The 72,089-nt window shown below is 33.7% G+C and overlaps 5 protein-coding genes and 1 long non-coding RNA gene across 7 annotated transcripts in view; 3 read left to right on the top strand and 3 right to left on the bottom strand.

The window, feature by feature from the left end:
• The window catches only part of LOC111991932 (uncharacterized), a 15,864-nt gene extending 6,648 nt beyond the window's left edge, over nucleotides 1–9,216 (top strand). The window contains exon 3 of the mRNA XM_024023739.2: nucleotides 7,045–9,216. Coding sequence (XP_023879507.2) covers nucleotides 7,045–9,051 — 2,007 coding nt within the window. The 3' untranslated portion in view covers nucleotides 9,052–9,216. The remainder of the gene's footprint in view (nucleotides 1–7,044) is intronic.
• A 1,279-nt stretch (nucleotides 9,217–10,495) lies between these two features.
• On the top strand, nucleotides 10,496–13,178 carry LOC111991950 (uncharacterized). Of its 2 annotated transcripts, none has more exons than XM_024023758.2 (2): nucleotides 10,496–10,641; nucleotides 11,927–13,178. In XM_024023758.2, exon 2 carries the CDS (start codon nucleotides 11,954–11,956, stop codon nucleotides 12,911–12,913), a length of 960 nt encoding a protein of 319 aa, XP_023879526.2. In that variant the 5' UTR covers nucleotides 10,496–10,641; nucleotides 11,927–11,953; the 3' UTR covers nucleotides 12,914–13,178. The 2 variants fall into 2 exon arrangements, with proteins under 2 accessions (XP_023879526.2, XP_023879527.2); XM_024023759.2 differs by having other exon boundaries at nucleotides 11,924–13,178.
• Nucleotides 13,179–14,767: 1,589 nt separating this feature from the next.
• LOC112025937 (putative pentatricopeptide repeat-containing protein At3g15930) lies at nucleotides 14,768–17,174 on the bottom strand. Its single transcript, XM_024058614.2, has one exon. It carries the CDS (start codon nucleotides 17,009–17,011, stop codon nucleotides 14,804–14,806), a length of 2,208 nt encoding a protein of 735 aa, XP_023914382.1. The 5' UTR covers nucleotides 17,012–17,174; the 3' UTR covers nucleotides 14,768–14,803.
• A 6,448-nt stretch (nucleotides 17,175–23,622) lies between these two features.
• On the bottom strand, nucleotides 23,623–28,965 carry LOC112025938 (zinc finger BED domain-containing protein DAYSLEEPER-like). The gene is made up of 2 exons (XM_024058615.2): nucleotides 28,632–28,965; nucleotides 23,623–25,970 (listed from the first exon to the last, which is right to left on the bottom strand). The coding sequence occupies exon 2, from the start codon at nucleotides 25,955–25,957 to the stop codon at nucleotides 23,897–23,899; it is 2,061 nt and encodes a 686-aa protein (XP_023914383.1). The 5' UTR covers nucleotides 25,958–25,970; nucleotides 28,632–28,965; the 3' UTR covers nucleotides 23,623–23,896.
• Nucleotides 28,966–34,653: 5,688 nt separating this feature from the next.
• Nucleotides 34,654–35,118, bottom strand: LOC136062797 (protein FAR1-RELATED SEQUENCE 5-like). The gene has a single exon (XM_065762357.1). It carries the CDS (start codon nucleotides 35,116–35,118, stop codon nucleotides 34,654–34,656), a length of 465 nt encoding a protein of 154 aa, XP_065618429.1.
• Nucleotides 35,119–41,704: 6,586 nt separating this feature from the next.
• On the top strand, nucleotides 41,705–45,398 carry LOC136062802 (uncharacterized). Its single transcript, XR_010624508.1, has 3 exons — nucleotides 41,705–42,088; nucleotides 44,332–44,599; nucleotides 45,002–45,398. It is a non-coding gene; the product is annotated as an uncharacterized LOC136062802 (long non-coding RNA).
• The last annotated feature ends 26,691 nt before the right edge of the window (nucleotides 45,399–72,089 follow it).

Genomic DNA, 72,089 nt, shown 5'->3' with positions numbered 1-72,089 from the left:
TGATTGTAAATGCATCATTATCAATCCTCTTCAAATATGTAGGCTAAAATGCATTGTTCATGTCATAGACATTTTTAGTCAAGCAGATTGTTCCATAGTGCACGTCTGCTTCGTTAAAGCATTTTTATGTACATTCCATCCCTTAATTCTCCACAGAGGACTTCGAGACCCTGGACTCTCTAGCTAATTTCTGAATGTGTTGTGTTTTCAGCCAAGCAAGAGCAATGATTTTTTGAAATCACTGCTAAGCATTCTTGAATTTGACTATTTTAGGATTTAGGATACTTTGTTTTTCTGAATCAGGTTAGGGATACTTTTTTTCTTTAATAGAAAGCAATGTTTGATTGGAACACGGCTTTACAGAGAGCACCCTTCAACCCACAATACCTGACACGGTCTTGGGGGGAAAGGCACTCTAGTTCAAGTACGAAACACCCTTAAAATTTCTTTTTCAAAGCTCATTTACATAACACATGAGCAGCCTCATCGGGGGATCTATTGACCCAACCAAAGGACACGTTCTCAACCTGATTACACAAGGATCTGATATCCTCAAGGACAAACTGCATATTAATGAAGGCCTAGCAAAATCCTTGCTCAAAGCTATGACAACTACTTTTTTCAGCTCTAACTTTGATACTAGTTGCAAGCTCCATAGCATTGCCAGTGCCTCAGCACCCCCTGGACAGCAGCAAGAATGTTTTTTTTTCTCCCAACAACTACTATCCCTGCAGCATAGCTTTCTACAGAAGTATCACAGTTCATGGGTTGGTCTTTGACTCTTTTCCGTTGCTGAATCAAGGTCTTTCTTGCCTTGGGTTGTGCACTTCTAGCTTGTATATGACTTAGGCTGTTGATTTTAAATGAAATCTCCAATTACTGAATCTTGCCTCTTGCTGAAACAGATCTATTTGCATACACTTTGTGCAAATCACATTTTTCTTTTTGCTAGGAATCACATTTTTCTTTATTTTAACATCATTTCTTTTCTTTTTCTTATGTAGATTAAAAAAAAAAAAAAACCATCATTTGTAAAGTAATTTTCTGCTTAGCTTCAACCTAGTCGGATTCTTTTACTGCCTAATTTATGGCTGGTAAGTTCCGTAAAAGAATCTCTTTTGTGATTGGAACTGTCTTGTGCGTAGCTGGTTAGCTTTTTAGGAAATTCATGACATTACACCAATTAAATACGATGATGCAAAAATCTTCAGTGGGCTATGAAAGAAAACACGAAGTTATGGAAGACTTGAAAGAAAGAAATTCCTCATTGGAGGGCACCAGGGTGACACCGACCAAAGTTTCTTTTGATGCTTAAGTCAAATTTTCACTAAACTTATGAGAAAAAATTATGGAAGTAGAAAGAGTTTTTTTTTTTTTTTTACTACTTTTACCTTTGCAAAGTGGGGCCATGACCATATATAGGCAACCTGAGTAACCATTGCCTCCATAAATGTCTTATTCCATAATTGGAATGTAGTTAGCACTCTGGTTGTAACGTCCATGTGGTTGTTAGGATAGTAGGATACATGATTATTGGGAACGGGTCATGAAATAATTGGCATATTAAATGTATTCCAAAGGTTATGCTTTCCTTTTCTAATCTAGTAACCGTTGCCTCCATAAATGTCTTATTCCATAATTGAAATGCAGTTAGTATACGGGCTGTAATGTCCATGTGGTAGTCAAGATTGTAGGATATACGACCATTGGGAACGGGTAATGAAAAAATTGGAATATTAAGTGTGGGTTTGGATACACGTCTGGCGTTTTGAGTTTTGTGTCTTTTCTTTTTTTTTTTTTTTTTGGCATGCGGTTTCGGAGACAAACAACTACTGTTCATGAATAGTAGCTGCACTATTTGACTTTTCAACCATTTTTAGTACATTAGTGAGTCTCGTGCACTGTTCATGGGACTCATAAATCTCACTTTTTAGTAATTTTTTTCATTAAAAATGGGTCTCACGGTACTATTCACACACTTAAAAATTATTTTACTACAGTGTTTTCAGTTTTCAGTTTTAGCAAAATAAATTTTATCTAAACGGACCTTTAATAACAATTTTTTTTAACAGAATTGGACAAAATGCCTAAATTGAATAAATTTGAAATTTAAAGAACTCAATTGAACGAAAGTAAAGTTAGAGGACTAAAATTTAGAAGTTGCAATTTTCATTTTAGCCTAATTTTTGTTATTATGAATAAAATGTGTTGTAATGAAATAACTAAATATATTCATAAGTTTGGTTGTGAATTGTAACATTAGAATAAAATTTAAGATTTATTTTATGAAATATCTTCCTCATATACAATTATATTTCCTAATTTTTTTTTTTAAATTGAGAGAGAGATGAGTTATTTTTTTTATGATTTTTTATTTTCAAAATCATTACGTGCATATGAAAAGTTTGTTTATTCGGAAATATATTATTTTTAGTAACTATTACACCTATTAAGGAATAACAATTACAAACCTTTTAGAGATGAATAGTTATTCTTCATTTTAAATAATAGTTATTTATAAGGATTGTTTATCCCCTGCAATAAAAATATAATCAAACTACAAAATAGCTAAAGCATTGAAATAACTATTATTAAAGTGTTTGTTATAATCTACCAAACATGTTCCAAGTTTTAGAGCACTTGCACCGGTCAATATAAAATGATATAAATACAAAATTTGGCCAATTAAACTGTAAGAGCACAATTTGGTGCACGGACCAAAAATGACTCAGACAAAGGCCCAATAAGCCCACTGCAATAGATTTGTTAGAGAATGGATTGGATATTGATTACACAATAAGTTGAAGTAAATCACGATGAGACAAGAAGCCAATGAAATTATTAAAACAACAAATTATGAAGAAAAGAGGCTCCTCGGGCCGAGGAAGGTCTATTTTATATATGTGGGTTCCTTTCTTACTTATACAAGTATTTCAATTCCTGGTTACAAAGTCTCCTCTCTTTCTTTTCTCTTTTTTCTGATCCCCCACATATGAATCTCCATTTTCCTTTTATATTTAGATTCAAATCATCTTAATCCTACACTTGGAGGGCTGAGATTGCATTCCTAGGGCTTCTATCTCATCTAGAACATACTAATAAGCTTCTACCCTGCAATCTGAGCTGTGCCACTACTGTTCATGGTCATTTCCTCATTAATGTGACCAGATGAGTAGTTGTCTTGTATTTAATACAGAGGGGATAACTTCTACACCTTTCTCCCTTCATCCTTCTCGTAACTTGTGCTAAGTCTGCTTTCTTCCCTTTGTGATATTTTGACTTCATGCACCTTACACAGCTAATGCTCGTCCCCAAGGTCAGCTAATGCTCGTACCTGAGATCCGAGGTGTATCCTAAAAAATAATTTAACAGTCCATCTAAATAGGATTAGGGGTCCTCGTCCCCACAATCAACAACATCAGTTTGTCTAAAATTATGCATATATTGTCCACAACTACGATACTTGTGTTTACATGGTTACTATTCATGTGTAAAAACATATTTTATTCAAATTACTTTTTCAGTTTAGGCATGTGTATTTTAAAAAAGTAGTTATGTGAATGAAAAATAAATTTTTTTTTTTATAAAATTGAAATAGCTTTTAAAATAGATAACCTAATGCAAGTGTTTTTTAAAAGTGTTTGTATAAAATAGAAAAAAAAAAGTTCTTATGCAAAAATAAATATAAATTTTTGAATTAATCGATGTGGATGCTTTAACAACATCTTGAATGCCAACTACCAACCAATAAATCATTGGTAAATATGAATATATTCTTCTAAAAAATTATAAATAAAAATTTTAGTACCCCCATAGATACTTTGGTGGTAGATTCATTGGTCTGGACCGTCTAAGATGTGTGAAAGTGGAATATTTCTCTTTTTGTTTCAGCAATTATGTTTTCTTGAAAATAAGTCATTTTTTAAAAAGTCTTTTCGATAAAACTATCTTATTTTCTTATATTTGGTAGCAACCTTGAGGTAAAAAAAAAAAAAAGAAATTAACTTCTCTTATTTAGCTTGCTGTAAAATAGAATTATTTTACAAAAACTTTTAGTGGAAAATAATTTCTTAAAATAAGCCATATTTTTTCTATTGCTTAAAAATAATTTTCCTTTGACTTATTTTTTTTTAATATTACCAAATACTAGAAAACACATAAATCTATCATTACTCGAAGTTTTTTTTTTATATATAGTTATTTTATAAATATAAATATTTGTGAAGTATGGGAGTAAAGTTCGAGACTCAAGTAGAATTGCCCAGGCATGCACTTAAATTAGCCTGGATACGAAAGACACTTAGTCAGGGGCATTTCTGATATTACAGTTTTCCTTTTTCAGTTGGTGAGGACTAGAGAGTAAAGAGCGAACTGTGAGAGCAGAGCACTGTGTAACCCACGCGCCCCTCTTGCGCTTCCACCAACTCTACTCTCCGGCGATATCTCCGATCAGGTAGCACCCGGAAACCAAACAATTCCCAACTCAAATTCTATTTTTTCAATTTTTCTTACTCTCCGTTTGTTTCCCGAGAAAAATGTCCAATCTTTTTATACTTTGTCAAAAAATAATTGTTTGGCTGTCTAAGTTTTGACAGCTCAGCTCTATTAATCCGAATTGTTGTTATTTATTTAGTTTATTATTAGAAATCAATTCTGTTTGGCTGCGGAGAAAGTGTAAAAGGGTCTTTGTTGTTTTGGTATTATAAGCAGTGTAAGACATTTCATTAATAATGCAAATTTAGAATAAGGAAAAAAAAAAAAAAACTGATTTCATTGATTCGTGTGTGTGTGTGTGTGTAATTTGGAAGAATTTGCTATGTACAACCTAATGCTAGAGAATGAAATGAGTTTAGTTCTAATTTTGGGTCTTCAAAATGAGCAGTAGAATGAAATTCGGGCGAATTGGTATCATAAAACACAAGTTTTTGGCGCAATTGGAAAGAGTTGATATATGCAACAAACAAACCTTTAGGTAGCTGAGTGTTAATGTGATCATTGTCTTTAGCAAATAGTGATTGCAGAGAGTAAACCATAGAGAAATTGATAGGTGCAGCTCCAGGGGCAGAGCTAGGATTTTTTGTTTTGGGGGGGGGGGGGGGAATTTTGGTATTAATATATTAGTTTGAGTCAAGATAAACCGTCGTACACATGGTAAACGGACATGCACAAATATAAACATTAATATTTTAATTTTTGATACTAGAGTAGGTCATAATTTATAAATATATTGTATATAAAATTAACAACTTTCAAATATGTATATTCCAAGATAATATTTTAGGGGAATTATCATCTTTAAACTCAAATGAGTATATAAAAGCTGTCTAGTTTGATATTAAACATGTACAAAAAACGAATTAGAGAAAACAAAAACTACCTTGTCTCCATAACTGTTAGACCAATTGACAAATTTTATTAGTTTTTAAGAGCATTATTGGACTAACTCAAACATTTGGGGGGCCAACTTCTATTTTTGTAACTAAATATTTTTAGTTTTAATACTTATATATAATATAAATTAATTTTTTAATTTTGGGGGGCCAAGCTATGCTTAGCTCCGCCCGTGTGGCTCAATTTTCTTTTGGATAGGATATGAGAGAAGGTTTCTGCTTGAAAAGAAAATGGGGTCTGGTTTAAATGGAGGAGTTGGAATAGAAAGCTACTTTTTTTTGTTAGCAATAGTGTAGGTTGTAAGATTAAAGATGAAGCTGAAGTTTGTTTAGGAACAAGTTTGCAGGAATTTTCCCAAGGAAATTTATCTCTCATTCTTTCTCATCTTTTCTTTTCCATGACTGGTATAATTGTGTATGCTACTTGCAGCAAACTCGTAGACCACCTAAAAAGGAATATTTTATTATTTGAACCATATATTGAATAAGAAGTCCAATGGGGAGCAATACTTGAAACAGCAATCCATAAAAAAACTCCATATTGAGATCGGTTATGTAAAAAAAAAAAAATCCTTCCTAATTCACTAATTCGGGAGAAGATACTGAACTGTATTTGTATATGCTACAAAAATATGGGTCTTATTGGGGATTATTTCTGTTTGTGTGTGTGAGTGCACATGCGTGTTTGTCACCTCTAATCTTGCATACATAGCCTATGAGGTTTAATTTGTTAGTTTGTGATGGACCATCCAAGATTTGGATGTGCCAAGCTGAAAATCCAACCTAAAAAGAGTGTTATCAAGAATATTAATCTAGATGATATACAGTAGCTATCTTTTGAATCTTTTAGTGAGCGAAATTGCTTGGCCTCTAGCATTGGGTATGTCTTTAGGTGCAATCCAAGAGTCATGAGGCTTTTCTGGATGCATTCTAGAGAAGAATAGTAAATGGTTTAAAGCTTAGAAGGGGATTTACATTGTCATTGGTGGAAGTATTAATTTCATGAGATCAATCCAGTGCAGCATCCATATTCATAATCTGCCCATGTTCAAGGTTCTGGTCAAAGCTTCTGATTCTGTTAAGAAGCTTTTGATGGATTTCTTTGAAGGATTAGATACTAGTTTGGACTATACATTTTTACGAATTGTAATCTGGCATTGAGTGATGTGGAGAGAAAGTTGACAATTAAAATGGAGGAGCTATTAATATTTTATTTTATAAGCATGAGACAATTTGTGATTGATAAGATAGTTTATTTGATTAGTGTGGTGAGCATAATTTCCTGACGACATTCATGTGGTGAAATACTGAAATTTGATATTATCTGTCAGTGCATATATAGGTGATTTTTTTTAGATACTGCCATGCACTGAGTGACAGCTACATGACCTTAGAGTAGCTATCTAGTTAATATAAAAAACTATAGTAGGACCGTAATTTTTCTTCTAAAGTGTCCTTTAATCTACTAGATTTCATCCATTGAGAACTTGAAATAAATATAGAGTCCTTTAAAAGATGTTGATTGGGTAACAAGTTCATTATGATTCTCTCTTCTTTTTCTTATTTTCTGTCAATGTTTATATATTCTCTTGTTACCTTTGTTGTTTCTATTATTAATTCTGTTTATGGTTCCTTGGTTCTTTTTCTCTTCTAGATGGATGAAGTTTCTCTTAACAGTGAGCCAGTTGGTGATGATGACGCTGATGGATTTGAGATAGAAGGAGATTGTGCAATGACGGAATATGTTGGTCAAGCTGGAATAATTCAAGGAGAGAATCCCCTTCCTCCTGCTGTTGGGATGGAGTTTGAGTCTTACGAGGATGTATATTACTTTTACAATTGCTATGCCAAGGATCAAGGATTTGGGGTTAGAGTAAGCAATACATGGTATAGAAAGAGTAAGGAAAGATACAGAGGAAAACTTAGCTGCAGTAGTGCAGGTTTTAAAAAGAAAAGTGAAGCAAACCGCCCGAGGCCAGAAACAAGAACTGGTTGTCCAGCGATGATAAAGTTCAGATTGATGGACTCCAAAAGATGGAGAATTATTGAAGTGGAGGTTGAGCACAACCACTTGATCAGCCCAAAAAGTGGAAAATTTTATAAATCTCATAAGCACCTGGGTGTTGGAACCAAAAGAGCATTGCAGTTAGAAAGTGCTGAAGAAGCACAAAAAATTAGGCTTTTTCGGACAGTGGTTATTGATGCTGAGGATAATGAAAGTCTGGATGTTGATGAAGGAGTATTTGGGAATAATGTTGACTACTGCAATCAATTGAAGCTCAAAGTAGGAGATGCTCAAGCAGTAATTAATTACTTCACCCACTTGCAATTAATTAATCCGAACTTCTTTTATGTGGTGGATCTCAATGAGAAAGGATGTTTGCGGAATTTGTTCTGGACAGATGCAAGAGCCAGGGTTGCATATGGCTATTTTGGTGATGTAGTTGCAATTGACACTACCTGCTTGACAAATAAATATGAGGTTCCCCTGGTTTCTTTTGTTGGAATGAATCACCATGGACAATCTGTGCTGTTGGGTTGTGGTTTACTTGTGGGTGAGACCATTGAATCATATACGTGGTTGTTCAGGGCATGGCTAACATGTATGTTAGGACGCCCCCCACAAGCTATTATTACTGACCAGTGTTCAACCTTACAAACGGCTGTTGCTGATGTTTTCCCAAGAGCTTCTCATTGCCTGTGCTTATCACATATCATGCAGAAAATTCCAGAAAAACTAGAAGGATTGTATGAATATGAAGCAATTATAGCAGCATTGAATAGAGCAGTTTATCATTCACTGAGGTCCGAGGAATTTGAAGCAGCCTGGGAAGATATGATGCAGCGTCATGGACTGAGGGATCAGAAATGGCTTCAAGTATTATATGAAGATCGGAAACGGTGGGTTCCAGTCTATTTGAAGGACACGTTTTGGGCTGGAATGTTTCCAATCCAACCAAGTGATGTTGTATCTTCATTCTTTGAAGGATATCTTGACAAACAGACTACTCTGAAAGAGTTTTTAGATAAGTATGATCAGGCTCTGCAGACAAAGCATCACCTTGAAGACTTAGCGGATATGAATTCAAGAAATTCAACTTATATGCTAAAATCAGGAAGTTATTTTGAGTTGCAGCTCTCAAAATTGTACACAAATGATATATTAGAGATGTTCAAAAGGGAGGTGGAGGGGATGTACTCTTGTTTTAGCACTAGACAATTAAATGCTGATGGGCCAATCTTTACATACATTGTCAAGGATCAAGTTGAAGTAGAGAGAAACAGGAGGGAGGCAAGGGATTATGAGGTCTTCTATAATGCAACTGAAATGGAGGTCCTTTGTATTTGTGGTTTATTCAACTTTAAAGGTTATTTATGCAGGCATGCACTTTCTGTCCTTAACCAAAATGTCATGGAGGAGATCCCACCTCAATACATTCTATCACGGTGGAGAAAGGATATACCGCGCAATTATGTTCTTGATCACAGCTCCAATGGTATTGATGCTAATAATCCAGTTCATAGGTATGATCATCTGTACAAATGTGTAGTGCAGGTTGTGGAGGAAGGGAGGAAGTCAGAAGACCGTTACAAGTTTGCATTACAAGCATTGGATCAGATATTAAACAAGCTTCGTCTTGTGGACAATCAGTCGATGTAGTTTATAAGATCAAAGTTCCCGATCTATGTAACTTGAAGTTTGTACATATTTTTTATGTGACTTGATCTCTTTTGCTTTTAACTTCATTAATCACAGGAGGAAACATGTACAAAATGTCCAAAAATCCATCAGACAATGAGACAAACTTCCCTTTTCCGTGTCAAATTTGGGGATTCAGTAGTCAACCCACAAAATTTGCTCTATAATTTTTGTGTATTTTCATCGATTAGCTGAACTGAATGCGTGACAATCAGCAGGTAGTAGAACATAGAAACCGCCTCACGCCAAAGAGTCTAGGAGCCAACTTTAACACCATGTTTGGATGAAAGGAGGTGAGGGCAGAGGATACTATAGATTAAAAGAAGGGCCTCTACATGTGCGCTGATAGCCTTTCTAAACTCGGTCTTGTGCAGTCTTTAGATTTTGTGTTGTATCCCAGTCCGCCTGTGGACTTGGCTCCTCTTATTGAGGCTGATAAGCGTGGCTTGTACTCCAACAGGAGGTGCCCTGCACCTTTTTCTGTTTTCTAGTTCTTTATTGATATTCCAGTTTACCAAAAAAAGAAGAAAAAAGAAGGGCCTCTATTCTCCTATTCTCTCCCTCTCTTCCAGACATACTCTCCTAAGCCATTCATAAACTCGCATAACATGTGACATCCATACCAATTGCAAGTCTAATGGCACATATTTTTGTAACTATTTTTATTTATTTATTATAAAAATGGTTGATGTTTTGTTCTGATTGGTGCATGGTAAAAGTAGCATCATCGATAAGATTTTACTCTAATTACAACTTACCACTTTAACAAGTTGTGTAGAGTTATGTCCCTAAATTTACTCTTTAAGGGACACCACAACCTCTTTATGGGAAAATCACAACTTCACTATGTCCAACAACATAAAACAAAGGCATTGCATGACCAACTTAAGCTCCATTTGAGAATTTGATATTTGGTGTCACCGTTACATACAACTATATTTATATGGGGGTGGATCCCACACATGTGAGTGTCGTTACATGTGTAATAGTGACATAAAATCTTTTTTCTCATTTGTAACTCTCCAAAATGTTTGGTTATGGAACATTTATCATGGAGTTGTTATTAGAACATCCTATTTCAAATTAAAACCCAAAGCTCAAACTTGACCTTATCATAAACGCAATACAGTTGTTACTTAGTGTCACTTAAACGCAATTCTTTTAAGTATTATTGTAACTCAACTGACACCTTTTAGTATTTTCAATAGAGACAATCACAGTTCAAATATCTAAATCTCTTCTGCGCCCATCTATCGAATAATTAAAAATAAATAAATAAATAAAGTTATAAGTAAAAGGAAAATATTTCAATCTGGTGGCTAGCTTGAAGCTCATTATTATTAGTACAAAAATTGAGCCCACCTAGCTATCTAATGATCGGACAATTGAGCGGGTCAAGTCTGGATCATAATTCATAACCCGAAAATTTTCATTGCCTACTTTGCCCTCAAAACATTCTCCAAATTCATAGTTGTACCACTATACATTGGAATTCAATTTGGCGCGGATTCCATTTCTCCCAAATTTCCATTTCCGCTCCCAAAGTCTCAGGTCAGCTTCCTCTAACTCTCTCCATCCCTTTTATCTGTTTGGTTCCCGAGAAAACGTAGATTTTTTTTTTTTTTTAAATTTTTTTTGGGGAAAAAACGAAACTTCTTTTTATGCTACTCAACGCCTTGGTTTCTACACTTCCACTGTTGTTTGTCTGTTTTGCTTTCTTTTCTACCTTTTCTTCTATTTTCTTGCCAGCTAAATAACGGGCTAAGGGAAACTCCGTTTGTTTGCTGAGAATTTTTATGAACAAAAAGATCAAAAGCAATCACCCAGTTGTCAACTGTGGGATTTTCAGCCCTAACCGTGTCTTAACTATAATCATCTACATTTTGTTTATTTGAGGATTATTCATTTCTTTAGTAACATAGTAATTGAGAAAAACAATGATGTTCAATTAAACAATCCTAGGAATGTTGTCTGGTTGTGTTTAGTTGAGGTGATTTACAAATATGACATAAATTGAAAAAAAAAAAAATCTTTGATATTATAGAAGCAGAATTTCTTGAGATTAATAAATGATACTAGATGAGTGGCTTTTGTACCATGGTGCTTTTTATATATAAATATATATATATATATATATACACACACTATATTTTTTTTTGTTAATTTATGGTTGAAATTCAAATTATAGTGTTGGGTTTGTCATTTGTGAAGCATATGGTATGCAACAATTTACCTTTTCTATCTCTTTGTTATGTTGCTAGTAACAAATTGATTTGGAGAGGGAAGGCAAGATAAATTGTGGGTCTTGAAGCCATGATCTCAACCTCCCTAGTGTACTTATAGGGGAAGATGTGCTTGAGTCCAATTGACTAATATTCATATATTAGCATGCATTCAAAGATGAAATTCATTCCACTTATATTGTTGGATTACTGATTCTATATAAAATATGTCGATTGTTTTTAATCATAATCTTAACACTAAGCTAGAAACTGTAAGAAATATGAAGCTATGTGAAAAAGACTATTCACTTCAAGGTCCCTTAATATTTTAGCTCATTCAGGTAGCAAAGAGATTTCAAATTTCATTAAATGTCTAGAGTGGTGGAATTATGCAACATATGTTTAAATTTTTTTGGCAATCTCGTAGCTCTTTGCTTTTGATGGTAGTAACCTTGAATTAGGATGTTTGTTTTTGAAATAGTCAGCATCCAAAAAATCAATTTGTTAATGCATAATTAAGTATTCACATTGCATATGATAAATATTGATATATACACTAACATGCTCTGTGTGTGTGTCCTCTGTTGGATTGTCTCCAATCTTTGGCAAAGAAGTGAGAGCAGAAGCAAAAAGACAGAGTTATGAAGTTCAAGGCGTTCCTCACAGAAAATGGTGTGAATCTTTTAGAAAAGAGGTTCCTACCAGCCCTAGACAAGATGGGGAAGATCTGTCACCTGTACCTCACCAGAGACCACACAATGTTTCTCCACAACCTCCTCAATGGCGATGGAATTCAATCTGTTGCCCAGTTTCGTAAAGAAGCTCTTTTTGATGACTACCGCATCTCTAGCCAGAACGAGGACCGCATTGCCTTTGCCATTGACATTTCACTTCTCCAACGGGCTGTTCGTAGCAGTGTCAGCATTTGTACAGAATTTGGAAGTGGGCCCACTCAGAATCGTCTCCAGATTAAATTGGTGAAGAAACTACCTCCAAATTGTACTCAACCAATGCCTTTCCTTACCTTTGAAACCAAGGGTTATAAATCTGCAGTCATTCAAGATGTACCGATCTCTAAACCTTTTTCTAGAGCTCAGGTTATTGAGCTTCAAACTGGTCTTGATATGGCTCAAGATCTGCCTCAGACTCTGGTTCAGGTTCCAGATTTGAATCAGCTGCAGAACTTTGTGGATAGGCTGAAACATGTTGGTGATTTGCTCAACGTCTCTATTAGCAAATATGGGGATCTACTTGTACAGATTTCGACAACATTAATCACAGTTGGTGCTGAGTTTCAGAAATTGTTGGTCATAGGAGAGCAAGCAGATGCACCAGCTGAAGATAGAAATCTGAGTGCTCAGACCCGTTCAGCAAGGGCAATTTTGAGGGGAGATGCTCAATCTGTGCAAGTGAGTGTCAAGCACTTTGCGAAGAGCCTCCAGTGTCACTTGGCCAAGCCAGACTGTGCTTTCTATGGGATTGCTCCACAGGGTGCTTGCTTGACAGTGATATTTCAGTTCTTTATTCCTGGTTCTCGTCAGACTGATAAATCAATCAGTCTGCATTGCAGGCTTCCTGTTCTTGACCCAGGGTCAAGTTGAAGGCCAATGAGTTTGCCATCAGTGGTTGGCTTTGGAGTATAATGGCCAGTATGAAATATATTGACTGACTGTGATTCGCAGTTACAGGGATCTGTATGCATTTGTTGTACTCTAGCGTCAACATTTTGTATTTGCAGTTACTTTTTCTTAATCTCTTCCTTTAGGTGCTGGTTAGTATATGTGTTGGATCATGAGAGAGTAAAATCACAAGAAAATGTCAACATGAGTTAATGTAAATGAAGTATACCTTAGCGGTTGTGGAGTTTGACGCTTAGCATACCTTTTACATTCTCCCTTCATGTAGTCTGGAACTTGATCGCATGTCTAATATAAAACGGTCTCAATTCCAAACTAGCGGACAAGCAATTCATATACAGGATAATTAATTAAAATTAAACTTGCAGCTTTTTAAGTATTGCAGAAGTTAGCTTTTGTTTGACATTCTTTTGTTTGACATTCGTTCATATATGAGGTGCTCTAAGGTCCTTTGAATCGAAGGCTTTAAATAAAACTTGGCTTGAATAGACTTTTGAAGTGACCAATTGTTTGATTTTTGAGACAGCATTGGAAAATGGAAATCTATATTTCCAAAAGATAAAGCTGACATTGTGAAGACTAGATAATTAATCTGCATAGTGGATACGTTTGCAGATTCAGTAACGTTTAACTATAGATCCTATGGGGCTTGAATTGTGAGTGCACTAAATCAGCTGACCATATGTCAGAAGTTTTGAGAGCATTGAGCTTCATCTTAGCTCCAAGGTTCTGGTGATGGGGGGTTGAATATGACTTCATCCGGTGTCCCATTGAGGTATTATCAGTCCCCTACATGAGTTTTTTTGTCTTAGTTACTTGTGCTTGTATTGATGTAATCTTGCCCGTCAGCAAAACTAAAAACCCAACATTGGACATATGAATATTGCCATGCATTTCATTGTTCTTTCATTTAAAAAGAGTCGGGCTCTAATCAACCTTTTAAAACTAAAATACATTCCTTGTTCCGGCCATAAAGTAAAAGCTTGACTGCACCATAGACTCAAGGTTTAGAGTTTCCTGGATAATGAATATAGTAGATAGGAACAATTAGTTTCAACTTAATGGAAGTATAGGCAGTAAATGGCGCATTTTGAGATCTAATCAAGGTCCAGATTGGATATGGTAAATGTGCCAAGCTTTTCACTCCAAAGTTCATCAAAACGTATATGCACTGAATATGAAGATTAAAGGTAAAAAGACAAACCCTTGATAAGGGGTTCAAAAGACAGTGGGTTCTAGTTAGCTCAACTGGTAAAGTCTCTGATAGTTGAATAAGAGATCTGAGTTTTAATTCTAGTTTACATAAAAAACCGATTGGTGTCTTGATCTAATAATAAAAAGCTATCATTATAAGCGGACGCCATAGGTTGAAACTTTTTCTCAAAAAAAAAAAAAAAAAACTTTTGAACTATGAAAATTATAAGGTACTCCTAAATTACAAAGTGAGAGGAGGTATCCACTGAACCACATCATTGTACTTCGGGACTGCTTAATAATTACTCATTGAATTAGCTAGCTAAGAGTTTCTCTAGTTCTTCAGAGGTCAGATCTGTTAAAGAAAGAATATGTGCTTCAAAAACGATTCTTGAAAGCAATTGAAAGTCAGAGCAAGGAAGAGCCAAAGCTATCTTACCAAAGAGGCAGGTCTACTCTTACAATTCCATTCTTTAGTAGTTGAAGTAAATAAGTTTCTCTAGTTATTATTTAATTTCAGTCCCTCACAAGTCCTAGCTATGAGATGTGATTCTCTTCATGGTTGCAGAATGCACTGGAAGTATTAATGCTCTTCAAAAGCAGATGCTATACAGAGAAATAAGATTAGATCAACAATTTATAGTCTCCTTTATTAAATTCTCACCAATAATCTTTACATGAACATGAACCATGCCTGAAATGATGGAATCGAGTTTTATCTCTAACAATTACTTCCCTATTGTAAATCTTGGACACCAATTTTGCCACTCGGTGACAGTCCACACACATTCTAAGGTTCTTCACAATTCTAATTGTGACCCTAGATCCTGAACTAAATAGTGCAAAGGCAATAGCTAACTTTTCACTATGCCGGTTAAGTGCAGTCTCTTTATCTTCTTCCCCTACATCAAGGGAAATCTCTGATGTATCAGGTGAATACCCTGCAAATTTCAAGTCTCTTGTCATCTCATCTAACTTTGAATAGATTTCTTTAGATTGAGGATGTGACTGGTCCCCAGCTACAAATTCATGAACAATACCACTCATCTCTATCAAACTGCAACCTGGGGTTTTCTTGATTCCCCTATCTACCATAAGTTGTCTTAATTTGCGCAAGTTTTCCCATCTTTTGCAAGCTGCATATATATTACAAAGTAGAACATAAACAGCCCCATTTTCAGGCTCCAACTCAAGAATCTGTTTAGCTGCCATTTCAGCCATTTCTACATCTTTATGTACTCTACAAGCACCAAGAAGTGCACTCCAGACAATTGAATTTGGTTTCATGGGCATATTCTTTATAACCTCATGAGCATCTTTTAGATGTCCAGCTCGGCCAAGAAGATCAACCAAGCACCCATAATGTGCCACATTGGGTTCAATCCCATGTTGGGAGGCCATGCCAGTGAAAAACTTTCTTCCCATATCTATCATGCCAGTGTGAGTACATGCACAAAGAACACCAATAAAAGTTATTTCATCTGGTGCTATTGAAGCTTTTAACATTTCAGAGAACATATCAAGAGCTTCTTCACCATGTCCGTTTATGGCAAGACCCAAAATCATTGCTGTCCATGTAAATTTATCAATCCGAGGCATTTCCTTGAAAATCCTTTGCGCTTTTTCAACGTTCCCACATTTGAAGTACATGTCTATTAAAGCATTTCCCACATAGACATCATTCTTGATTTTGTTTTTGTCAATGTATGTCTTTATCCATTCTCCTAATTCAAGTGCCCCTAGATGTGCACAAGCAGTTAGAACACTAACCATGGTGAACTCATCTGGTTTTATATTTGAAGTTTGCATCTCACGGAAAAGTGCCAAAGCCTCTTTAAATTGGTTCACCCGAATGTATCCATCAATCATTGCAGTCCAAGAGACATAGTCTCTTTCAGGCATCTGATCAAAATACTTCCTAGCTAAATCAACTTCTCCAACATTGGTAAACCCTGCCACAATGGGGGTCCAAGAAATCACATCTCTGGTCTTCATGTTCCGAAAAATCTCAAGCGCAAGATCCATTTTCCCACAAGCTGCATACATATCAATCAAAGCATTTTCTAACATCAAAGAAGGTTCAACCCTGCATTCTTTTACGTACATATGAACCCGCTTGCCATAATCTAAGTCCTTCAATTTGGAGCAAGCTGATAGAACTAGAACAAGGGTAACTGAAGTGGGCAACAGTCCCTTTCTCTCCATCTCATCAAAAAGCTTTATTGATTCAATAAATTTCTTAATTCTGTTGTACCCAGACATCATTACATTCCAAGTAACCACATCGCTTGTCTGACTCAAATCAAAAACACCACGAGCCATATCAATCCAGCCGCATAAAGAGTACATATGCACCAAAGAATTTTGAACAAACACATTAGAATCAAACCCATATTTAACCACATGACAATGCAACTCTTTACCACGTTCCAATGCAATATCACGCGTAAATCCCTTCAGCAAAAACGGGAATGTGTAATGATCAGGCCTGAAATTCCTACTCAACATCTCTAAATACATAGAAACTCCATTTTCAGGAAAATCAATCCTAGAATAGCCTTTGATCATGGTGTTCCAGATGAACACACTTGGTTCAGACAATGTGTCAAACATTTGACGCGCATATTTCATATCACCCCATTCACAGGTACAACAAGACTCTATGATTCTATTTTGTAGGACAGGGTTAGATGTCAGCCCTGTTTTGATTGTGTGGGAATGGATTTGCTTGAGTTGGTCCATGGATTTGCAGGATTCAAAGAGAGAGGCCATTCTCTTGAGGGTGGAGGAATGTAAAGCTGAGAGAGTCAAATGAAAGTAGTGAGACTGAAATTGAGTGTGAGCCTTGTGGAGAAGAGAGGTTGTCATAAATGAAATGAATCAGCGCAACAGACTTAGAGTTGAGACATGCAAGTGAGCTCTAGCAGTTGCATGAATTACGTATTTTTTCCTGTCGGCTTTTCATATCTTCTAGACTTCTTCCTCTACGTTCTTTCCTCTAAATATTCCTTTTTTTTTAACCCGAACATTTACCAGTCCATGAGCTCGGTCACTAAATTATCGGTCCAATTGCAAGGTCATATAAAAATATTTAAAATATATATATATATATATATAAATCAGTTTGAGAAGTCCTAACATAAATTTTATACATAGAAAAGCTAAAATAACACAAGAATGCTTTTAATTTTATTTTATAGATAGATAGCAGTAAAGTTAAAACTTAAAATGAGATTAGCTAAAGTAATGTTTCTCAAAAAAAAAAAAAAAAAAAAGAAAAAAAAAAAAGAAAAGATGCTAAAGTAATGAACAAAATTAAAGGTATGCAGTAAACCCGCCAAAACGACTCGATTTAACCCAACCTGCTGAGTTTGGTCGGTTTTAGGGGTTAGTGAATTAGGTTGGGTTGTGAGATTTTTTTTTTTTTTTTTTCTTTTTGTTTACAGTAGGTTGGGTTGGTTTTGGGTCATAAGATTCACAAATATGCCTAACTCGATCCAACCTGCCTATATTTAATATATATTTAAATTAAAAAAATATTTAAAAAAATATTATACAATTTCGTTAGTTATTTTTTTGCCCTTCTTCTTAGATAAAACACAAACTCTAAGTTCTTCTCATATAATTTGTGTTAGTTTGGTGTTATACTCAAGATTATTTGGTTATAAATTTACTCTTATTTGTGGCGGAGTTGTTCTAATGCTCAATTTAAAAATACTAATAGTAATTAAAAAAATTTGTCCAACTTGACCCAACTCGATTTACATGGGTTGGGTTGGAGTCCTGTGATGAGTTGGGTTGAATTTTTTTAACCTAACATGATAGGTTAGGTTGAAAAAACCCCTCAACCCGACCCAAACACACTCCTAAACAAAACATTCAAAAGAAGAAACAAGGGTCACTCATTGGCACTACCCAACAAAAACATTAAACAAAACAAAAGAAACTACCCTTCAACTAAAAAACTAAAAAACATGGAGTTGTGAAATATAAAGTTTTATAATTATTCATACCAAAAGGCTCCCGCTGAAAGTGAAAAGGGATCAAGTTAGGAGCCAAAAAATGATGCATAGTCATAGAGGTTTGATGGGATAAGAGCCTTGGAGAGCAGTCTATTTTATTTTATTATTATTTTTATTAATTCTCTAGTTTTTCTTCTCTTTAAATTATCATATCATCAAACAGTAAAAAAGTCAATAAATTGGACCTATAGATGTAATTTTACAAAATTCACAAACCCAATCGGTTCATAAAAAGTCGTCTGGGTTACATGGATTGCCACAAATCCTTCAGATTTTGTACAAAAATTTCAGATTTTGTACAAAAATGGTCTAATTAAACACTCGAACAGCTCTAGGTATCGAGTCACTTGAGTTCCAATTCAACTAGCCAAGCCGGTCTAGGTTTAATAATATGGTAATCCCAAAATTACTAAAAAAAAAAAAAATTATTTGAAGGACCAAAATTACTTTCTAATTGAAATAAAATAAGATAAGTGAAAAAGACTATATGCTTTTTTTTTAAAAAAATAAATAGAGGTTAAGTGAAAAAGACTATATGCCTTTTTTTTTTTTTTAATAAATAGAGGTTGAGAAAATCATTAATATTAATGTATCGTGATTTAAAAAAAAAAAAAAAAAAAAAAAGAGAGAGAGAGAGAGAGAAAGGAATAAGATGTTGTGGGGTCAGAAAATCAGGCAGCCTCGGCCCACTTCAAGCCAGGCCCAGAGGCCCGCGCCGAGGATGCATGAGGGGTCCGAGGATGAAAGCGCAATATCTGGCCCCCGAGGAACATATCCGAGGATGACCCCATCCTCGGACATCCGAGATCTCGGAAGAACACGAGCACCACTCCACCAAAGAGGGGTCTTCTTGAATATCCAAGAAGGAGAGGGGCCAGTGTCACGCGTCGGTGACGGGAGCACGGCGAAGGAGCAAGTCTTAGGCGAGCTGTCACCTCCACATTGAATGCCCTCAACTAACGTCCTGGCCGCATTAATGAGACAGAGACCTGAACAGTGCTGTCTTGGGTGTTGTAACCCACTAGGGGAATGGGGATGCGGCTGATGGGACAGGCTCTCAAGTGGTGGCCTGGCTGATCAACAAATGGAGGGTTAGGATCAGTTTAGAGAGGTATATAACGTAAGGAGTCTCTCTTGAAAGAGGACGGAAGATCTGCATTAAGAAGTACTGTAGCGACTTGCATCCTCACGACCTTTGTAATCAATCTTAAAAGAGGTAATAAGAACGCCAAGCTTCGGAAGATAAGTCTGAGGAGCGTCATTGTGCACCCCAATTCATGTTTAAGTTGATAAACCCACATGCACCCATGTAGGGCAGTTGCATCCCTTACTAGGGCCTAGTTCTTGAGCCCACTCTCTACAAATTCATTGAAGGGTAAGATGGGTCTGGACCCATTCTCTCAACTTGAAGAAGTGCCCAAATCCGGTTCCTACAGATGTAATAGTGGAAAAAGATATAATAGGAATAAGATATATCCTAATTGCTTAGGAAGTGGAATATGACATATTAAAGGACAATAGTTTTTTTTTTTTTTTTTTTTTTTTTTTTGAGAAGAACATATTGAAGGACATGGTAGCATTTTATAAATTAATAGTGGAGTGTGGCAATTACAGCAATCACGAAATTTAAAATAAGTTGACGCTTAATTTTTTTTTTTAAAAAGTCATCATTAAAAGTATGGAAAGAAGGACATCGCATTTAAGGGTGTTTAGCATGTCCTGTTCGTGTTGTGTTGATATAGAAGTATTTGGCTAGATGGCTAAACTCGAACCTGACCTAGTTAATAATTATGTCATAATTCTTCAACCCTAACCCTAACACAACCTGTTAACGAAGCGGGTTGACACGACACTGCTCATTTGACATGCTTAATAAACAGATTGACATAAATGTGACACAACTCATTTCAACCAGTTTAATATTAAATAGGTTTGGATGACACAAATTCAATCTATTTAACCAGCTTAAAAAAAAAAAAAAACATTTGTTTAATATTGTTATAAATTTAATAAAGAAGAAATTTAATACAAACTCATAACATCAAAATATTTATTAACCATACAATTTGAAATTTAATAATAATATCAAATACTTAAAACACTCCATCCAAAACAAGTGTATACCCTTCAATCCAAATTCAAAATAACATAATTTAACAAAAATATAACATCCACATAATTCGACAAATGCTAAGTGTGCGGGAAAAAAAAAAATGAAAAATCAACTTAACTTGTGACACAACTAATTTGTATTATGGGCTAATGATAATCTACAATGGGAGATTTGAATAAGAATAAGCATCTACGTAAAAACCACATAAAAAGGTTATATTACTCAAGTATGTGTAAGGTGTTACAATTTTCCTCTCAAAAACAAGCTCTTGAAGGTGCTCTAAAGCTCTCTTTTTCTCTCTATGATTCTCACTCTAAGTCCTCAATAATTTTTTTGTGTGTCCCCCTTTTCTACCCTTATCCTCCCTTATATTTGCCCTACTTCTAGCTCTAGGATGTGTTGTCCCTGTAAAGTTGGAAATTTTTCTATCCCATCGGGCTTTTCCTTCCTTAATTTCATGATGAATAGAGACTTTTGGAGCTTTTTGCATTGTTCAGGCTAGTTATTCAGTAATAAATGGGATTGTGCTAGGCAGATGAGCCTCATTAATGCGGAGGTGACTATAGATTCATTATGAAGGTTTAGCAAGCTTCCTCGGACAATCTCGTACATTCCAAAATTCTTCCTTGAAAGCTCGGTAGGTGCTTTGTCTTTGTCGGCTTGATAAGAGTCTCGTCTTCGGATGAGGTCCTCGATGAGTTTCATCCTCGGATCCAAGGTGACATATTGTCTGATCCTCTGTCTGAGGTTTGGTTCTTTTAGCATGGCTAGTCCTTAAAGTGGGCTAGCCTGGATTGGGCTTATTTCACTCATGGCCCAATGTCATTTGGGCCCAAAAAATGATCTCCCTACACTAAGTATAAAAAATATAACATAATTTGTCTATCAAAAAAAAAAAAAAAAAAAAAAAAAAAAAAAAAAAAAATTTTTTTCTTTTTTTCTTAATAAGTTTAAAATATAGGTTGGATATAAAAGGTATTTGAAATTTGAAAATAAAATGAATATTTATTTGTTATACAAGTTAAATTGGTTATGTTAACTAGGTTATTTCGGATTGACACAAATAAATTGACATGTCAAATGTGTTAATTGCGGGTCACATAGGTTTACCCTACTTATGATATGTTTCTTATTGTGTCGCTTATAGTTATACCCATTTATGACCCAAATCCACTAAGATTCAACCTAACCTGTAAAAACCTATGTCGGATTCATGTTGTATTCGCAGATTGTGTCAAACATTGACACCCCTAAACGCATCTCCTAGGAGTCCCTTAAAAATTGCGGCCAACAAAACATGTTGCAAGTAGCTAAAAATAATTGTTGAATCTCAGGTTTAAATAAGGCTAGCATTCTAAAGAATGGACACATTTTCACTCATATATTCACTTGTCATTCTAATTTTTGGTTATAGTTTGCCTGGTGTTGTTTCATTGTAGTTTAATTTGTTGCAAGTTGATTTGTGTAATTTTAGTTGTGGATGGTAGTTTATTTTCATTAGGTTTAGCCTTAAAACTTTAATGTCTTATCTTTAGATTTAAAAATATTAAATTCTTCTACAAGATATCCCTTTGTAAAAAATTGACAAAGAAAAAAACAAAGGCAATAAAAAACCAGAAAACTCTATGAGGGATGCTCAAGATAGCGTTTGCAAATCAATTGAAGACATTAATCTTCAACACTCGCAGAAAAAAGACAAAAAACAAATGTTTTCTCTTTTTCTCACTTGAAGTTTTTAGCAAACCAAACCAAACACAAACAAGTTTGTTTATATATTGCTACTTTTTGGGTCTCTATGATTATTTGCTTCAATTTTTATCTACTTACGATTTTTTTGGCCTTAGATCAGTTAGATGTCCATGCTAAACTGTTAATTTTTCACCATTGGAGATTATTTGATTGGCTAACTGAATCATTGCAAACTTTGAAGCAGCTCATGACAAAGTAGCTTCGGTTCTTTTTGGTGGTTTGATTCTAATTTTACATCTGCAGATGTTAAGTTTGATCAAACTATGCAGCATGGCTTGCGTTTATACTGTCTAACAGTCCAGTTTTGTGATTTATTTGATGATCTTTAGTTGTTTTTTTCAATTTTATTTCCAGAAAATTATGACAGTAGATCACAAAAAAGAAAAAAAAGAAAAAAAGAAAAAAAGAAGCGCCTTCGGGATAACAAATCAGTGTAATTTAGTTATTCCCATTAAAAAAAAAAATTTGTAATTTAGTTACTTACTATTACATAGTACATGTACTTTCATTTTATTGCTAGTTGTTTTATTGCCATCAAAGATTCAAAATCACGACATATTGCCTCCAATTAATAAGACTCCTCTTCTTCGAGGCAAATTCAAACATACCACCCTTTAACACAAAGTCTAATTATCTCACCTCAATTCATCGAGGCTAACCACGTTATAACAAGAAGATCACATCAATGCATGATTTCTAGAGTGTGTAACCAAATTGGATAAACAGTGACTTCTTTTAAACAGAATAGATGACAGAAAAGAAAAATAAATAAAGACAGAATTAATAAGTGAAAAAAAAAAAAGAACAAAAAAGAAAACAGAAAAATTGTTAAAATGCGTTCGATCTTACATTATGTCATATTTAATAATATGGTTTAAAAATAATACTGTTAAAATAACCACAAATTGTCATTTTGTTTAAGCATTTTCTGCTTGTCTCTAAAAATGGGTGCTATGATGAAGTCCCATGCGTCTGACAAGTCATATTGAAATTCTTGAAAAAGAAAAAGAAGAGAATCCACATACTTTAGTCTTGTCATGCTTTTATATTTTGGTCTTGCTATGTTTCTTTTGACAAAGTTTGGATATTATAGGTTAGAGAAAAGCACAAAAATTTTGGTATATATATATATATATATATAAAATTAAGGTTAAAGTTAAAATTTCTATTTTAGATAAAGAAGATAGAAAGACATAAGTGGGGGAAAAATGCTCAAACTGAAACGCTTTTGGTTTTGGACTTCAAACTGATCAAAATTTTAGGAATTTTAGATCCGCATCTACTTGACTTGGCGCTGCAGAGGCAATTGATGAACCCACAAACTCCAACTCTGGTGAGACCACCAACGACACCGTCTAGTTCGATCCTCTCTCCTAGTTGTTTCTTTCCTCTCCCTCTTAATCGGTTGCAAGTTTGCAACAATTTGCTTTAAAATTTTTTTTTTTTGTCACGTGACAAGAATATAAAGTTGATGTACTAAATTAACTAAAAATAAAAAGTTGAGTATTTTTCCCATGATCAATGATTGACAGTGTGTGTGAGCCAACAGCCCACATGACGCATGAATGAATAATAATAAAATAAAACCCAGAAAATAGACGACGAAATAAACAACCTCTAAATTGTTGTAGGAAATGTGGAATGTTGTATGGAACAATGGATACGAAAAAGATATTAACGTTTACAAAAAAAGAAGAAAGATATGCAAGTAATTCACTTAATTCCTAGAATACTACAAACAATACCTAGCGCCACATCAAAAACCTGAACTGTATAGAATAGATAAATTAATCACTGTTGAAAACCTAAGTACCAAAAAAATATTAAATGCAAGGGCATCTACCTACAAAATGAAATTGAGACCTAAACCTAGACTTCCATTTTCACAATTGCTTTAGAAATCTCAGGTGTTGCTGTTGTATTTGTTGTTGATGGTGATAATCCACACTGAAGCCAATCTTTGGCACAAATAAGGGCCTCAAGTGTCATGGGACCCAATGAATTCCTGTAGTTATCCATCTTTCTTAATTCAGTGTCAAACACAGAATCAGGACCAACAGTACATACTGGTATTGACAAAATATCAGAAGCCATTCTTGATAGAGTTGGGTACTTCAATTTATTTAGTTTCCACCAACCTAAAATGTCAAACTCATGTTCCCGAGGCAAAAGAGACTCTTCCAAGTATTGATCTAGCTCCGACTTCATATGCTGGCTACTCGTAATCTCATTGATATAGATTTCAAAATCCGAGAGCCCATCCACGTTAGAAACAAGGTTTCCTTCTTGAAATCCATCTTGTGATGTCTCTGTTTTGATGACACCCTCATTACCTTCTTCAAGTGCCGGTAACGGAAGTGCTTGAGCAATATATTCTAGAAAGAGTTCGTGAACACTATCATTAACAGCCCTAATCCATGATTCAGCATGCTCATCGTACATCTTGTTAAAGTTGAACTCCACAAGCTTCATTTTGAACCTTGGATCCAAAACTACAGCTATTGCTAAAACCAGATAGCAGGCTTTCCAATATTTATCAAATTTTTCTAGCAACGGTCTGATCAAGTTACTGACAAAGGGATCCTCGCTCATGGCTGCATGTGTCAGCTCTATATGAATTTTTGACACTTCATGGAAGAATGTATTAGCGGCCGGGTACCTTAGGTCAGTTAAAATGAGAGCTGCATCGAACAAATGCTTCAAGTATGTGCAGAGAGTTTCTACCTGCTTCCACTCCTCCATTGATGGAGCTATCTTGTAATCAGGATCAACGGTATCCAAGCAACTAAAAACTTCCTTCAATTCACATGCAGCTACTAGCATGTGATAAGTTGTGTTCCACATAGTTTGATCATCAACTAAAAGGTTTTTTGAGCTAGGGACTCGAAGTTGTTGCTTCAGCTCGATAAATTTATCTTCATGTGATTCTGAAGTTTTCACATACTTGACACTGTCACGAATTTTTTGGATCGTCTCCCTCATTGCCCCTAGTGCGTCTTGTGCAAGACGACTGAGAACACGAGCATAGCAATTCCCTATTAATAACTGACCATTGAGCATGAATGGGTTCCTGACAGAAAGAAGGCCTCTTAGATTTCCAATTACAGTTTCATTTGATAAGGATTGATCAACTGTGAGGGTAAACATCCGGCCCTCCAAATGCCAATCAGATAGGCAAGCCATAACAGCTTGATTGAATGCATAGTCTGACTCAGGAGAAGGAACCGTAACAACATTAAGGATCCGGCGCTGTAGATTCCAATCGGCATCAATGAAATGACCTGTTAGAAACACATAGCCTAAAGTTTGATTTGACGTCCATAAATCCAATGTAAGACTGACATTTCCATGAATGCCACTTAAAAGATTCAGGAGGTTTTGTTTCTCCTTCAGGTACACAGCCACACATTCCCCTTGAACAGTATCAAAGCTCAACATACTGAACTGAGGTTGTAGAGACCGGACAAAGTCACTGAAACCAGAATGTTCAACAATGTGAAGTGGATATTCGTGCAGAATGACCATCTTAGCGATCTCACGGTTGCAGCGGTCCTGATCAAAAGTGATTCTTGCAGCTCCTTGGTTTACTCTCTGGCGTTTTTTTGGTGGATCAGTTGCAGTTCCTGGACCACCAGTTCTGGAGCCTGTTGTATCTGGCACTTGCAGATTTCTCTGGCGAAATACTGGGCAGATTCCCAAGGAAATATGCCGTTTGAGGTGGCTGGTGCCTGCTAGCTTTGAGCCAGAGATGTAAGCGAAAGATTTTTTGCATAGCTTACAGCATGCCCTAGTACATCCAGGTCCAACAGTTTCTAAGGTGAAGTGCTCCCAGACAATAGACTTCTTTCTCCTACGCTTATTAGGCTGTGCTTCCAAACAGAGTGGTTCATAGATATCATCAGTCGGAGTAATAGGGTCAACTATCTCCATTGAAGGTGTAGTCCTAAAAAGAAATAAGGATGAAGGATTAGAAAGTGCATAAGTAAGTAGATAATCCAGCCAAGAACTATCCATTTGGTGTAAAATATGTATAATTTCTATCAATTGAATAAAGAGGACAATTTGGAATTTAAAAACTATGGTGGACTTCGAAAAGGCTGTTCAATAACAACCATAACAAACCAAGATTTCATGTGCCAAAGGACTGCCTTATCCCATTGAGACTTAAGTGAAGTAAAAATCTAAACAACTGTGCCACATTTCAAAGTATAAGGAATTAGTATGTTTATAGTGAGTGCTCCATCTACTAAGGTATATACAATCAAATGATTCATATTTGGCTTCCCATGTGAACATATCAAAATGAGTGTTACCCTAAATTGTCCTTCAATTAGTGTTTCTGATTATTGCATCCTATTAACAATGATAATCACAAATCAAGTATCTTAAACTAAAATCCAAAGCTCCCACTGTGGAACATCAGTGATGTAACAACTACAAGTACATCCAATGGATTTCAAGGATCTTTTGTCAACAACCCAGTGCAATTGACAGATGCAAAACAAGCACTTTTCCTTTTCCTCAAAAGTAAAGGCTCAGACAGAACATAAGCATATAAAAATATGAATCAACATTCGGGAATATTTTTACAAACAAATAGCTCAGTTACTTATAAAAAAGTGGCATGTTATATAAAGTATATGTTCAGTTACTATTTGGACTCATGTACAACAAGTTATATAATGTCTGATGCTGAGAAAAAAATGGCCGGTGTAAGAATATGTATTGGGAAGAGGCCAGAGATGCAGGGGAATACAAAATTCAGCGAATATAAGGCGTGCAACTTTGATAATCCAAGTGTAGAAAAAATTGGAAATAGTAAAAACATATAAAAAGGGCATACCAGGTGCATAGAAATATAGAAATAAACCACAAGAACATTTTTCTGGAACAACAGATCTCATTCTAAGGAAGTATAGTATCCTCGATTAAAAAAAGAAAAAAAGAGAATGTACATTATCTCAATTTACAGAACTGCATTAGGCTAACAAGTAACAACACCCTTGGATTGAGAAATACATAGCTATAAGAATCTACAGGAATATATATTCAAAATGTGGGGATGTCAGAAAAATTTCCCATGCATAAGACATTGCCTTTTAAAGAACAATGCTTGGGCACTCAATAATACAATTTTAATAAAAGGAATGTGCATACCTAAAAAACAGCGTGTCCATATCATTAGAATAGATTCAACACAAGAAAAAAAACTGTTGATGTGGAGGAGTTACTGTGCAATAAAAGTAGATAAATAATGGATTCCAGAAAGCCAGCAGCAAATGTAGACATGTGAATTACATTAAAAAAAAAAAAAAGTGGCATGTTTGTGAGAGAAATGTCTAATGAGCAGCAGACTAGTTAGGATAAGGTTTTGATGCATACATGGCAATTAGGAAGGCATGATGATCTAAGACGCATGGACATGTACATTGACACGGACACAACAATATGGCAATTCTTGCAAAATTACAACACGACATGGTGATAAAACAACAATTTGTTAATTAATACCTATATCTTTAGGTATATTTTATTTATTTTTAGGAATTTTTTTAATGTTAATTTAAGTTTTCAAAACAAATGACTATTACAAATTCAAAAATATCTTAAAGCATTATATATTTCCTCCTTACACACACTGAGTACACGCCATGCACGACTGTTGCTCTGTCCCTGACACAAATACATCAGGGGATTTAGAGCATCCATGTTTCTTAGAGGATGATTATATATATAGAACTCAGGACCAGGAAAGCCTAGAGCCACACAAACAAGACTAGTTTCTGTTTATTTAACCAACCTCACAAAACCACTTGAGGGAATCATAACTCCCTATCACACTGCCAACCTCTAAATCATCTCAATTCACACAGTAAGTTGATTGTCCATCTGTTTAATTCTTTTTCTTATCTTTAATATTTTTTTAAAAAAAAAAACTTTACCACCTGAGCTATGATCCAGGGGCAGGTTGGTCCATTAACAAGAGTTAAAAATAGAGTTTCCCTTTTCAAATGGTTTTGATACTCAGCCAATATACGCACTCCACCACCCATGTTTTGGACTAACAAAGTTAAAAGTCTCACTTTGGGCCATCAAAAGGAGAGCCCATTGGACATGAAAATCAAAAGAACTAAAAATACTTATACGTTGCAAATTTTAATTTAAAATTTTAGACTCGTCCCCAGAAGGGAAAAAAGAGGAGGCGTGTATCTTGGGGGCGCCTTTAAAGACGCTACCTAAAAAACGCGTATTCTTATCTCAATCAGATCGGCCTCCAGTTTCAACCAAAACCCTAAATATACACAAATACACATAATTTTCACAGACGCATATTCAACATGGATTTATTTCAACCTAGAGTTTGCAACAGAAAACTGAACTATAATCCCAAACAGATACTTTAAACACATTAAAACCAAAATTTGAACAAAACCCAGAAAACCCAAAAACCAAAGGCCACCGCAGAGCCAAAAGAGCAACAAGAATCGGATCCAAAGAGAACCCAAAAAGAAACCCACAAATATAGTCAGAAAAACACCGAATTCAATACCTATGAACAATAAAACTGAACAAATATATAAAAAAGAGTGGAAAGTATCCTTACAATGAATCAACCGCTGAACCAGAATATCAGAAAAAACCTCTGTTCCCGAAACTCCGAAACTAGGGTTTTTGAATTTTCAAAGTTTCTGGGGTTTATGTAATTTCTTTTCTTGAATTTGTAAAAAATAAAAATAAAATATTAAATGTTGAAAAAAATTGAAAAACTGGGCAGAGGGAAGAGGTTGAAGACGAAGTTGATGGGCTTTTGGCTGAGGTTTTTGAAATTTCAGGTTCAGAGCTTTCGGTATTGAAAACTCAAAACCCTAATGGACCTAATAACAAGGAGGGCTAGGGCTAAAGCCTTTAGGCCTTTGGAGTTTGTTTTTTTTAGGTTTCTTGGTGGAGTTGCTTGTTGGGGTCCATTATTTATAGTAATAGAGAGAGCCCAGATTGTAGGTGAGGAATCTGGACCGTTGGATTCTGATGGAGCCCACTTGATTTTAGTTTCAATGGCGGTGGGAGGGTTTTTCTTAGTGTGATTGGACTAATCATAAGAGGACACGTGTATCGGGAGAGAGATCAGTCGGTTCTTGCTCAAGCACAATTAATTACTACAATTTAATGGCGGTTGGTATTGGAAAAAAAAAAACAAAACAAAAAAACAAAGGACGCGTAGTAAATAGTATTATAGTAAGATAAAGACCTATTTGATTGATTAATGGTGGATGTAATTTTAATTTAATTATTATTTTTTTTAATTTTTGGGTAAATTTCATTAACATACTTTGAGTTTAATCATCAATTTGATCCCAAAGTCCAACTAAGTTCCTAAACGAAGTTAGGTTAGTTAGTCATTTTTCTCAACTGTCTCAAAGACTACAAGTTAGTTTTAGGGACCAAATTAATCGGTTTTAAAAAGTTTTAGATATGGTTGATATTAGTCCAAACATGAGTTAGATGTTAATGGAATTTACCCTTTAGAAAACTCTAGAGTGCCATCCAATAGTTTGTCTTGTATCTCAATTTTTTAGTTGAACAAAATTTTTTAAAATGTTTTACAATGGTTGTATTTGTTAACAAGATGTTAATGGCAGTGGGAGGGTTTTCTTAGTGTGATTGGACTAATCATAAGAGGACATGTGTAACAGAAAAGAGATTAGTGGGTTTTTTCTCTAGCACAATTTAATTACTACATTTAATGGCGGTTGGTATTTTGAAAAAAAAAAAAAAAAAAAACTAGACATGGCAAAATGGGTCAGAATTTTCTGACTCGACTCGAAAAATACCTGACCCGAACTCTATTTTTTTGATCCGAAGCAAAAACAGGTTGACCCATGACTTGACTCGTGTTTTTTGCGGGTCAACCCGACCCAAACCAGAATAATCTTTTAAAATTTCTTTTTTTGGTAAAAAAATAAAATAAAATAAAGACAATATTGGTTTAATTTTTTGTTGTGAGTTTTAAGAAAACAATTGAGACATTTACATAACTATATGCAAACTAATTGAAAGATGAATGATTGAGCATTCTGTAATGAGTAAAGATTTTTTATATCAAATAGCAAAATACATGCCAAGATAATCTGGTTACAATAGAGTTAAAAACATAGATTTAAAATTGTAAACATGTGTGAGAAACATTCACAAGTGTGAAAATAGTGAAGCCAAAGTATCAAATTAACATAAATTATGAATGCTTAGACCTATTTTTTAACTATTTATGTCCAAAATAAACGGCTTTTCAAAATAAATTATGATATTTCATAGAGTGTGTGTTGCTTAACAATGATATGATATTCATAAAAAAAAGACCATGTATAAATAAGCAAAAATCAAACTTTAATATATATACTCAAATTGAAATAGAGTGCCAACCACAATTGACAATAGATTATAAAATTAATTTTCAAGTTTGTCAATTTCTTATATGTTTTTATTCTTTGTCAAATGAATTATCCAATAAGTCATTTGTAATTTTGTTTTATATTTTGGGATGTTGATATTGTGTAGAAATAAAACCTGTGTATTTGTTTTACTTATCTTTGTGTTATTTTGTTTTAGATAGCAATGTTAGGGTTTGTATAATTTTAAAATTATTAAATAAGTATTAATAAGTGTAATTCATTCTTGATATAAGTGGTGACTTTAAAGTAATGCATTTTACATCAAGTAATTCGTTGCATGACTTTCTAAATAGCAAATACATGTTGTTTTCTTAAAAAAAAAAAAAATCATGTGAAAAATACGGGTCAACTTGACCCAACCCAAACCCATTTTTAACCCACTTAAATGACCCGTTTTGACCTCAACCCGTTTGACCCACAACCCGATTAACTCGACCCGATCCGACCTGACCGTTTTGCCATGTCTAACAACAACAAAGGACGCGTAGTAATAGTAAGATAAAGACCTATTTGATTGATTAATTGTGATGTAATTTTAATTTAATGATTTTTATATTTTGGTAAATTTTATTAACATACCTTGAGATTTGGACTAATGTCAATTAGGTTCAAGAATTTTTAAAATTGACCCATTTGATCTTTAAAGCCAGCTTAGTCCTTAAATACTGTTAGACTAGTTAGTCTTTTTTCTCAACGGTCTTAGAGACTAGGTTGATTTTAAGAACTAAATTGGTCAGTTTTAAAAAGTTTTGAACTTGATTACTCAAATCTCAAGGCATTTTAATAGAATTTACTCTTAAGAAACAATACCCTAGAGTGCCATCCAATAGTTTGTCTTGAATCTCAAGTTTTAAGTTGTAAATATTTATAAATAAAAAAAAAAAAATTCTAGGATCACAACAAATTTTCATAAAAGGTTTTACAATGGTTGTATTTGTCAAGGTGACAAGATGTTAATAGTACTATGGTAGATAATAAAGAAATGTTAATGGTGGACTTAATCCATAAAAAAATGTGGTAGCTCTAGTTAAGAACTAATAAAAACAACTCTTAAGAAAATATATATATATATATATATATTTATGAGATGAGTTCAAGTTACACCTAGTGTAACTCTAAAGAGTTACACATTTTTTAAATCATTGAATTTAAGTAAATCCAACGGTAACAAAAAAAAATCCTCATTAATGTTAATATTCTTATTAGTATTAATTATCCCTTATTTATTACATTCCATACTTATCTCTAAACCTAAAAAAACACAAAAAAGTATACGTCTCTCTCTAATTTTTTTCCCATTGTTTCTCAAAAAAAAAAAAAAAAAAAAACTCCTCCACTGCACTCACTGTCTCTTTTTCCTCCACTACTCTTCCACCTCCACTGCCAGGTTGCTTGCAGGAAAAAAAAAAATAAATAAAATAAGAAGAAGAAGAAGCCGCTGGTTGTACAACTGGTTAGTCTCCCACTTTTTTTCCCTTGTTATAATTTCTTGGATAGAACTATTTTATTGTAGTACAGACGTTGAAAATTTTGGTGGTTGTTGTGGTTCTTTTTATATGCAATAGCAGTCTTTTAGTTCTTTTTATATGAATGAGGGTACACTACTTTTACACAGAGTATTCATTCATTCAATTCCACATGTTACTAAATTTTTATCCCAAGTTTCCACTGACAAATATTACTACGTATCTTCCTATCAATATATATATATATATATATATATATATATTACTACGTATCTTGATTTAATATTAAAAAAATGGAGATAAATAGATTTGTTCTATCAAAAACTTCAACATACTCTATGAACCTATCAGGGGTTGTAATTTATGTTGAATGGCCAGCAATATGTATGTTTAATTGTTAAAAGGAATTACCATTTTCTATAAGAGATTAAATTCTATAAGGACGTGGTGTAAAACTCATGTTTTACCCCTCCAATCCTAACATGCCACATCATCTTATTACATATTTAAGAATAAACACAATTACACTCAATCAATTCTAATACCCATATATAAATCCAATCAAATTGGGAATCTATCGAGATGTTATTAGGTGTGGTAGGATGTATTGAATTTTAATAAATTTTAAGTAATATGCTGATGTGGCAATCACTTATTGAATGGTGTAAAACATAGGTTTTACACCCCATCCTTATAGAATTTAATCTCTTTCTATAAATGGTCCTTTGGGTCCAGCACCGTAATTTCAATTTGAATAATTGTGGTTGTATATACTTCTAAATAGTTAAAAGGAATTACCATATTCTATATATATATATATATATATATAAATTCTTTTTATATGCAACTATATTTTTTGGAACAACTTGCTATTGACTAAATCTATTGGGTCTATTAGTTCTTTTTATCTGTAATAGTAAACAAAATGTATCAAAACAGCTGCTACATATGTAGATATAACCTATGTTTTTCTATTGGGTCATCTATCGTTTTTTAATCTTGTAAGATTTCCTCTCTAAAAAGTTAATAATTGCCACCTCCCTCTTTGTTTTATTTTATTTTTGGGGTGGGGGTGGTTTCATCCTCACAGCTTAATCTATACTCTACACTTTTGATTTCTTTATTTGCTTCTTTTGTCCAGCGTTGTAGAATGTAGTGGCTAGGAATCTCAAAAATATTTTTAACTTGAAAGATTAATAACATGTGCCTACAAACGATTCCCATAAACTCAAAAGATTGGCAGTCATATTCAAAAACTTTTGATTCCAAGTTCAACTTCACAATAAGTGCATCATCTGGATCAAAGGAACTTGTTACTTTGTACTTATAAAAAGTTCCATTTTCTTAACATTTTCCTTTGTAAAATGATTACTACTCACCAACTCTTTTTGGAACTTGCTAAATATGGTTCTTGTGTATATAGAAGCAGCTTGATGCTCTATTTTTGAGCCAATTACCAAAGAAGGACTTTTATGTCTTGAATCAAAATCTTCCTTTCTTTCTTTCTTATAATGGCTATCCACTGCTTTTGCAAATTTGACCACAAAATCTTGTAATGTAATTCTGTAGTTAACAAAGGAGTCAAAAAATGCATTGATGCATTCACTTCTCTGGGTAGTGTTCATTCCCGCAAAGAAAGTATTTCTATTGTACACCGGTATCCATGACTCTTGAATATTATATAATCCTTAAAGCCATTCATTTCTATCCAAGCCATAAGTTAATATTAGGCTCTTCCAAGCCTTCTCAAATTTTTTCACACTAGGGGTCTGTTTGGATAGAACTTATTTTGCTGAAACTGAAAACACTGTAGCAAAATAATTTTTAAATGTGTGAATAGTGTCGTGGGACCCATTTTTAATGAAAAAGTTGTTGAAAAGTGAAGTTTGTGGGACTCGTGAACAGTGCACGGGTGCACTGTTCACTGCTAAAAGGTCAAAACATGCGGCTGGGAAAAAGAAAGAAAAGGAAAGAAACGCAAATGTGGATCTGCAAACGTGGATCCAAACAGATACTAGGTGACTCACATATGCATCTCTTCAACTCACATTTGAATAATGACTTCTTATGATATATATGGGAAAGTTTCTCTAATTTTTTTTTTTCTTAATATGCCAAAGGCAAAGGCGATGACGAGTTCTTGGGAATACCTTTGCAATAGTTGCACCCATGGCTAAATCTTGATCTGTAATAATAGATAGCAGTTCCTTCCCCCACATTGCTTGAAGCCAAGTTTCAAACAACCACACAAAAGTTTGTTCTGTCTCATCTTGTGACAATGCACAACCAAGTAAAATTGATTGACAATGATGGTTTAACCCTGTAAAAGGAGCAAATGGCATATCATACTTGTTTGTTTTATAAGTCGTGTCAAATGCCACTACATCCCCAAAGTATTGATAAGCCATTCTTGATCGTGCATCCACCCAAAAAAAAAAAAAAATTAACCATATGGCCAACATCATCACATTGAATTGCATAAAGGAAATTGGAGTTTTCAGCCTGTTGTTTTTGGCAATAATTAAGGACAGCTGAAGCATCTTTAGCATCTAGATTTTTTCCCCTAACGTCTCTCAAGTGATTCTAGCAATCTCTACTTGTAAATGTTTGGTCACCTATATTGAATATCATGGCAACTTTTCCTGTTGGAAGACTTTCTTCACCAAATTTTTCAACAAGACTTTTGGTAGTAATAGACATTTTTTTTGTGACATCAGAGGTATGACACACTTTTTGGACTAATTATACCATGATTATGGTTGTTGTCAAATCCCTTCATAACCCATTTCTGCAACTTCTTATTATTCATGACCCTAAGCATTGCTTTGCATCCAGTTCTAAGACTTGAACAACTTCTATAGGTCTTTTGTTCATCATCTCTACTCTCTCCATTATCAAGTGTCTTTTTTCTTTTGTGTTGCCCTTCACTACAACATACATAAATACGACTTGTTATATTATCACTTTTAGGTGGTCTTTTACTGGTACGAACACGGATTGCAAAACCTTCTTTTTTTGCAAATTCTTTGTAAAAAGTTTCAACACCATCAAGGGAGTCAAATTGCATTCCAACATATGGCTTGAATTTCAACTCACAATCACCAAAATCTTCAAGTGGTAACTCTTGCTCTAATAGCTCTGGATTGTTTAGGGCATCATATAACTCTTCACACTCCATTTGCTATTTAGTAACTATAACAACCAATATAACCAATGAACACAAATATAAAATATGTAAATATTTTAATTAATACCTGCTATTAATTAAGTGAATAATTTGCAAATCAATTAGCATTTAATGCTATTTTTTTAACCGTTAGATCTTTTGAAAATCTATGGCTTAAAAAATGTGTAACTCTAAGCAATGTTACATCACCCAATAACTTGTTATTGAATTAATTTTTTGAAAATCTAACCGTTGAATTACATGTTCTATATGTTCTTAACATGCATGCCAATTTTCATATCAATTAGATGTTATTTACCATTTGATCCATAAACTCATCTTTTAAGCATTATTTTAAACTACAAAAATTTGAATTTTAACAATTGATTGATGACATAGCTATTAATCTTTGATCACCTTGAAATTTTGTAATCATGGAGAATATATGAAGATAATGTAATCTAACGGTGGATTTGTTAATATTCGCATCAAATGAAAAAATATTAAGTGGTGTAACATCGCTTAAAGTTACACCAGATGTAACTTTAACCCAACATATATATATATATATATAGGCAAAACTGAGAAAAAATCTAATTAGGTTTCAAATTGAAATTTAATTAAAGTCTAATTTTGCGTCATGTGTCCTATCTAATCTAAGTTTTTAAATTTTTGTACCAAGTGAGTTAATTTAGTGTAAAAATTGGATTTCAATTAGAGTTTGATTTTTCACCAGATGTCCCATTTAATCTAAGTTTTTGTGTGTGTGTGTGTGTGTGCACGCGCGCCAAATGAGTTAATTTAGTATAGAAAACAAGGAATCCAATATAAATAAAGCATAAGAAACATAATCATATATCTAACTGTATATAATTAGAGGAAGAGGGAGTTTGAATGATTTTATATTTATGTGCCTTTTTTTGTATAACTAAAAACAATTCAAATTTATAAGTAATTTATGTAATATACCATGACTACGTATGGTCCATTACTAACTAGGTAATATATATATATATATATATTCTTTTTTAAACTAAAGTTTAGAGAAAATTCAATTAGAATCAAAATTAGATTTTGCTTTTGTTAGCTTTCCATACAAATTAAATTGTTTAGATTTTTCTGTTATTTTTTTTTTGAACTAATGAGCATGTTTTTTGTATTGTTTATATTAAGATATTTTGTATATGAAGATATTGAAAGTAACAAATTGTAATTGAGCTGAACGATCTCATGCACATATCCCTATTCAATTTAGGAGATACTATTTGCCCAATTTATTATTTTATTTTGTGTTATATTTAGTAAAATTTCACAGACAATAATTGTGAATTGATATTGTATATTTGGTATCCAATAGTGATTTTCAAAATAATATACGTAATAACAATGTAATGAGAAACTTGGAGTAACCAATATCATGAAAATTGCAAGGAAAAACTATTTTAGTACCTCAAAATGTCTTGGTCAAACTATATCCTATATGTTTAATAACTCAAATTAACATTAATTGCACTACTAAAATTTATCATTTTTGTGAGTAAGTATGGGTTACATACTACTCTATAATAATAATAATAATAATAATAATAATAATAGATGAATTTAAGAGAAAGTCAAATTAGAATTCCAAATTAGAGTCGTCTCTAGATTTATGCGAGGACCACACCATAATTATCCTTTAGATTCAAAATTAGATTTCAATTGTGAGCTAATTTTTTGCCATGTGTCCTAGTTTTTTTTTTTTTTTGGTGCCAAATGTGGGGACCACACCATAAATATCCATCAAAGTATTCATTATGAAAAAATAATTTTGATTCAATGAATGAATTTTTTTTAGTCATTTGCTTCAATCTTGATACAATATCTATGGCTAAGATGTTCTTGAAAGAATAAAATGTAGCTACATCTCCCTTCACTCTCTCTCTTTCAATTTTCCACTCACAAGTCACAACCCTCATTTAGCTTATCTACTTCTTCCATCTTGTGCCAAAAACGAAATCCAAGGATCACATTACTAACATTCAAATGTAATCACCAAACTAACCCAAACTCATCACTCTTCATCTCCTTTCTCACAAAGATTTCAACCTGCCATTAGAATTTGTGTTGTAACTTGGATTTTCGCTCTATATCATTTTTATTTTATTACTGTAGGGTTAGGATTTGTGGCCTAAACCCAAAAACAATAAATTTGTAGAGCATGGATGATAGAGCTAGGTTAACTATGGAACTTACAACGGTTGATCACAACATACAAGTATATACCAGCATAAATGTACACGTAAAGACAAAGTAAGTTCACGTTCGAAGAGACTTATGATAAATTGAATACAGGTTATAATTTAAAATAAAAAAACCTCCCCTCTCATTAGGAGCCCTTCTTCTTTATATAGGCTCCTCCACTACCATCCCTATCGTCAACTTGTTCTTCATCTAGCTCCCTACTTGAGTGTATGTCATGTCATGTATTTCCTTTAGCTTTTGTGAATGACGGTAGCTGAAGTTGTACTGTTCAGGGTCTTCTCCACATAAATGCGGCCAGAAAAGTTGCTGCAGTGCATTTAATACGGTGGTGGCAGCTTTTCCTTTTAGATATTTCTCCGTTTCTCTTATCTCCAAGCGTGTCTAAAGTTTATCCAAATTACTGAAGACACTAGTAAACTCATTCAAACCCCCTANAACATCTCTCATCTCCTTTCTACAAAGATTTCAACCTGCCATTAGAATTTGTGTTGTAACTTGGATTTTCGCTCTATATCATTTTTATTTTATTACTGTAGGGTTAGGATTTGTGGCCTAAACCCAAAACAATAAATTTGTAGAGCATGGATGATAGAGCTAGGTTAACTATGGAACTTACAACGGTTGATCACAACATACAAGTATATACCAGCATAAATGTACACGTAAAGACAAAGTAAGTTCACGTTCGAAGAGACTTATGATAAATTGAATACAGGTTATAATTTAAAATAAAAAAACCTCCCCTCTCATTAGGAGCCCTTCTTCTTTATATAGGCTCCTCCACTACCATCCCTATCGTCAACTTGTTCTTCATCTAGCTCCCTACTTGAGTGTATGTCATGTCATGTATTTCCTTTAGCTTTTGTGAATGACGGTAGCTGAAGTTGTACTGTTCAGGGGTCTCCACATAAATGCGGCCAGAAAAGTTGCTGCAGTGCATTTAATACGGTGGTGGCAGCTTTTCCTTTTAGATATTTCTCCGTTTCTCTTATCTCCAAGCGTGTCTAAAGTTTATCCAAATTACTGAAGTCACTAGTAAACTCATTCAAACCCCCTAGATATTTACATGACCCCAAAATCCTTTCATCCGAGGATAATCATCTCTTCAGAACACTAATGCTCTCTTCAGACGGAGTTTCTTCGTCCCCATGTATCCTTCTTTCATGCGAAATACCCCTCGACAATTTTAGCCTCCTCAAACATACACTAATCTTCGCCTTGGGCTTTAGGCCCACTACGTATGGCTGGGCTTTAGCCCCCCACAATTACCATATGCTCTATTCCATTATCTCCGTGTTTATTATTTTTATATTTAAGAATTTTATTTTACTTATAACATTCATTTTTATTTTTATTTTCAATATCAAAATCTTTGGTTTTGGCATATATGATTCATACTAACAATATGATACTATTACAAGGAAAGACCTATCTTGCTAAGTTTTATGTTCCTTTCAAGGATTCTGAGAAACACTATGTCAAATACGAGGTAGGATCTTCATGTTTTACTTTTTAATTAGATATTTTTAATTTCGTTGTGGTAGTATTTTTTTTGGGGAAGGTGAATTTTTTTAGGTATTAGCTTCGGTGGGTTTTGTAGGTTCATCGATTATTTCCATAATGCTAAATAGAGATTTGAAGCTCATTATTTTGTTGAGGTAAAAGTTTTTGTACTTTGACTTTAGTTACTATTATATTCTTATATTCGTTTATTATTCATGTATCTGTATTTGTGATACGTGGGTACATTCATCAAAATCCTCTGGAACAAAGCTTTATGTGAAAAATATGTTTTGCTATTCTTCTAACCTCTTCCATGACTTCTACTAAATGATAGCAGGATTAACCTAAAACATCGGTATTACATTGCAATTGTGCACAAGAGTTTCATGTTGTGATTAACAAGAAATTGTTGCCTATCATGTGAGCATGCGACTAGTAAAATACAATATAAAATATAAGCCTTTGATTTTATGTTTCTTCTACAAGTTCGTTTGGAATTCCGCTTATTTGCTGACTGAAAACTTTTTGCTGAAAATACTGTAGATAAAGATAAAAGTTAGCTAAAATAATACAGTGGGACCCATGAATAATATCAAAAAGTGCAGTGAGATTAATAAATAGTAGCAAAAATAAGTTGAATAGTAAAATAAGTTAGCAAAATAATCTTTGCCAAACGGACACTACACATAAACATAAATTTTAGAAATCTATATTATTTATGTAATAAATAATGTTAATATGGTTCTAAAAATTATACACGTTCCTAAATTATGTTCATTTAAATTAATTCAAATTCATGATAAAGTAACCCAATAATAACCAAATTATTATTAAATTAGGTTTGAATATTTTTGTTATTCTCAATTAAATGTGAGTTAATCACATTCAAGCTCAAACAATCCCATCTCTTAGCCCCTCTACAGTCTACCCTTCCAAACCCTTTTTTTTCACTCCTGCATGGTTGTCTAATAATTGATTGGATGCACTTTAGCGCAACAAATGATCTCACATAGTCCTCCTCCTCCACGACCATGGACTTGATTGTAATTTTATTTATTTTATTTTTCTTCTTTTACATTGTTGCTTCTTACTCTATATGCTTTTAAGTGCTTAAATTTTGCTGGGTTTGTGTTTGTGGGTGTTTTCCTTTAGTTGCCTTTAGATGTAATATTTGGAGAATTTGTAATTTTTGTAATAATAATTTTTTTAAATATATTCACTTTCTATATATTGTTAACATCTTTTAAAAAAAAAATATATATATATATATATATATATTAATTTTCAAGGCATTCTCACAACTCTGGAGACTGGTACCTTTCTCCTGGCTCATTAGATAGCCACTTCATATACATAAAGCATTATAGCAAATCCCAAATATTTTACTTCACCTCTTCTCCATTTTAATTAATCAGAATTACAGAAGTTTCTAAGCTTATTGATACTAATAGACATTTACTTTAATAATTCTCTATGATGGATTACCAATGGATTTTTTGTTTAATTCATCTCTTACAATGTTCAAATATATAGTTGTTGAGGATGGAGGAGATAATGTTGTTCAACATATTCCAGCATGTGACAAAAAACCAAAATTTGAATTAGAACTGATAATGCAAACTACGATGTCATTGGTCGAAATTAAAGCATTGGAAGGCCCAGGAGGAGTAAAGGTTTCCTTTATCTTGAATTATTTCAAATACATCTTTATTATGCAAACTAAAACTAACCCAATAAATGATTTTGTGCTGATATTGTAAACATAGAAGCTGAAATTGGGTGCAATTATACATCTTTTTTATGCAAACTAAAAATAGCCCAATAAATGATTTTGTAGGAAAGGTTTCTTATTTACTACGCTGATATTGTAAACATAGAAGTAGAAATTGGGTGGAATTATACCTCATATCATCTTTGCAAATGAAAAGTAAAGTAGCAAAATAATATGTTTTTGTGTGCTAGGTGACCAAATTATTCATTACTTATATTATATAGCTATGAAAATGATTGTATAGGAAACCAAAATGATAATTGCTTTAATTATAGATGTAAAAATAAGCTTATTACATTTTTTTTTAAAAAATTTCTTTCATTACTATATTCAGTTAAATCCAAGTGAAAGATGACAACTTCTTTTGTTCTTTTTGATAAAGAAGTAGAAAAAATCATTTAGAAAATTGCTTTGAAACTTTCTTCAAAAGTATCTAATCTAAATTCTTAACCATTTCCAATTTTAGTTTAATTATCCAAATTTTAAATATCCTTCATTTAATGGTCGTATATGTTTAAGCAAAGTGCAAGAAACTAACAAAAACAATAAGCTCTTACTATGAAACAAAGGCCAAAACCAAAATATCAAATTGTGGTCAATAATCAATCATAGAAACATTATGACAAACATATAGAGAGCAACTCCAACAATCACCATTAATATGAACTGTACAACAGTCTAATTGAATTTCAAAAAAAGAAAAATATGTATGAGTAGTTCTAAAAGGATAAAACCTTGAATATATCCACGTCATAACTAAATTACATTAACTAATATTCTATATGTTTAATAACCCATACCACCAATAAGCACGAGGTTACATACTAGTCTATATATAATAATAATAATAATAATAATAATAATAATAATCTATATATATATATAATAATAGGTGAAGCTGAGAGAATCTTAAATTGCAATTCCAATTAGAGTTCTAATTTTGTGCCAAGTATCTAAATTTATCCTTCTAATTGTTCAATTCAAATCAGAAATTGGAGTCCAATTTCACCTCTCCTTCTAGAAATCTATGTTCTACATTTAAATGTTGTGCTCAGAAATTGAAGTCCAATTTCACCTCCCCTTCTAGCAATTTGTGTTCTATGTTTAAATGTTGTGCTCTTTTTATTTATTTATTTATTTTTGGCTAAATAAAACATTTTGCTCTTCTTTATATATCAGACACGCCTGTTTTACAGGTTCACCTCCCTTCTACCAAAGCCAACAATGACAATAACACCGATCTCTTCACCTCCTTCATCTTAGACATCAAATCCCTCAACGAAAAGCTCGGGCGACGGGAGAGACACACTAGGTAGGAGGCTTATGAGTCTGGTGTACGCAAAATGCAGCGCAGTCATCGCCATTCGGAAATGGAAAGAAGAAGGCCACACTATTCGCAAGTACGATCTCAACCGCATCGTTCGTTAGCTCTGCAAGCTCAGGTGTTACAAACACGCCCTCAAGGTCTCTCTCTCTTTTTTCACTCTCTTTATTTGTGGTTTAGATATTTGAATTCTGTAAAGTGAATTTAGATGTTGTTGTTGATTTTTTTGGTTAGAAATGGAGTTGGGAGGTTTATATAAAGATGGACTTTTTATTTATTTGGTTGGCGTTATGGGTAAAATTTTTTGATTTAGAAGTTGTGAAATAGTGAGTGTGAATGTGCATGTGTGGGCATTGGTATGTGGTAATGGGGTTGGGTTTTTTTTTTCCTTGTGGATTGTTAATGTTTGAGAATTAAATTCCATGTTTGATGGTTCTTAGCATTTGGTTTATTGGTTGAAGAGTTTGATTTAGTGTGGTATTATGAAATATGAATTCGGGTTTAGTTTTGAATTCATAGTTGGATTTTAATTGATGTTTCAGGTTTTCAAAGCTAGAGAGATGATATATGAGGGAGACTCTTTTAGCACATAAGATAATGACAGAGAAATTTATTTTTCTTTTGAAAAAAAGAAATGTGACCTCTTTTATTCTGCACTTTTATTTAGTTTCTTTTCTTTCTGAAATTTAATAATTTGTTAAGATAGAGAGACGCTGGAACCACTTTATCTCATCCTATTATAGATTTGCATCTCCTCTATAGGACTCAAATATCACATTGGATTCTTTGCTTATCACAAGTGTAGACTATGTTGGTAAGGTATTGCTTGCTTTGCTAAGCTAAGTTCATTTTTTGGAGTTCATGTAATTGTATTTTTTTTTTAAAACTTCATTAGTCACAATTCTGCATTGTGTGCTATCCGAACGTTTGAGTTAAATAGTCAATATTATCTTGGTTTGAGAAAACCCAAGACCTAATCAGGGTGGCCAAAGCTTCCTTAGTCTCTGTATTATTAGGTCCACCAAGAGCTTTCATGTCCTTTTATTTCTATTTTTGTAGGGATCACTATTTTCATTCTTTAGATTGTATTATGAACTTTCATTATTGTTTTAATCATTTTCAGGTGTGGATTTTGAGATTAAGTTGCTCACAATTGGTGGGAGAAGATTGAAGCTTACAATTTGGGACACAGGCAACTGCTAGAATTATTTTGAATTATAGTTTCGTTTTAATCTTTGATTAATGATGCTTTTGGAAGTGATAGTTTATGCTAACATGTAATCTTCTCTTCTTTCAAGTTAGTCATTGCTTTTGGTGCATAAATAGATTGTAGAGCTATTAACAATTGATGAAAGATATTTATATATGATTTTTAGTTAGGTGAACTTTTGGATTTTAATAGAAACATATAAGAAGGTAAAATGTTCTGTAAATTTTAATTTTGTGAAATTGATCAATGGCAATTTGAAGTGTTAAAAGAGACAACAATATTGACTTCGGCTTGAAACGTACTCAAAATAAACTCAAGGATAGCGTATTAGACATGTCTATAGGGGAAAAGTGCTATCTGATGGCATCTCCACTAAAAACTATGAATTGTAACACACTTCTGATTCCAATATGCTATTTATGTCCAATTTTATTAGAAACTTTTGAAGAAAGCTCCATTAATGTCCCTTTATATATTTAAATAATAAAATGCAATATTCTCTTTTTTCTTCACTGTAGCATCACTTAAATAATAAAATGCAATATTCTCTTTTTTTATTCATTGTTTTATCTAATGCTATCCTATGTATGATAAACCAAGAAGAAAAAAGAAAAAAAAAGACCAATAGCATTACTTAAATAATAAATGAAATATATATTTTTTCATTGTTTGATTTAATTCTATNTATGAGTAGTTCTAAAAGGATAAAACCTTGAATATATCCACGTCATAACTAAATTACATTAACTAATATTCTATATGTTTAATAACCCATACCACCAATAAGCACGAGGTTACATACTAGTCTATATATAATAATAATAATAATAATAATAATAATAATAATCTATATATATATATAATAATAGGTGAAGCTGAGAGAATCTTAAATTGCAATTCCAATTAGAGTTCTAATTTTGTGCCAAGTATCTAAATTTATCCTTCTAATTGTTCAATTCAAATCAGAAATTGGAGTCCAATTTCACCTCTCCTTCTAGAAATCTATGTTCTACATTTAAATGTTGTGCTCAGAAATTGAAGTCCAATTTCACCTCCCCTTCTAGCAATTTGTGTTCTATGTTTAAATGTTGTGCTCTTTTTATTTATTTATTTATTTTTGGCTAAATAAAACATTTTGCTCTTCTTTATATATCAGACACGCCTGTTTTACAGGTTCACCTCCCTTCTACCAAAGCCAACAATGACAATAACACCGATCTCTTCACCTCCTTCATCTTAGACATCAAATCCCTCAACGAAAAGCTCGGGCGACGGGAGAGACACACTAGGTAGGAGGCTTATGAGTCTGGTGTACGCAAAATGCAGCGCAGTCATCGCCATTCGGAAATGGAAAGAAGAAGGCCACACTATTCGCAAGTACGATCTCAACCGCATCGTTCGTTAGCTCTGCAAGCTCAGGTGTTACAAACACGCCCTCAAGGTCTCTCTCTCTTTTTTCACTCTCTTTATTTGTGGTTTAGATATTTGAATTCTGTAAAGTGAATTTAGATGTTGTTGTTGATTTTTTTGGTTAGAAATGGAGTTGGGAGGTTTATATAAAGATGGACTTTTTATTTATTTGGTTGGCGTTATGGGTAAAATTTTTTGATTTAGAAGTTGTGAAATAGTGAGTGTGAATGTGCATGTGTGGGCATTGGTATGTGGTAATGGGGTTGGGTTTTTTTTTTCCTTGTGGATTGTTAATGTTTGAGAATTGAATTCCATGTTTGATGGTTCTTAGCATTTGGTTTATTGGTTGAAGAGTTTGATTTAGTGTGGTATTATGAAATATGAATTCGGGTTTAGTTTTGAATTCATAGTTGGATTTTAATTGATGTTTCAGGTTTTCAAAGCTAGAGAGATGATATATGAGGGAGACTCTTTTAGCACATAAGATAATGACAGAGAAATTTATTTTTCTTTTGAAAAAAAGAAATGATCCTATAATTAGCTCTACGTTACAGTGTAAATGATATTATTATGGTGCAAATAATATGTAAGTGCTGATTAAAAGATCTTGTGAGCATTGGTCCCTTTCCCAGTGACGTGTAATGAAGCATATATATAGGTGCTGTGGACTTTAAGCAGGTAACACTGCGACTTTTGATTTAAGATTAAGTTAAACATGCATCATGATGGATTGGAACAAAATTTAAAAGCCAGTGATTTGGTAGAGACTGTCAGTTATACAAGACAATCACTTTTTATCACTTACTAGGACTCAGGCAGAGACATGACCAGCCCAAACAAATCTATATATCTATATCAATATATATAATAATAGGTGAAGTAGAGAGAATCTCAAATTGCATTTCCAATTAGAGTCATCCATGTGATAAACCCAACAAAAAAAAAAAAAAAAAAAAAAAATTTGGCCAATAACATCATTACAATTAACCAGTCCCGTGCAGTAGCACGCGGTTACATATTAGTAATAATAATAGGTGAAGCTGAGAAAAACTTAAATTAGAATTCCAAATTAGAGTTCTAATTTTGTGCCATGTGTCCTAAATTATTTATTCTTAAAGAGTTTTATTTCTTAATTTTAGAATCAAATGTGGGACCACATCATAAATATTCATCCAAGTGAGTTATTAAGTACAAAAACCAAAGGGTCTAGAATAAATGAATCATTAAAAAAAAAAGTGCTTCACAATAATTTTTTAAAAAAATGTACAATTTACATTTTATACCTAATAATATCCTTACAAATTTTTTTAAGGAGTTAACAAAATATAAAAATGAATATCAATAATATTTAAATTATATATATAGGAATTATATTATACATCTTATTGTATATCTTTAAGTGTATCCATGTATATGCATGAGGTTACAAGCTAATATATATTAAAAGCCAAAACTTAGAGAAAATTCAATCAAATTTCAATTAATTTATCAATTTTGCACCATGTGTCTTATTTAATTTTTAATTTTTAGTGCAAAGTGAATTATTGAGTATAAAAATCGAAGAGTCCAAATCCAACTAGATTTTAAATTGGATTTCAAGTAGAGTTTAATTTTGCGCTACGTGTCCATCTAATTTTTTAATTTTTGTGGCAAGTAAATTTTTGGGTGTAAAAACTGAAGAATCTAAATCCATGTATAATTTGACAATTTTCTCAAAAAATTTATAATTTGAACCATGTAATTGTGATTGCTTTTAATTTGTACTTGTGCATATGCACGGGGTTACACACTAGTTATACCTAATGTGACAATATCACCATTTTTGTCATCTTTAAGTGGTGGTAATTCTTCTCATCTCATAAATTTTAAGAAAGTGATGATTTGGATAATTTAGGTTGGCTTGAATTTTTGTGAACAAAATTAATTAAAATTTTACTTTAAACACTAAACTATAAAATTATATTATTCAAAAACTATAAAAATATCAACTTGCAGTTAATTATTTACAAAACTTCATTGAATTTACCCAAGGTGTGCTGTTTCAAGCAAGGAGTACCTAAAGTCATATCCCCTATATTGTGAGTAGTAATGTGGGAGTTTTAGCCAAGTCTAAGTGTGCGTTTAGAGCAATGTGCCCTCAATATCCATTTTCTAAACCTAAACATAAACATGTTGTTTAACATAAACTTTATTTAAGAAATTAAATAATTTTTTTTTTTACATTCATTTTATGTGTTCAATTTTCTTTTACTATGTGATACACATAAAACTGAAAATATCTTGATTTTAATAGCCATAACAAAAGCTTAAGCTAAAAAATATATTTTTGAAATCTAACATGTAAAGAAAAAAATTCTAAGAAAAGAAAGAAAAAAAATATATGAAGGGAGAGAAGAGTCTATTCCTTTTTGTGATAGTTGAATTGTCTATCCTAAACAAAAGAATCATCTTAAAAAATAGTGTAGATTATATTAATGTGATATGACTTAATTTACTTAACATTATTTATGTTAAACACCAAAATTATTTATGTTTTTACACAATTTTTTTACTATAATTTTAATTTCCATATGTGACTGAAAATCTATTTTTCACAATGTTGGGGAACAACTTAAGAACGAAATGCTTCAGGAAGTCATTTTTGCTGGAATATCTGTTTAAATTATAAAGCAAATGGTAAAACTAACGTTGCTATATTCAACAAAACAATGCTAAATCGTTAGGCTTTTCAGGCACAATTTTGATTTCATATTTATCAAAAAAATTGCTTTTATTCTTCAAAACTGTTTATACAATTTTATTTTATATTATAATTATAAGTTTAATATTTTCCATAGGATATGACCAAAAAAAAGTTTTTCGTGGTGTTGGGGAACAACTTAAAAAATAAAATGCTTTTGAAAATTTGTTTGGCAGGTGTATCTATTAAAATTATCAAGAAAATAGTAAAAATAACATTATTATATTCAACAACACAATACGAATTCGTTAAGTTTTTCGAGCGCAATTTGATTTCATATTTATTAATAAAATTGCTATTATTTTTCAAAAGTGTTTACACAATTTTATTTTATACTATAATTATAATTTTAATGTTTTCCATAAGATGTGATAGAAAAACGGTTTTTTACAATGTTGGGGAACAATTTATTGAATGAAATGCTTCAAAAAATCCTTTCTACTGGAATATCCATTTAAATTATAAAGCAAATACTAAGATCCTAAAGTTGTTATATTCAATAGCACAATGCTAATTCATTAGGCTTTTTAGGAACAATTTTGATTTCATATTTATCAATAAAATTGCTGTTATTTTTCAAAAGAAAAAAAAAATGATGTTTAATTCATACTCTAAATTAATTGTTTGAAAAATGTAAATGAATTTGTGGAAGGCATGTCTTTTCAAGCAAAATAATATCTTGAGGCATAACACCTATGTTATGAATAGTTAAGTAGAGTCTTAATGGAGAGTACCTTTAGAGCAACTTAACCTCGTCAAAAATTTTACTAAACCTAAACTCAAATATATTGATAAACATAAACTTTATTTATTAAATTCAATAATTTCTTTTTGTTCATTCCATGTGTGCATACATATGAGTGTAAATTTTTTTTTTCATAAAAAAGAAAAATATTGAGATTTTTATAGCCATAACCAAAATTTGAGCTACAAAATATTTTTGGAAATCTAGTATGTAAAGAAAAAAGTTTTGAGGAAAAGAAAAACGAAAGGGCATAAGAATATATATATTTTTTTAGATTCCAACATGTAAGTTAAAAAAAAAAAAAAAAAAAAATCAAAGATGCGGGGTTATGATGTTAATGTTTCAAAATTTACACTATTTTATGTCAATGAAATACAAATTGGTGCATGTGCAATTAAGTGTTATGATTTTTTTGTAGAGTGCTTAATATGTGTTTTCATTCTATTATATTTATAATATACAATTAGTATTGTATTTAATGTAAATAATTCTTGATTGGTTACAGTTATCCTTTCTAGTGCTAGGTGTACTTTAGCCAAAACATTGAGTGGTGAATGAAAAAAATAATGGGTGAAGAACACTATTGCGTTAACCACAAATGTGGCAGCCATTATTTATGGTGCTATCCTTAGTTGTAGATTTGCAGTCAAATGGATAAATAAATTTGCAATTTATTTTGAGATCTCCTTATATATATATATATATATATATATATTTTTTCCCCACCTTCAAAATTTCTATAAAAGAAAGTGCATTGAATTAGAACTATGGTTGGAGGGTTTTTCAGGCTAACCCAAGCATGTCGAGTTCATTATTTCCCAACTAAACTCATCACGTTGTATAAACCAATATAACCCAACCAATTTGGGTCAAGTTGAGTTGGTTGCGTTGGCGGGTTGTACTTATATCTTTTATATCTTGTAAGAAATTAGACTTTCATCAACTATCAATTAATTTTTTCAATTATTATAATTTACATAATAGGTATAAATTCCAGGGCAAATTTCTAAATTTATCAAAATTAATTCTCAAAATACTAATATATATATATATATATATGGTAAGTTGGGATGGATTGAAATTTAATTTTGAGCCTTATGTTGGATTAAGTACAAATTAATAGTATTATTATTTTCAAGTCATCTGATTCAACCCAATATATTATATATGTTAACTGAATATGTTATTGGATGACCTTAGGGCAATTGATAAAGAGAATAAAATGAGTTCCAATGGCTAAAAAGTAACAAAAGCTAACAAATAAACAAACACATCTCAAGTCCTACTTGTAAAAAAGCCATCAGATTACGATAAAAAATTCAACCCTAACCAATATCTTAATTAGGGGACTGTTAACCGGACACATAATTATCATACCCGCTTTGTTGTGTCTGACACCAACAGTCTTTGAGATGGGCCTAAAAATATTCCAGCTGTACTGGTGGCAGAATGTTGTAGCCGCTCTAGTGCCTGGTTTTCTTGTGATAAATCACCTCTTGATATTGATTCTTCCAGACAAAAAGGGGATCCCACATATTGCCCCCCAAACAAGACATTATATAGTCTGATCCATTAGACATTTCAACTTTACATGTTTCACCTACGAAATGTGTCATGCTTGACATTGCCTGTTTTTTCTTGTCATATTTAGATGCTGCACTTATATATTCAGCCTTCTGGAAACCATGAAATGCTAGACTTGCTTTGTTGCATTGCATCAATGAAATGAAATGGAGTTGAAGCCTTTTCAATCAGCCATACTGGTGCTATGTTTCTCTCTCTCAGATGCTTTTTTTTTTTTTTCATTTCATATCTGTGACAATTTTCTCCAAGATGGAATTAGCTCCCACATCTTGTTGAGTCATGTGAAAACCACAGCACTTTGTCTACAAACGGAACCAATAAGAGTAATAACCAACTTTAAGATTATATATGGTTGTGTAGTTTTACGCTCTTCAAGTTATCTAAAGTATAGTGAGTATCAGAGTAAATTTACCTAACATTGTGTTTAGTTGGGGTGAAAACAGGAAGGATGGAAAACATTGGAAGGAAAATAGGATGGAAAACAATGTTTTCTGCTGTTTGGCAAACGAATGAAAATGGGAAGGAAGGAAAACCGGGAGAAAGTTTTCTCTCCTGGGCCCACAATTTTCATTCTCCTAAATCGGGAGGAAAATCTGAAGAGAAAAGTGACAGCACTTTTCCCCAAATACCCTCTCCCAACGTTTACAAGAACCCAACACTGCAAAATAACCACCCAACCACCAAACCCAGCACCACTACCAAACTCAGCACCACTACCAAACATCGCAACCTAGCACAGAAAACTAAAACATACCACAATCAAAACAAAAACACAAAACCCAATCAAAAGATTGTTTTCATAAGTCTAATGAAATTTGAACAATAAAATAAAACTAATCAAACTAGAACAAAAAAAACATGTAGAACGCCGATCTATGTAGAACGCCGGTGGAGTAGACGAAGAGAAAAAAAAAGAAGAAGAGTGAAGAGAGCACCAGTGGAGTAGACGAAGAGAAGAAATGAAAAAAAGAAAAAGAAAAAAAAGAAGAGTGAAGAGAGCACTAGTGGAGGAAAAAAAAAAAAAGAGTGAAGAGAGCACCCACTAGTGGAGTAGACGAAGAAAAAAAAAGAGTGAAGAAAGCACCAATGGAGTAGATGAAGAGACAAAAAAAAAAGTGTTGAGAGAGCACCAGTGAAGTAGACGAAGAGAAGAAATGAAAAAAAAGTAAAGTGAAGACTGAAGAGGGCTCAGACCAAGTGCCAGAGAACAAAAGAAAAAAGAAAAGTGAAGATAGAGATAAGGGAAAGGTGTGGAGGAGAAAAAAGAGGAAAAAAGAAAAGAAAAGAAAAGCGTGGATGAAAAAAAAAGATAAGTGAAAAATAAAATAAAGAAGAAGAAATTAAGATTGAGAAATGTTACTATAATATTTTCATAATAAATTTAAGTGGTGAGTTGTTATTAACTAATACTGATGAAAAAAAAAAATTTAAGTGATGTATTCAAATTAAAATTAGTAATAACTTACCACATATAATTTATTGTGAAAATATTGTAAAATGTTAAGGACGTATCACTTTTTTTTTTCAACATGACCTGATCAAGTTGTACATTATTGTAATTTTACATTATTATAATAAATAATAACATAAATTTATATATATATATATATAATGGGGTAAATTTTATATTATTTAAAGAGTACAAATAAATCTATTTCTTATATATTATGTAATAAGGGTATAATAGTCAATTTATATAAATTATATTTTCCATCATTCCCTTTTTCTTTCAAACCAAACAAAAAAGGTTTTCCACCCTCTTATTTTTCCATCCCTCCAACCAAACACATAAGAGGGAAAACTAAATATTTTATATTTTTCCACTTTTCTATCCTCCCACAATTTTCTATCCTCCTACTTTTCCACTCTTCTAACCTTGTAAGGAGTCCCCTTTTTTAAAGAACTTTGAGGGCACACCAGTTAGTTTCCTGTAAAGAAAGAATACCCTGTTGCGCAAATCTCAAATGTACATATGATCATTTTTGACACAGCTTTCATTTTTTCTTTATAATTGATTAGTTGGGGACACAACTAGTAAGTATTGAAGACTTGAACCCATGAATTCACACTTCATCTCATATTATTTGAGTAGAAAATACCTCTAAAAGTAAGCGATCTCAAAGAATCCAATTTTAACTTTTCAGCACAACAAACGAATCTTTGTACTAAATCAAATTGCATTGCCTCAAAAAGGACAGAAGTCCCACTCTGAGTATTATCTACCCCAAACAAGCATAGATGTTTGAGATGATGCACAAATTAATAATTAATATGGATCCCTCATGACAGATCCTTCATCCCTTGTTATTATATTTACATATTTATCTTTATACAGAAACAGAAATGGATTCATGAAAAAGGGACTGAATATTCCTAGACAGGCCAATTCGACAGAATTACTGGCAGTATGTAATGGAAAACAAATTAAAAAAGAGAACAAGTAGGATACCAAGATAGGCAGTCTGTAATTCAGAAGAAACCATTAGGGTTCACTTAACAAGCACAATGGCAAGAGTACCAACTTAAACTAAGCAACAGAAACAGAGTAACATGCATATACACAGAGCAGAGAGAGCATTAAAATACATAAACTTCAAGAGATTCATGTCCCATACATAAGAGGATATACATAATTTATAGACTTTTAAGAGTGTTTCAATTCATTATCAAATTAAATGGGATCCTGACTAGGAAGTAACAAAAAGGGAAGAAAGCAAGCAGTCAAATAAGGACAAACCATTCTTCAATGCACAACTCTACCAGTTGAAGTAACTTGAAAAATATTCCCTAGCATAATGTTCTTCAGTCCCATGTAATGGAGATCATAGAGTTGGCCAGCCTTGACTCCTCCAAAGTTGATTGGTTATCATAATCCAGAGACCTTGACGCTCCTGGGATCGCATGTGTCAATTGAAATGGTCTCATCTCAGCTTCTTCTAGTTGAGAATTGCAGAACGACCAGAGCAGCTGAATAACACAAACAAACAAACAACTACGAGAAGTAATTGAACATTATGAGTTGGGATAGAAATTTTTTTTTTTTTTTTTAACAATCTTCGTTTAATGATAGGAAGTTCCCCTGCCAAGGATAACACAACTCAACGTCCAATTTACTGGGACTGTTTAATAAGAAATACCAAAAACACAACCAAGAATTATATCCAATGCCAAATGTCATTAAAATAAAAATGGCCACAATCTTACTATTAAGAAGTGGGCCATCTAGGAGATTGAAAACCGAACATGTGGACTAATTGATTAGTAAAATGGGTACAGAATAAATAATGCAAGATAACACAAGCTTTAAAAAGTTCTCACCTGTATTGAATCAGTACGGAAGAAATTTCTCTGGACTTTGCGTCCATCTGGAAGACGGAATCTAACCCTACAAAGGAGGTTCCTATCACCCTTGGGTTCTTCAGGCAGAGGTGGATATGCCAGCTTCTTAGTGGTGCATGTTTTTTCCTCTTCAGTAACAGTTACATCTTTGTCTTTAGCAGTCCTCCCTCTTAAGTCTTTCATGCCTTCCATAGAAGCGGCCAATGCATGTATTATTTCCTCGTCCTCTTCATTTGTTTCATCTGCAACCACAAGAGCATTATAGATTTGACCAGCAAGAAGAAACCCAATTCATTTTAACAACAAGAGATGTCTCAAATGAATCTCTCTTTACAACAAGACAAAACTCAAAAGCAAAATGAAAGTCGAAACTTATAACTAACAACATAAAAGTAGTTGACATCTGCCTGAGAAAGTGTCTTTTTTATATATATATATATATATATATATTTTTTTTTATGATGCGGAACCTCACCAAGGCAGGGCCCTTTGGACCCAACCCTAGGGAGGTGTCATCAATAAATAAAATATCAAAGAGTTGCAAAATAGTAATCAATGACCTCATACCATGTTTCTCACGTGTGAAATGTCTGGCATGTTTGGTTGAGGGGAAAACTTGAGGGATGGAAAAGGGAAGTTTTTCCTTGTTTGATGTGGTGGAATTGAGGGAGGATGGAAAAGGGGAGTGGGTGGAGGTATTTCACCCAGTCCCACCAAAACCCATTTTCCCAGATTGGGAGCAAAAATTCAAGAGAAAAGACATACTTCCATGAAATTTATGATTTCCCCATTTAATTTCAATCTCTCTCTTCTAATTTTGTGAAAGAATATATATATATATATATAAATGTGAGGGTATAATAGTAATTATCATCTTAAATGGAATCGATTTTAATTATATTTACAAGAAACCATAATTAAACTAAAAGGGATAATTACGGTAAACCCACCTGTGGTTAGGCCCATTTTCATTTTATCTACCAGTGGTTCAAAACTTAACACTTTGCCCATCTGAGGTGCCTTCCGTTAGAGATTTGTTACTCACCTCTCCGTTTACCGTTAGAAAAACACATTTTTAGAAAAAAACAAACATAACAAAGATCAAAAAGTTAGGGCTTTTTATTTCTTAAGAACTTCTATAAGAACAAAACACATGAATAGCACAGATCAAATGCTCAATGAAATCACTTTTAATCAGGAGGATGACGCAGAGGTGGAAGTATAGGACAATTCCTTCAATAAAGACTTCATCAAACAGGTCCCAATCCAATTACATGCTCCACACTTGGAAAACCCATTGAAACGTGGATTAGGAAGCAATTACAGAACCCAAAAAAGAATTCACAAAACGGTTTATAAATTCTGAAACATTTCAAGTAAGCAAACGATATTAGTCCAATTTCACACTTTTTGATTCAACAATCAACTCAAACTTCTGGGTTTGTTCAAATTTAAATTTAAAATTAAATAAATACAAAATTAAAAAAAAAAAAACATACAAATCCATAAACAAGAATCCTAGGTTTTTACTCCGAACCCTCAAGAAACTAAAACGAAAAACAGATGTTTCAGATTAAAGGCTGAAACTTTACGAAAACCCACATATGAATAATAACAAAAAACCAATGGAAAAAAAAAAAAAACGCTTGCCTTAGATTGCCACATCAGTAGGCTGAGAGGAAGAGGGAGAAGATGAAGAAGAAGGAGGATGAGGATGTGATTTTTTGTGAGACCCCATTACTAGCACATACTGGACTCGCAGGAAATTCCACAAGCTCCAACAACTATATTTATTACATACTTAAAAAAAATATAATAATAATAAATAATTTTATAAAAATAAAAAATTGTGGTGGGTGTGAGCTTTTTTTTTGTGATTGGTTGCAGAGAATGGAGGACAAGGATCAACAGGAAAATATATTTCTGGTAATTTGTTTTCTGGGACTTGGAATATTTTTTTTGGGTTTGGTTTGGTTTGAATAAAAGTTGGAGAGATCTATAAAAAAAACAAAAACAAAAAAACAAATGCTCAATGAAATCACTTTTAATCAGGAATAGCATTTGATCTGTGCTATTCGTTTTGTTCTCAAAGAAGTTCTTAAGCAATAAAAAGTCCTAACTTTTTGATCTTTGTTATGTTTGTTTTTCTCTAAAAATCTGTTTTTCTCATGGCAAACGGAGAGGTGGGTAATAGATCCCTAACGAAAGGCACCTCAGGTGGGCAAAGTGTTAAGTTTGGAACCACGGGTAGGCAAAGTGAAAACGGACCTAACCATAGGTGGGTTTACTGTAATTATCCCAAACTAAAATATGCATATTAATTCATTTGTTGATGTAATCATGTAAAACATCATTTTCATAATAATGTTATTCATTGTTATATCTTCAAACAATTTGATAAAAAAAAAAAGGACATATAAGTGAATTATACAAGTTACACTTCCTCTCATTTTTTTCTTCTAAACTAAGCAAAAGAAATCTACAACTATTTTATACCCTCTCACTTTTCTATCCTATCAAAAAATAATTTCTTTTCTAACCTTCTTACATTTTCTCAACTCCCATTTTTTCACCCTCCCTAACCTACAGACACTAGCAATTAAAGTCACCTTACAAATTTTTGGTTATTATTTTTTGCATCAGTTAATGTATTAGAAAATATTAAGAAGCTGTATTTCATCATTACTCTTTTTGTGAAGTCAGAGCATTGAAACCCTCACATACGTTTACTTCTTTAAGGAGGAGTCGAAGAACTTTCTCTTGGCCGTTTATCAGAGAGAATTATGTGATGATCTTTGAGGCCACCATCCATGAATGATAACAGATCCTACAAATGACATGAAACTTACTATGATTAGCATTGCAATACAACTCAAACTTGGGAGCAAGTTTTTCTATACAACAATCCTTAGCCCCTTCCAAATGTGACATTTAAAAAAAAAAAAAAAAAAAAAAAAAAAAATAAGGAAAGATAATAGGCAAAGGACAACGAAGCTTGTTGTAGAAAGAGCGAATATCAAAAACCCCCTTCTTTGTCAACATCCACCTCATACGGTCTCCAAGCTCAGAACGAGGCAAATTAGAACCTAAGGTACGGAGGAATTCATCCACCTCACCCATCTCCCAATCATTAGGATCCCTTAATAAGCGAACATTCCAGCTTCTCTGAGCCTCCATCCCCAACCTTTCGAGAGACAAGGCCACCGATGCCTCTCTATTAGAAGCAATCCCATACACTAATGGGAAGGATCGATGGAGTGGTAAGTCCCCACATCACCTATCCGTCCAAAACTTCACTCTATCCCCCACCCTTACTTCAAAATGAATGCATTTACTAAACGCCTCCCAACCTTTTCGAATACTTCTCCATAAACCGCACCCATAGGCACCCCTGCCCAGCTTAGAAGACCAACCCCCCCACTCTTCCCCAAACTTCGAAACTACAACCCTCCTCCAAAGACGAGTCTCCTCAACCCCAAACCGCCATAACCATTTTCCTAGTAAGGCTTTGTTGAAAGTGGTTATTTTCCTAACACCCAGACCACCGTTCGCCTTAGGAGCACAAACCTTATCCCACCCCACCAAGTGAGCCTTCGAATCCCCCCACAAGAAGTCCCTTTCATGATCGTATAATTATCAATATTCATCTTTTCTATAGTTTTATTGATGATCATGAACAATCAATAATCCCATACAAGTACACATTTTTTTTGATAAGTAATAAGTTTATTGATATCAAAAGGAGAGCACCCTAGTACACAGGGAGTGTACAAGGGGTCAAACAATCAAGAACAAAAATTACAAGAATCTAGGAAATCAAGAAAAGATAAAAATGATTGGTTCTGCAATGCAGCCAACCAATCCATTAAAGTTCTAAAGAAAAATAGCTTCAAGTCTGAAATTGATTTCTCTTTATCTTCAAAGCACCTACTATTTCTCTTTCTCCAAAGACACTATAATAAGCAATGGGGAACAATCAACCATATATACCCATTTCGATGACAACCAAATCTGCCTTGCCAACATGCTAAAAGCCCCACTACAGACTACGGCATAACCCAGCTCACTCCAAACAATCTGAACACCATAGCCCACATATCTATTGCAACTGGACAATAAAGAAAAAGATGATCAACCGATTCACCATTACACTTGCACATGTAGCACCAATCCAATATCCAAACCCTCCTTTTTCATAAATTGTCAATCGTTAAGCACTTCCCCAAAACAGTAGTCCAAACAAAGAAAGCTACTCGAGAAGGAATCTTCTGTTTCTAAATACTCTTCCAAGGAAAGTACCCATGTAATCATCTCAAACTCCTAAGGTTTTACTGACGATGAAAAGTACTTAAATGTTCATGATGATGAACACAAGGAAACTTTAAAAATTACAAGGAGATTAGATAGAAGGTCTAAAAGAGTTTTGACACTCAAGAAAAGAAGTACAATGAGTAAAACCCCATGCTTAGGACCAATCAAACAAAGTGTGAATCAGCAAGGATTTCAATTGATCAAGAGGTCTTTCAACATCCTCAAACATTCGGATATCAAATTTGGATAATAAGTGTACTCAAGTGATGGGGATGTGGATGCTTCTATACTTTCTTTTCTAGAGTACTCGAGTGAAGGAAACACCCTCGTGTGGACGATAATTTCAAGCTTTTAATGATTGGGACTTGGGAGTAGGAATCAGTTGACTATTTGTTTGATACTCTGTATTCAAACATTCCAAGCATTGAGGGCCTAATTGTTTGAGGTAGAGGTTGAATAGAATGGTAAGTTTGATATTCACTCTTATTATGAGGCTTTAAGAGTTTCTAATGGAATAACCTTTTACTTGGAAGACTATTTGGCGAAAGAGGCTCCAAAAAAGGCTGCATTTTTTTGTGTGGACAATGAAATGGACGAATGTTTTGATAGATGACCAATGTAGTCAAAGGCGAAAGGAAACCCTAAGGTGCCAAGTCTTTGTAGTGCCGAAAAGATGCTTGCCAAAGTGAATTGAGGCACTGAAGAACTCTAAATATAAGTATGATATGTATAATGAGCTTAAATCATTTGTATTTAATGCTTATTAGGTATGGTTTCAAATTTTCAAAATGGTATGAAGATCTCTTCATTAATTCAAGAATAGTCTTTGTTTTTTAATTTTCTTTATAAGCAAACAATTTCATTAAAAAACTAAGAAAGTGCTACCAAAGTACACGGGCTGTATACATAAATAGGAAGCACAAAAATGTCAACTAGGTTAAGCTCAAGGAGCCCATATATGATTTTAATGCTGTAATCTTCTGCCACTCTGTATATTATACCTTTTAGTTTCTGAGTGAGATTTTCGATAAGTCACTGTCTGTAAAGATCTTTGTTTTTCAGATTTTTGACAAATAGGATCTAGTTGACATGGTTCCTGTTCAGGTTAGTTTGGTCTGTTGTTGCTTGCAGTCAGTGACTATGATTATGGATTAATGTAAACTAAGCATTCTATGGAAAAAAGGACAATGGGCAGTAAAATTGTTGTGGAAGTCAAAGATGTAAAATTCATGATGCATTATGTACTTTGGTTTCTTTCTTTTTTGAATGAACTTATTTTTACTTGTTAAAAAAATTCCGTGGAACTAGGTACTTATCTAGTTCAATATCATTTGATACATTTGAGTAACTCAGTCAAAATTAAAGGACTCACTAGAATGCCTAGAAATATGCTTAGGGCTCAAGCTCAAATTAGCGTATATAGATAGCTAATCAGAAGAACATCATTGCTGTATTAGTAGTTATTCATACTGACAAACATTGTTGTTTTTAGGCACGCCTAAGCTCAAGGATCGAATCCCCAAGCTGTCAATGCTTCACTAGGCAAAAAAAAGCTCATTTAATGAAGTGCTCTTTAGGCGTACTTTTTTGGAGCTTTTTGAAGAAGCACAGTGCACGCCTAGGCACACTTTTTTAATTATTGCTAAATATGGATCATCAAAATTAATTTCTTGATTTTGAAAGAAATGATATGGACCAATGATTTACTACACAACCACTATCCTTAGGGTGTTGTATTACACAATCAGTTTTTTTTATTTACATGTCATAAGGTACAAACAAGGTTAATTTACAATTCCTGTTCTTTTTGGTCTTTGACTTTTAGATTTATGTATCTTGATTGAACCATATACATCATTTGATCATAACTATCATTGGTTGTGTACTTTTTATAAAGCACAAGATAATTATATAAAATATCATGTTTAAACTTTCTATGACTATATTACTATGATATTGACCATTTATAATTGTTTTCAATTTATTATATAAAAATTTTAAGAATTGAAATAACTTAGGTAAAATTTGAACTTATAAGCTAAGACTCTCTACTTCGGATCTCACCACACTTCTCTCACTTAACTCTGCATCAGAGAGGCCAAACTCCCCTTCCTTGGCATCAAGCAATTTCAAAGCCTCTAATAGTTGAGACTTTTTGCGTCCGACATGACCAAACTCCGACCGGTTCCACTGAATGATATCTTCCTTTAAGGCCTTCAATTTTTTGGCAAACACAAAGCTAGGAGTACCAGAGAAAGAATGCCGATTCCACCAAGAGTGAACTCTATCAATGAACCCGTCCGTTTTCAACCACATATTCTCAAACCTAAACGGACTTTTTCCCCTCGCCATTCCCCCTACCTCCACCAGAATTGGGAAATGATCTGAAACAGGACGAGGTAAAATCCCCTGGATCACATCCGGGTAATGCTCTTCCCAATCGAAAGACACCAACACTTTGTCTATCCTAGACATCGAAGGCTGATCGGAGCCGCTAGACCAGGTAAAACTCCCTCCCTCCAAAGGCAAATCAATCAAGTTAAGATCCTCAATGAACTCCGAAAAAAGATCCATAGCCGGAGTAAGACGGGAGTTACCCGACCGTTCACTGGGGAAACGAACAATATTAAAATCCCCAATGCAACACCAAGGAACGTTCCAATATTGGTGAGTGCCAACCAACTCGTCCCACATGAGCCCCCTCGCATTATTATCAATTGGGCCATATACCCCAGAACACGCCCAGGTAAAACCATCCCCCACCCCTTTCCACAGAATAGACACAGAAAAGGAACCCAGAAGAAAGTCCAACCTCTCCAATACCCTCCTATCCCACATCAACAGAACCCCACCCGCCGTCTGGACAGCATCTAAAGCCACCCAGTCCACAAAGGGACAACTCCACAGGCTGCCAACCATTTGTCTATCCAAGCCGGATAGCTTGGTCTCTTGGAGGCAAATTACATCACACTTCCAATCACGCAATAAATTTTTCACAATTAACCGTTTCCGACAGTCATTCAAGCCCCTAACATTCCAAGAAAGAATTTTTAAATTCATAAAGACATGAAAATCCCAATTGATGAAATAAATCAGCAACCTACACTTTACTTGCCATCATAGTTAACCGAAGATTGCAAGTTCCTCAACTCTCTCTTCCCTCTATTCTTTTTAATGAGAGCTTTTCTAGGAATTGCAGCTTTCCTATTCAACACTTTGACATCCTCCGTCTCCTTCTCAATCTTTTGTAATAGAGCAATACATAACTTCTCATGCCGACTCAGGGGAAGTCCCACCAGCTTACTAAAACCAGGTAGTCTATTCTTCACCCAACTAGAAATATCTAACGTGTCCACACATTCCAAAGCCTCATAATCACAGTCCAACACAGCTGCCAAAGGCAGCCCAAAGGGAGTGATGGACCTCAGAGGGATTGATAAGCTATCCTCTCCTCCCAAATCCATATCTGAATTATTCAGCTCTTCCACCTCCAAAGCACTCTCCCCAGGGACATCACCCACTGCCTTCGTGGGTATCACACCCAAGCCCAAATTAGAATTGTTAAACTCTTCCACCACCAATGCTCCCTCCCCGCTGACCTCACCCACTGCCTTCGTGTGAAACTCACCTGAAACCATTTCTGAGTTTTCCAATTCTTCCACCACCAAATCTCCCTCCCCAGGGGCATCACCCACAGCCATCATGGGTGTGTCCACAAACCCAGCCCTTAAAGAACACAAAAAGAAGCCAGAGAGGAAGAGAAAAGAAGGGAGAAACTCCACCGGTGACCTCAAAAAATTCAGCTCAGACTTACCCGGAGAATCAGAGTGCTCATCGGAGCTGTTTCCAGCCAAATAAGGGCCGCCGGCCACCGTCGGAGGCTGAGGACCCCGGCCCAGCACCACCGGCTCAGGATCGGAGCACTGGGGACCAGCCAAGGAGCTCGCCTCCTTCATCTGGCTCTGGGTTGGTCTCTCTTCTCCAGACCGAGAGCTCTCTCCCTCTTCAAACTGACTTGGGCCAGAATAAATATCATAACCCACACCTGGGCTGGACAGCAGTGGGCTTGTGGCAAGGCCCAAGACTTGTTCAGCCTGTTTTGTTTCCTTTGCAACCCATTTAAGGGCCTTAGAAGATGTTATATTACAGCCCGAAGCCACTGCATGTGAATCCCCTCTGAAATGCATTTTTCCCACTTTGTTTCTGTCCCAGGAAACCCGCCTCCTCCCTATCACATCAACCTCCACGATAAGACCCCTTCCTGACCAGCCATACCTCCTAGCATCACACTTCTTCAGCTTTTCATAAACTTTTGAATTTAAGCTAGAGCTTGGGAAATGTAACCTCCTGTCAGCCAGATATTGCTCACCAACCTCAGCCTCCACATTAATGCTCTGCTTCCTCCTATCCCCTCCCACTATAAGTTGGCTGGTTTTGGTCTTCCAAGTTTTTTTCCTCAGGTGCAGAGGTACAACTTGGAAGCCCAAAACTCTAGAACTTTTGCTGATGTTGTGCAAGGCTTCCATGGAAGATCAGAAGTTTGCAAGCACATTAAGCAGCTGGATGATAAGAAGGGGATGACTCTGAGACTTCAAGGTGCCAAAGAGGGGTTTTTCCGGTGGGTAAGACTGAGAAGATGGAGGTGGGGAGATAATAACTGACCTCCTACATCCACCCACTTTGAGTTCAGTCAGTAGCAAGAACTGACCAAAAGAGTTGAAGCTCCTTTGGAGAGTAAAGGCACTGTCCCCATCTCTAAAGATGAAAAACTGCTTGGAACTCTTCCCAACAACCAAGTCTTCAATGTTATTCATCAGCCATATTACTGCATTCCTACCCATGAAAACTGATCTCATAAAAAATCTGCCCCTCTCAAAGATCCTAAGCAAGAAGTAACGACCCCCTTCCTCTAAAACTAATTTAAAGGATTTGGACTCAATGAAGAAACTACGAACTCCCCCCATGCTACAATTTATCTGATGCTAACTTCAACCAACCCCTACAAAATAACCATAAAATATATATTAATTAATTGTTGTGTCTCCGCTGTGTTGTGCCCTAGTTTTTCAAGAATTTCTATGTTGTTGTGTCCCATGTCCTGCCAAGTATGTGTGATGTAGGAGACACGAGAAGACAAGAATTTTATTTAGTATTATTTAAGTTTGCAAGTCAATTGTATTTCTATCTTTTAGGTCCTAGGTCCTAGCAGTTTATTAAGCTATTAGTATTTTAATTTGAAAGTAAGGTTATTTTTGTAATAAGGCAATTAGGGTTTTTTACGCCAATTAAAACTAGGGTTTAGCAATCCTTTATAACCAACCTATTGTAATACTTGTGGAGATAGTTGACATTTTAATAAATGAAAACAAAAAATGGCTTTTGGTCTCTTTGGTTTGGTGCTGACTCCAGTTCAGTGGCAACTCCAGGAATTTTTTTCAGGGTGTTCCTTAAGAAGTATAAATTAAACAATCTAATAATTTGTTATATTGTTGTTTAATTAATTATAAAATTATTAATTGTTGTTTAGCCTAATATAATTTAATTTGTTTGTCTTTTATAATATATTGGTTAACTAAATTATTAATTATTATTTATTAGTTGCTTTCTTTAATTAATTATTGGTTAATTAAATTATTGTTTATTAGTTGCACTAACACACATTTTATGTGCATTTACTTCCCCCAATTCAAATATCTCACTCGGCTCCATGTGCCCATCCACCCCCACCCCACTCAACAGACAAGCCTTATGCTCTCCAATGAAAAGTTTTGAATTTCAACTAAATAAGCTGTTTCAAAATAAATTCTTAATAAACCGTCAACAAAGATTGAACAGAGAAATAAATGCACATTTAGAAGGGAAAAAAAAAATAAAAATCATTGTTGCACTATGTACATAACACAACACAACACAACACTACAATTCATTAACTTTATTATATCTCAACTCCCAATTAATTTCAAAGTTTCAAACAAATTCAATTTTTACTTTAAAAAAAAAAAAAAAAAAGACACTAATAGACAAACATAACTATTTACCATTAAAAAAACTGCTATTCATGTAAACACAAAAAGACCAAAAAAAAAAAAAAAATAGATATTGCTCACCAACCTCAGCCTCCACATTAATGCTCTGCTTCCTCCTGTCCCCTCTCCCCACCTCCATCTTCTCAGTCTTACCCACCGGAAAAACCCCCTCTTTGGCACCTTGAAGTCTCAGAGTCATCCCCTTCTTTTCATCCAGCTGCTTAATGTGCTTGCTAACTTCTGATCTTCCATGGAAGCCTTGCACAACATCAGCAAAAGTTCTAGAGTTTTGGGCTTCCAAGTTGTACCTCTGCACCTGAGGAAAAAAACTTGGAGGACCAAAACCAGCCAACTTATAGTGGGAGGGATTCAGCAGCTTTCTTAGTTCAAGGCCAAAGGTTCTCAAACCAAACTTCTCTTTGCCTTCAGGGATAATAACTGACCTCCTACATCCACCCACTTTGAGTTCAGTCAGTAGCAAGAACTGACCAAAAGAGTTGAAGCTCCTTTGGAGAGTAAAGGCAGTGTCCCCATCTCTAAAAATGAAAAACTGCTTGGAACTCTTCCCAACAACCAAGTCTTCAATGTTATTCATCAGCCATATTGCTGCATTCCTACCCATGAAAACTGATCTCATAAAAAATCTGCCCCTCTCAAAGATCCTAAGCAAGAAGTAACGACCCCCTTCCTCTAAAACTAATTTAAAGGATTTGGACTCAATGAAGAAACTACGCACTCCCCCCATGCTATGACAAGTTATATTAATATGCACAGTGAATTAAGCTTTGCATACCCTTCCCCACCTTCTTGTCATTATAAAATTCCAAATTTATCCTAAATTAGCATTAGTAAGTGATTTTATTTATAAGTAAACAATTAAGTGAAAATATATCTCATACTTTGTCTAATAAGTGTAGTGACAAGGCTATTAATGGAAAGTACAAATGTTACTCCACAACTTTTGACAATGGACAATATTTTTGGAAAGACAATTTCTTAACATCTAAAAAGGAAAGGTGGATTATGGTTTAGCTTAGGGATGAAGTATTAGACACTCTTATTAATATAGACTAAAAAACCAATGAATTCTAGCTCAAATGGAATCTCCTTCCCTATAATAAAGGGTGAAGGGTAAGGTCATTGGTTCAAGACCAACTAAGTGCTTGTGTAAGCCTAGCAATAAAAATATTATATAGGATTGAGATATATAATTGCAACTGTTATTTGATAGACCTCACTGAATGTAGCCCATAAAAAAAGAAAAACATAACAAAGCAACTCACAAGAAAACAGGATTTTCTCAAGTTGCGGTTTGTATGTCAAACCACTAAATCTGAGGAATTCAAAACCATGCACTGATAATTAGAATGCTATGCTAAAAGCAACAATTACTCCATGAGACTTTCTAGCTGCCTTTTTTAAAATTCTTTTGGAACTAGTGTTGCACAAGTCAGCAAATAATGTAGGCAAGCACAATATGCCCTACATAACAACTAAATGATGTTTGATGACATGCATAACAAAAAGCTCATGGCTCACATCAAACTAAACAATAAGGTTTCTGTGCCAAACTAACACATATTCACAAATCAATGCAAAAAAAGAAGGGGGGGGGGGGGGGGGGGGGGAGAGAGAGAGAATGATAAAGAACAAGAAATTAACATGTTTTTATCACTGATGCAAAAAGGCTTATCACACAGAAAACATACCTATCCAACACATGCTAACAAAATGTGCTAAAAAGCTAGCACTACTTAAATGCCAATAGAACTAGTAATGGTCACTCATGTCATATAAGATAAAATTTTATAGTGTGAAAGCATGCACATGTACCTTTTCAAAGGAACCATGAAACATCAGATGGTAGGGAGGACGATATAAAGACGCAAGACTATCTTGATGGTTCTCTGCTGTAGACAAAGAACCCTGGTCTGATTCCCAAACCCCAGAGCGTTTCATTTCCTCATCAAAATTATGGTGTGCTCTACATGAAAATAACAAGGAAAATTGTATCTTAATAAATGGATAATAAACAAACCAGTCCAAGATAAAATAAATAAAACAAGAAGGCGACACTGCATGTCAAGTTGCAACAAAATGATAGGAGGTTGTGAACAAATATAGTATAGAAGTGAAAAAACACATATAACTGTTGGAACACTCACATACTAAAAGAATGGCATAAAGAAATACCATTGTCCACCATTTTTCATTACGAGAAAAATATAAAAATGCAAACAGGACTAATCATCCTGAACATTGATGGCATGAGAAATCCATTAAAACTGTCATGATACATAAAAACAGTACCTCTTACGTGTTAAAACATAAAATAGAAGAGAAACATGACCAAACCAATCTTGACTAACATGAAAAAATATGAAGAAAAATAATGACTCACAAATTTTAAGGGATTAAAAGCCCTCTATAGTATGTTCTTCCTATAATCCTTTTAAGAAATAAATTTTACATGCCTCTTTTTTTATAATGTTTACACAAAGAAAATTAATTTGCTAGTAAGATTTCATCTATTAAAAATTTTATGCTATGTTTAATGTTTGTTGTTAACATTGCTTGTGGATGATATGATAGCAATTTTATAAATTTCATTAGTGATTTTCCATATGAGCCAAACTCCGGAATTTATTTTTTAAATATTTCCTAGAATGCAACCAAACATTGTAAAACAAGCAATTTTCCATAAAAGTGTTTTAAACATTTTACGTTGAAATTGGTTTTGGAGGGTGGGGTCAATTGCTCGTAGGAATTTGATTAACAATGAGGATTGTTGTATAGTATGCTTTGCGACGTGCAACTAATTTGAGTAAAGTTCTCCTATGTCATAAAATAATAAAAAAAAATTAAAAAAAAGGCCAAAACATTGGAGTCAAAGGGAAGAACAAGGAAAATGTTAAATTGAAGAATATTATATGCAAGTCCAGTTTCTCCTACATTCAATTCACTCAATGCGTAATTTATTGATGCCTTGCTGATGCAAATGCAAAGTCAATTTAAATTTCAGGAGATTTTGCAATTCATGGCACAAATGGAAGCTATTTTGCAGCATTTTTAAACAAAAAAGGAAAAGCTTGATACACAAATGAGGTACGTACAAAAGTTAACCAAGGCCAGCCCTGATTATAACATAAAAAGACAACCATACAGGACACAAATTTGGAAAAATAAAATAAAATCATTGCCGGAATTGAAATTGTATGGAAAGGTTTCAGTTCAATGATCAAGGCTGGAGAAGGAGAACATACTGAGACAACATTGCATCATCATAAAGAGCTTCCCTTATAACAGGTAAAGGAGGGAGTACTTCATCTCCAATATTTTCATTTCTTGTGTCCCTCTCCAAATTACTGAATCAATAAACAAAAGCTACTGTTATAATCTAAACCAATCACGTAAAATTTAATCAATTAAAAATCACAATATTAAAAAGAATTAAATAAATTTCTTAACTTACCCTGTATTCTCATCAGCCAAATAGTTCACATTTTCCGCTGCTAGAGATTGTGATGAAGCTACTACTGGCCCACCATCATTACCTACAAAGAACAACTAATAGTTTACCTAGCAAAAAATAGATCAACTAAAAGAATGCCTAAACATTGGTGTATATTTTTAATTTTTCATGCACCTAAGCATGAGTATGAACTGCTTAGCTCGTTTGGGGTGAATGCCCCTGCATTACTTGACAGCTAGTTCTAGCAGGTTGGGGTCAGTTGCCAATAAGTTTTACCAGCTAGAGAGTCCAAAAGCTCTTCTTTTGAAAGGTTCCCTACATATTATATATATATATATATGTGTGTGTGTATTTTTCAATATGCAGACAACCAAGTTTGAGCGTGCTAAATCTCAAACAATTGAAATCCTATAGTATAAGCTCCAGTTACACCAAAAGATAACATAATATAAAGTTCTAGCCTTTCATTCTAGTGATCTGTCAGACAACAGAAACCATTGGTATATTAAGTGCCCACATTAGAAAAATTCGTTGTCTAAACACACAGTACAATCGTAACCCAAATTTTCTTTTAAAAAAAAAAACCCCAGAAGAGTATTCAGTCCCTCAGTGCCAAAGATGTAAACTTTATTATCAAAGAAATCAGATATCAATATCAAATATAAAACATATGTGACCTGCAAGAACTGAATGGCGGTATCGGCGGTCTGGCCAACGGCTATCTCTAGGAAAAACGAGACCATGCTCTGCTTATCAGAAGTAGAGAGCAGTCCTTCATCCATAGCTTCTCTTCTCTTTTTGTTTTGTTTTCCTCTCACAAACCTGACTGCTGAGAGATCTCTCTTAGCCCAGGAATAGGAACGAAACAACTGAATGAAATCATGAATGCAGAGACGGAGGGAAAGGTTTATATAAACTACTAACACGTTCGATCAAAAGACAATAAAACCTATTGCAAATTACACCTCAAGTTTGTTTAACTTTAAGACTAGCCTCTGAGCACACAGCTCTTTTATTTTTTGAAAAAAAGCTAATAATTTACGTCTATTATAATTTGGAATACTATATTTTCTAATCACAAAAAAAATCTAGAGATGTGATGAAAAATTATTTCATTGGTTAATGCATAATACTCATCACACATCTAGAATTTTTTTTTTTTGGTGATTAGAAAGTATAGTAATCCCAAATTATATAAATGCAAATTATTAACTTTTTTCTAAAAAAAATAGAAGAGCCTCTGAGCTCGTGCTCATGCGCGTGCTCAGAGGCTAGTATTTCGTAATTATCATATGTTTTTGGCAATTTTGTTTATGTAGTAATCATTGTTTTATTGATTGGAAGATGATGCTATAATTTAATATTAACCTTTAGATGGAGGAAAAAAAAGATCGTTTGAATAAATCTTATAAATTTACATATATTGAAAATGCATAATGAAATTGTAACTGTAAAACTACTTACAAAATACATGTGAAAATATTTACAAAACCTATTATGAAGAAGATGATGGATCAATGTAGAAAATTGAAATATTTATGTTAGGTAAAATTGTAAAATAATTCAATACATCTAAAACATGAAATAGAAGAGTCTCTGAGCATGCACTCAGTTGTGATTACCCGAATTATTATGATTAAAAAGTTTTGTCCTGATTAAAAAGTTTTGTCCATTAAAAAGTTTTGTCCTTTAAAAAAATAGAAGACCATTTGAGTGCATGCAAAGCGAAAATGCCTGTTTTAAAATAAAATAAAATAATAATTGACACAAAATCTAAAATGGACTTTTTTTGGGCAATCAATCTAAAATGGGAAGTCTCTTGATAATGCAATGCAATAAACAAACTTTGGACTCTTCTTCATCCAGTGCGATTGGGATCTCAAATTAATGGGTCTACCAAGTTGCCTTTGTTATTTAAAAGTACCATTTTATTGAACATGTTCTTGTAACTTTACCAAAGGTTGGTTGTAAAACCTTCAAAGTTCAAACCATGAAATATAGAATGATACAAAGGAAACATTATCTTTAATATACAAAGGAAGGGCCTACTTAATAGGTACCCTTCCTTCACATCTTCAGCTTTCAAATGTGTATACATCTCTCTCCAAATACTTCACATCACTATCTTCAAATGCAATACATTGTTTTTTTTTGTTTGAAAATTAGTATAGAAAGTTTTATTTCCCACAGCTAGCCATTAAGGACAAACAAAGTAACCCATTTTTCTCATAAAAACACTTATAACTTGCATTGTCCTTGTGTCGTGCCTGCTGGTGTTAACTTTCATGTTTGTAGTCTTGACTCTTGAAGCAGTGTTTTAGCCAAATCCATTATCTGCTGTGAGTGAAGTTATTTAATATGTTTCGACTTGTCTAGATTTCTTGAACCAGTACTGCCCCATAGCTCCCCTCCTCTCTTCATTCCATTGTTAATCAGTGGAAAAGGCCAGAGAAATAAATCTTCATATCAGTAGATCATGTCTGTAGTCTTCCTAGATTTCATGCCATTAGACATTCCCACAACACATGAATCATTGTTTCAGTATATTCATTCTATGCCGCAAATTCTTTATGGATGACTTGCATAAAATTATTTTGTTGGCATCAAATTTAAATCTCCCTCACCACCATAATGTTGAGGAATTGTTTTTTTTTGTTTGAAAATTAGTATAGAAAGTTTTATTTCCCACAGCTAGCCATTAAGGACAAACAAAGTAACCCATTTTTCTCATAAAAACACTTATAACTTGCATTGTCCTTGTGTCGTGCCTGCTGGTGTTAACTTTCATGTTTGTAGTCTTGACTCTTGAAGCAGTGTTTTAGCCAAATCCATTATCTGCTGTGAGTGAAGTTATTTAATATGTTTCGACTTGTCTAGATTTCTTGAACCAGTACTGCCCCATAGCTCCCCTCCTCTCTTCATTCCATTGTTAATCAGTGGAAAAGGCCAGAGAAATAAATCTTCATATCAGTAGATCATGTCTGTAGTCTTCCTAGATTTCATGCCATTAGACATTCCCACAACACATGAATCATTGTTTCAGTATATTCATTCTATGCCGCAAATTCTTTATGGATGACTTGCATAAAATTATTTTGTTGGCATCAAATTTAAATCTCCCTCACCACCATAATGTTGAGGAAAACAAAACATAACAGGGTTACCAAATTAGATATAACGTTACCTGAGGGGGAAAAATGCCAGATATAGCATTAGAGAAATAAATATTTAAATGAATAAGTTCATTTAAACATACATACTTGATAAAGTCTTATATATATGTACACCATAAGTAAGTACATTTCCACAAATCATACATAGCCTATTGGAATGATCTTTAGGCTACAATTTAACTATGAAATTAGGGCAATGAATGTTGGGAATATTACACAAAGTAATAATGGAATAACAAGATTAACAAAAAAGATAAACAGAAAATAGATAACTTGGAGGCAATATATCGTTTTCCTTAGATAATATTTGCCCCCCACACTTTTGTTGCTAAAGGGTTATCACAAATTTGTCTCAGGATAAAACCAAGATGTTGGGTTTTACAGGTAGCAATTTTGGAGAATGACCACAGGATTTCTTGTGTTTCTCTCCAACTTTCTATTTTGTGGAGTGAACATAAGCCTTTATTTATACCCATAGAGTTATGTTTCGTGAAAATGCACATACGGAAAGTTAGTTATTTTTCAAGTGAACATAAGCCTCTATTTATACCCATAGGGTTATGTTTCATGAAAAGGCACATATCGAGTGTTAGTTATTTTTCAAGTGAACATAAGCCTCTATTTATACCTATAGGGTTAGGTTATGTTTCATGAAAAGACACGTATGGAGAGTTAGTTATTTTCCAAGTGAACATAAGCCTCTATTTATACCTATAGGGTTATGTTTCATGAAAAGGCATGCATGGAGTGTTAGTTATTTTTCAAGTGAACATAAGCCTCTATTCATGAAAAAGCATGTATGTTTCATGAAAAGGCACGTATGAAGAGTTAGTTATTTTTTTCATAAAACGGTTAACAAAGATTGAAACCTCTTCAACCGTACTGAACAATCACCATAAAATTTTGCAAAAAATTCCAAAAAAATTCCAGAAAATTCAAAATTTTGAATTTTCACTAGAAAATTCTAGAAGTTGAATTTTCACTTTATGAAACCATATTTTCCAAACTCAAATATCATTATTACAACCTATCCTTGTACATATCTACATATACAACAGTGAATTAATAATTTCGTACAAACATATATACCTTATGATGAGAACATTTCTTGACTTGAAGGGCTGTTGTTGGTTTAGTTTGCATTGATTTGGTATTCAAAGAATATGTAATCTCCCTCCTATAATCTAAATTAAAAAGAACAATCATAATTGAATTCTTTAAAAAAATAAATAAATAAAGAAAATAGACCTAGGATATAGAGTGACCTACCCAAACTGGTTTTGTTTTAATTTAATTTTTGGAACACAAATTGTAGCTGAATAGAAGTGGAGAAACGATTATGTAGCAACTGGTTGAGTTTGCTATTAATACATAAATTTATATATACACATGGAAGAAGAAAGAGTACCTCCGCAAGTCCAAATCTGATATCTCACGCTCTCTACAGCCATAGTCGTTGTCTTCTACTATTTCTGAAATGAAGCTGCACTGACTTGGCACATTGGCCAACGATGATGCTGAGCAACTGGCGTTGATTTCAATGACAGCTTCATTGAAGTTGATTTCTCAAGAGGTTTTGAATTTGGGGGTTCTATTGTGATTTTGCACATGCTCTCACTAAAATAAAAGTAACAACCAAAACCTAGTTCAAGAAATATAGAAATTTAAGAGAGAGAAGAGGGGAGGGGGGGAAGAGGAGTACCATCTACACTTATTAGACATGGGAAATCATAAAACACAGGCTTAAAGAATTGTGGACTTCAGAAGTATCTATGTGTGAACAGATTCTTCAGAAAATGATGATAAGAGAATCTGAATATGGTTTTTCAAATTGGGTAAGGATGATAACTAATAGGGTGGTTGCTTATGGTTTTTTGATGTCGCGGAAGCCTAAAGAAGAGCACACACGATGCTCTCTTGATGAAACAAAAACTAAACTGTTAGTTTCTGATAGTAAACCTCGAATCCACGAAGGGTTTCCCTGAATCCACAAGGAGTTAAAACTAGAATCCACTAGAAGAAAATTTAACAAAACATCTGTGTTTATTGATAATAGTCTAATTTGCCTCTGATGGCTACAAAACATATAAATACTGAGAAAAAACATTTTAAACCCTAATTCGCACTAATT

The sequence above is a fragment of the Quercus suber genome, unplaced genomic scaffold (assembly GCF_002906115.3).
Source record: "Quercus suber isolate HL8 unplaced genomic scaffold, Cork oak 2.0 scaffold_454, whole genome shotgun sequence".
Classification (NCBI taxonomy): Eukaryota; Viridiplantae; Streptophyta; class Magnoliopsida; order Fagales; family Fagaceae; genus Quercus; species Quercus suber.
This window is presented reverse-complemented; position numbering and strand designations above follow the sequence as displayed.

Excerpts from the sequence above, each read along its gene's own strand:
- LOC111991950 (XM_024023758.2), top strand. The coding sequence starts at position 11,954 with ATGAAGTTCAAGGCGTTCCTCACAGAAAATGGTGTGAATCTTTTAGAA.
- LOC112025937 (XM_024058614.2), bottom strand. The coding sequence starts at position 17,011 with ATGACAACCTCTCTTCTCCACAAGGCTCACACTCAATTTCAGTCTCAC.
- LOC112025938 (XM_024058615.2), bottom strand. The coding sequence starts at position 25,957 with ATGGAGATAGTTGACCCTATTACTCCGACTGATGATATCTATGAACCA.
- LOC136062797 (XM_065762357.1), bottom strand. The coding sequence starts at position 35,118 with ATGGAGTGTGAAGAGTTATATGATGCCCTAAACAATCCAGAGCTATTA.